This window comes from Anabrus simplex, chromosome 2, assembly GCF_040414725.1.
Source record: "Anabrus simplex isolate iqAnaSimp1 chromosome 2, ASM4041472v1, whole genome shotgun sequence".
Classification (NCBI taxonomy): Eukaryota; Metazoa; Arthropoda; class Insecta; order Orthoptera; family Tettigoniidae; genus Anabrus; species Anabrus simplex.
This window is the reverse complement of record NC_090266.1, coordinates 1,110,607,887-1,110,679,975: the sequence shown is the minus strand read 5'-3', so window position 1 is coordinate 1,110,679,975 and position 72,089 is coordinate 1,110,607,887.

The following is a 72,089-nucleotide window of genomic DNA, read 5'->3' as shown; positions in this document are numbered from 1 at the left end:
AAATTATTAACAAAATGCTGGATGACGGAATCATACGTCATTCTACTTCGTCATGCTCCTCTCCCATTTCTCTAGTACCCAAACCGCAAGGTGGCTTTCGCCCTGTTCTTGACTACAGGGTGTTAAATAAGAAGATCGTATGACAATCGGTTCCTCTCCCAGATTTACACCCGTGTTTTTCGTGGTTCAAAATTGGCAAGTAGTTTACTGTCTTGGATTTGAACCAAGCTAACTATCAAATCCCCTTGGCCGAAGAATCTCGTCACCTAACTGCATTCGCGACCGATTGGAACCTGTACGAATTTTGCCGCGTGCCCTTTGGCATTTCCACGGGGGCTGCCGTGTAGACTAGGCTCCTTGATCACTTGTTTTCGGATATCAAATTCAGTTATTTGTACCATTATTTGGATGACGTCGTCGTGTACTCCGAAACCTTTGAAGATCATTTTCAGAATCTCATGGAAGTCTTGACTTCGTTGCGTCAAGCCTGGTTGACGGTTAGGCTCCCTAAGGTCTCTTTCGCTAGGCCTCAGGTGTCCCTTCTTGGTCATATCGTTTCCCCTAGCGCGGTCTCGGTTGGCCAATCTCGCACCCAGGCTATTCACCAGTTCCGGCCCCCGACGGATGTTAAAGAGTCGCTCGGTTTGTGGTGATGATCAATTTATTTCGCAAGTTCATCCCAAACTTCGCTAATCGTGCTGCCCCGCTCAACTCGTTTCGTCGTAAGGGAGATAGGTTTGAATGGAGGTGTTCGCAACAGGCGACCTTTGAGGACTTGAAAATGGCTATAGCTAACGCCCCGGTGCTGGCTATGCCAGATTTTAGCAAGCCTTTTGTAGTTCAAACCGTCGCCTCCTCGTCCGCTGTCGCGGCGGTTTTGTTACGGGATTCGGAATTGGGTATGCGCCCCATTGCGTAAGCCTCTAGGACGCTGTCCCCGCTCGAGTCGAAGTATTCGGTTTATGAGCTTGAGGGTTTAGGGTTTTGTTCGCCCTTGAGAATTTTAGGATGTATTTGGAGCATGTTAAGTTACTGCTCGAAACCGATAATCAGGCGCTTAGCTGGGTGCTTGGTAAGCCTAGAAGGACCGGTCGCTTAGCCAGATGGGCTATTCGCATTTCCGCTTTCCAATTCGATGTCCACCATATCCGAGAAACGGAAAATGTCGTCGCCGATTCCGTAAGTCGAATGTTCTCTGACCACGACGTTGGTTCTTCTCATTCCCCAGGATCGGAACCCGTGCTCTCGTTACCTCTCTCCGATGGTATCCTAACGGATGCCCCTTTGTTGTTCCACCAGATCGCTAAAATTCAGGATGAGGACCCGGTGTTGGACCCTATTATTCAGGATCTTAAAACCGGGCAGAATATTGTCCCCTACGTCCTGAGAAACGATGTTCTGTGTTGTCTTTCCCGATCCGATAAGAAAATGAAAGTGGTTATCCCCTCGGTCTTGGTTCCGGTGATTTTTAAATATTATCACGAAACTCCTTTAGGTGGTCATCTAGGAGTGTTCAAGACTAGGGAGAAGTTTCGGGAGAATTTCATCTGGAAAGGCCTGGATGGAGAACTTCGCGAGATGGTTAAGGCCTGTAAGGTCTGTGGCCTTAACAAGCCAATTGTGAATTCGAGAATGGGTTTCTTGTCGTCCCACCAAGTTACTCGTCCCATGGAGCGGATGTATATCGATTACGTGAGGCCCCTCCCCCGGTCAAAGGGCGATGGGAATAGGTTTATTCTGGTCTGTGTGGACGGGTTTATCCGTTTTCCTTGGGTTTTCCCCACCAGACATGCTACCGCCGAAAAAACTATTAGATGCCGTAAGTCCATCTTTTCATCCTTTGGGCCGTGTCAATTTTTGGTGTCCGACAATGCTAGGGAATTTACTTCGAATTTGTTTAGAAGGTTGTGTTTCAATATTTCGATTTCCCATGTCACGACTTCCCCATATTACCCTCAGCCTTCGTATGCTGAAAGGGTCAATCGCAACCTTCGGTCGGCCTCATCGCTTTCCACCATCAGGATGTGTCGAGATGGGAAACCTCCCTTCCTTGGCTCGCCTTCGCCTTCAACTCCGCGGTATATGAAGCTCACAAATTTTCTCCAGTTTCCCTGATATTTTCCTTCGTGCCAAATTCTCTTATTTCCTACTTATGGAATATTAATGTTGCTTCCCGAGAAGATTGATCCTGATAACATTAAGGGAATTTGGAAGAAAGCTAAATATAACCTTAAGGTGTCATAAGAGCAGAAGCGTGCCCGCTACGATCAAGGCCGCCGACCTACCGACTTGGTTGTCGGTGACAAGGTGCTTATTAAAAACCTTGTGCCGTCTGGGAAGTTACTTCCCCGTTTCAGAGGTCCCTGTACTATTCTCGATTTCCTCACCCCGTCACCTTGCTGGTCAGTGACCAGGATACCCAGAGAGTTTTGAGAGTGCACCTGTCCCAGTTTAAACCCGCTTGAGAGTTGGCCTTCGCGCTTTTCATGTTTCTGTTATTTATTACTTCTTGACTTTCTTCCACCTCGGTTGGTTTTCCTATTCTTAAAGGGTAACTTAATTATCTTGGCAATTTTGCCCTTCTTAATTATTGTTTTATATGAGCATGTTTGTAAATCCTTCTGGAGTTGCCCCCACCCCCGCCTCCTCCTTTTCCTTTTCCTGACCTCCACACCGTTGGTTGTACCGCAGCAGCGCCTCTACTGACATTCCGCCTCATCGCCTGCCTAACTACCTGCTTCGATGTGCTGCTGGCTTTCTGCTTTGTGTTTGCAGTGTCGGGAAGATCGTCGCCTGTGCCCTTAGCTTCGAGGGAGGGCCCTCCGCTGGAGCTGGTTCCTGGTCATCTTACTCTCCTGAGGTCCTGTGTCAGCGGCAGATTCTTGCAAACTGCAGCATGTAACGCCTCGCCCTAAGTTATGGGTTTGGAACTTTCTCATCTATCACCATTGTTGGGTGATGTATTGGGCCACCTACTCCTAGGCCTTACCATCTTGCTGACTTGTTGCCAAAGCTGGACAGTCTGGTCCAATTGTGTGTTTTGGGACTCACCAGCTCTATGTTATTTGTCATCGTGTCATCCCGGAAGACATATCATCTCTTCATATCTCATCTCTCATCTCCACTAGGAAGAGCTCGTCGAAAACAAATGATGAACATTGTATATCACGATGTATATTTGTGTAAAACTCTGGTATGTCTGTTGGTTCAAAAAAAGGATGCCCCTTCTTGTGAAGGGATTCCCAACAACCCCCCCCCCCCCCGGTAAGGGTCTTGGGAGGTGAAATCTGTGCCATATGTTTTCGGCAATTCCCCTGCCCCCTTTGGGCTTTGTTGGCTGCCTGGTTGCGCCCTTAAGATTGACGTTGGTTTTTCAATTTATTATTATTTCCATGTTCGCCCTTTTATGGCTTATTATTTATATGTGTCTTGACACGTATTTCTAAAGGTTGATATTCTCCTCTCCTACTTCCTCCGCGCTTGCATGTTACTATAGCAACGTGCCTTCCTCGCTTTTCCAGCCAATTGGGCTGGCTTTCCTCTCCTCCCTCCCGTCTGACCTTCGCTCGCTTGTCGAGCTACGGACCGGGGTCAGGGACGTGCTTGATAGCCAGCGGCCGGAGATATTCCCGGTGCCTTGAGCGACAGCGGCCGGTCCCGCTTGGGTTTCGAACCCTTCCTTGTCCACGGTGTGGAGGTAAGCACTAACTAACTAAATAAAATTGGAGTATTAGCGCGGGGTAGGACGAAGGGAGGATCTCACTATTTGGTTTCCGAAATATTCAGTTATACGACACGATTGTAATGCAGTGCCTTTTAACGTAATCGTATACGTGCAGGCACCTTGGAAATTAGCTGCCACCTCCATCGTCATTGGTTTAAGATGATGAACTGAAACTAGTTTTTTCTCTGCTATTGTATGGACTGGGTGCTTTTAAATGGACGGCAGCTTCGAAAGGTTGAATGTGTTTTAATGTCCTGGCTGAGGTGTTATATTAAACCTTTGGTGCTCAATGCCCAGTATTAATGTACTTCATTCACAGCCTGAGGCGGTCTTGAGATTTAAACTATATTGTGCTATATTGTACGTGTTAACACGCTAAAGGAAAACCCACCAAGGGGATTTGTATCCATAATAAATGTGGTTATTTTCCGAAAGGAAACAGGCCCGGGGCCGTGCGCTTTTCCTTCATTCCTTCTCCTGTGGGGATGTTTGTAAACCTGGGCAGGGTACAATTATTATTATTATTATTATTATTATTATTATTATTATTATTATTATTATTATTATTATTATTATTATTATTATTATTATTATTATTATTATACAAACATAGTGAACACTATTGATCTTCTGAATGTCTTCTTTTGTGGATCCTTCAAATCCGTGTTCAGCACATGTTTCATAATGCAGCTTAGTGACCACTAGCTGTAGCCTTAGTGCTCCCACGATAGTTCAAGAAATGATAACTCTATCCTCATGCTAAACTTCTCTTATCTCATTCACCAGAGGAAGCCAGAGTTGCCAACCCTCAGGACGAGAATGTCACAGCCGGAAGTCGCCAGAAATCGCGTAAATAATTTTCAATTTAAAAAAAATTTGTTTTCTGTTTTGTTCTTGAAGATTATATCGAACTATTTGAAAATTCTTTAATTCACTGTAATTCTGTTCTGTTTTAAAAGCTTAATTTCCCTGTTTAACTCAGGTTGCATTCATTATGAACATGTAAAATGCCAGGAAAGTAGGTCCTATTTATACAATATTCTTTATAAAAAATATTTACTCATTCGCTATCTGAAAATAAGTCGCGTTCTTCGAAGGTATGGTTGCATAATGTGCTCGATGTGCTGCTGTTTGCTGAGGTTTCGATCACTTCGTGTATTTCAGGTGTAACGTGTTCAAATCGCTTACCTTATTTTTCTTCTACGCTCAATCCCAACGCATCGTTTCGCTACACGAACTGTCTGCCTTCACGCCTGCCACTTGACTGTCTGGACTGTTTCATCGCTCCACGCGAGTCCCTGTGACGTCATCGCTTCTCGCATATTCCACGGCGACCTCGGTTCCGTATATGTACGGGCTGCGTGTGCTTGTTCGATGTTCAGGTGTGGATCAAATGTTGTGATAGGCAGTGGAAGCTCTGGAAGTGTGCGCGGCTGGCCCGTGTACATACTGGTTTTAAAATTTCTCCGTTCAACGTACTGGGTGAGCAGACTTTATATTTCTCCTCATATTAACATTCATTCTATTTTGCCCTTTTCTTCGGCTTGTTAATTGGAATCGGAACTTTAGTCCTTTTTAAGGGCATTATGAAATTGACACTCTGGTAAAATTCTAACTCCGAACTTGAGATAGAAAAGTGAATCGAGAATGTGGACTGGACTCGCGATGTGTGATGTGTGAAGTTTGCCTTCCATTCATGTGATGTGGGAGCTTCGCGGCCTGATCAGTACTCTGTCTCCTTATCCCTCCTGATTTTTCTTCTTTCTTCGCCTCATTGCCCTCCTTTTGCCTTTCCCTTCCTTTATTATTTTTGTCCTTTTGTTTACCTTTGTTATTTAAGATGGTGTATCGCGGTCTGCTAACCCTTTTATGATCTATCTACACTAGGTATATTCGATGTTCATATGTTTTCCTATATTGTCTAAGCTGAAATACGAATCTGGGGGATTGTGGTAGTATCTTGCAAAGTACTCCCTTTTCTGTATTGTAAACCTCTCTTCAATTAAAATTACTGCCAATTGTTTTTAACTATCTTATTCCGGTTCATCAAATGGCCCTCCTGTGGGACCTTGTATGTAAACAAGAACATTGATTTGCTCAGGTTTAACCTTTTTTACTCGAATTTGTACGAGTCAAGATATGTGTGATTCACGGGGCATTTACCCCTTGGTTGTACCTCAAAGACAGTTGTAATTCTCGGGGTTTTTATCCCTTGTTGTAACCAAAGATAATGTTGATTTTTACGGGTCATTTTTACCCTCTGTTGTAATTGTGTGTGCGTATCTAAACTAGATTATTGACCATTGAAATAGTCCCTCGTGACCTGTTTTATATTTTTTTGTGAATCTATATCTTGTTATTTTGAAAATTTTATTCAATATATATGTTATCTTTAAAAAAAAGAATTCTGTGCTTTGGGAGTTCCCTTTTCTGGTATTCCTTTCCTATGATTTAACATGCACTTACCACGATAACTCCTCCTGGGTATGGCCCACCATTAATGTTTTATTTGAATGTTCCGAAGTACGGCTTTGTGTATTATACCTTCCTCTGCGCTCCGCCCTTCTGAGTTTATTGCCTTGTGAGTTAGAACTTGTATACTGGAGCATCCTGCCTCTTACGCATCGATCTTGAGTTTGATACTTGCGAAAGCCGTTTCTATTAACGCTCGGCGATATAGTGGAATCGACCTTTCATTTTTTGATCTCTTCTAAAAGGAGATTGGTAAGCTCTGGCCACAAGTGTGGTATTTCGTGACATTTTACAATAAAGTGTACCTAACATATGGTAGCAGATTACCCTCTATTTTGATTATCTTCATTCTTCCGGTTTTTTTCTTCTTCCTGGTCGTATTTATGGCTTGCTTCTCCAATAACTTCCCTTTAGGGGAAGACTCTTCATTATTATCTTCTCCGCTATCACCAAATTTATCATTGCCCAACCCTCCCGTACCGAATTTAATTTCCTTTCCTTCTGCTTCGTCTTCTTCCTCCCTATACCCGTCTTTATCCAACCACACACCTGATTTTCAATCTGATGGTACTAAACCTTCCGTTTTACTACATCACATGGCCCCACCCCCTCCCCCTTATTCTCAACCACCAGTACCTACTACCCCCTCTGTTGATAGTGCACTTAATGTACAAATTATTAAGCAGTCGTTATTACAAGTTCCCCAACTATTAGCGACAGATCACCGAAATCTTACCATTTATCTGTTTTCGGTTCGCAAGTTCTTAAACATAAAAGTTGCCTCTTTTCCCTAATTAATTGGCCTATTTTCCACCAAAACTACGGGTTTTTTTCCACCTTTTGGCTGGATCATATGTCAAACTTTACAAATTTTTATGAATTGAGAAATGCGATACACAATTATTTCTTACCCCTAGAAGTCCGTCACAAACTAAGTACCGAGTTCATCAGACGCCACCAGCTACCCAACGAACCTGCGCACGACTATTTGGACTCTATTATCACTTATAGTGATGTTTTAAATATTTCATATAATACTTCCGAACTGATCTCTATTAATCAGTTTTATGCCGCCCCATCATTCCGCATGCTTTTTAATGTTCTTGCTCCCCCTGTTTCCCTCTTTCAACTCTGCAATCTCGCTCAACAACATACCATAAATTCTTTAGGGGATCGTTCCTACTATGCTTCCGTCTCTCCTCCACCTATTACTGCTCCTCCCTTACGTTCTTCTTTACCTGCAGTGCCCCCCCTTAGTGTTCGTCCTCCCATAACCTGCTATCGCTGTAAATTACCAGGCCACATTGCCCGTCAATGTACTAATTTGCCTTCGGGAAACGCCCTTCACCCGCGTCCTTAGGCAGTAGGCGTTCACATGGGGAATATCTGCCTCATTCTTCGCAGCTTACCTCCGTATCAGCATCTTCCTAATCCATTCATAATTCTGTTTCCCTTTTACCCCCGAGTTGTCATGTTTTGCTTACTGTTAATAACCTTCCTTCTGTTGCGCTCTTCGATTCTGGTGCGGCAGTGTCACTTATTAGTTCCCAATTTTATAAATATTAACTTCACAATAATCCTCATTTGAAATATCTTCCATCTTCCCTTCGATGACTTTCGGTTTCTAATCAACCCTTACAAATTTTGGGTAGTATCTTGTTACATATTAAACTACAGCACCTTTCTTGGCCTTTCACATTTCAGATTGTTGAGGACTTGTCATTCCCGGTTATCTTAGGATATGATTTTTTTTCGCATACTGGTCTCCTTCTCGATTCCTCCCAGATTAAAGTTTTTTCCTTTTCGGACAAGTTTGTTCCGTTGATTAGCACATCTGATTTTCCTTTTCGTTCACATTCCCCACTTCCTACTATTAACGCTATGTATTCTGATCAGGCTCAAGCTTTACTTACCGAATTTCCTAATGTTATTACCTCTGATTTGGGAACAGTTAAGAAATATTTTGCACATATCGATTTAGTGGATTCTACTCCGGTTCGCTCTTCGCCTTATTTTCTTAGCCCTCCTCGTATAAACGTTTTACATCAGTTGCTTCAGAAAATGCTTAAAGACAATACTATTATTCCATCATCTTCCGATTATGCCTCCCCCGCCTTTGTGGTGAATAAGCCTGATGGTTCTGCGAGGTTCATTGTTGATTACAGGAAGCTCAATGAGAAAATCGTCTATCACGCCCCTCCGATGCCTAAATTAAACTCGGCATTCCAACATTTTTCCGGTTCCAAATTTTTCTCAATTTTCGACCTCAATTCTGCCTACAATCAGCTTCCCTTAGATGACCTCAGTTCTTGGTATACGGCGTTCATTACTCCTAATGGGCTCTATCAATTTAAATAAGTTCCTTTTGGCCTTAATCTAGGCTCTAAAATAATGCAGAGTTTTGTGGACTCCCTTTTTGCTGACATTAAGTATAAATATGTTTTTCCTTTCCTTGATGATATCTTAGTTTTTTCTCCTGATTTTGAATCGCATTTGTCTCATGTGCGCGAAGTCCTTACTCGTCTTCGCAATGTCGGTCTCACCGATAATCCCTCTAAAGTTTTGATCGCCCAAACCTCGATTAAATTTCTTGGCCACATATTGAGCTCTGATGGTATTGCTGTTGACCCTGACCGTGTCTCCGCCATTAATAAGATACCCCTTCCTACTAACTTGAAACATTTACGATCCTTTTTGGGAATGGTCGGCTTCTACGCCAAGTAAATCCCTAATTTTTCATCCATTGCTGATCCATTGAATAAACTCAAAAGGAAAGGGGTGAAATTTCACTGGTCCCCTCAGCAACAAATGGCCTTTGATCTTCTCAAATCTAAATTATCCCATGCTCCCCTCTTACAAATTCCGGACTTTAATCTTACCTTTGAACTATCCACTGATGCCTCGGACATTGCCATTGGCGCTGTCTTTCAACAAACTGTTAATGACCGTACGCTTCCTGTTGCCTAGTTTAGCCGCCTGTTATCCCCTGTTGAACAAAAGTATTCTACTTACGAAAAAGAAACCCTGGCTCTTATTCTCTCAATAGAACACTTTTCTGAATACCTCGACCATCGTGAATTCATTGTCAGGACTGATAACCAGGCTCTTTCTTGGCTACTACATAATGCCCCAAAAATTAGTCGTACTGGTCGTTGGTTACTCCGCCTGTCTCGTTTCAAATTCTCCTTAAAATTCGTTTCCGGTTATAATAATTCTGTCGCCGATGCTCTTTCCCTCTCTTTGATGACCACCAACTTCAACCCTCCGAACTTGATTCCCTTCCCGTTAACTCTGTTATTTCCCTCTCTTCTTTAACCAACTTTCCCCTCTCTTTTCAATCTTGCTTGCACCATCAACAGCTTGACCCGTACTGTCAACAAATTTCTCAAGATATTACTTCTCCTAATTATTCTGGCCCATTTCGGGACCACCACCAACTCCTTCTTTTTAAACTTACCCCTAAAGCTACTCCTCGCCTGGTTCTTCCTTCCACTCTTCGATCTATGGTATTTCAATATTTTCATGATTCGCCTATGGGCGGCCACTTTGGGAGAGCTAAGACCTACGCTCGCCTTGCCTCCCAATTTTTTTGGCCGCAAATGCGTAAAGACATTTTTCGTGGGTTCGATCTTGCCCTTCTTGTCAGAAACATAAACCGTTAAATCACCTTCCTTATGGCTCCTATGCCGCTTCTCCTGCTACTTATTCGTCTGAAAAGTTTTACATTGACATTGTTGGGCCTATTGTCAAATCCTCTAAATCCATTTCATATATTTTCACTCTGTTAGATGGTTTTTCTGAACTTCTTATTGTTCGTCCTTTGAGAAATATCTCCTCACAAATTGTTATCAATCTTTTGTTTAATTACATCTTTCCTATCACTGGTCTCCCTAAAGTTCTCATTTCTGATAATGCTTCCATTTTCACCTCTAGACTGTTCTATAATTCTTGTTTTTCTCTCGGCATAAAAAAGTTTGTACTTCCCCGTATCACCCTAAGGCAAATACCATTGAACGCTACGACCGTAACCTGAAAACGTTTCTATCTATTTTCCACTCCCAAAACCAGAAATCATGGGACACCGAACTTCCTTCTTTTGTTCTGGCCCTCAACTCCACCATTAATTCCTCTACCGGTTGCACTCCGGCTAAACTCTTTCTCAGCCGTGAGTTGAATACCCCTCTTGCTCTAACGTGGGATCTACCCTCGCTTTTGGACACCCCCTCTGATCGTCTTAATCATTCCCAATTGCATTCCGCTTATCAAAAGCTCCTTCAGGCCAGCGAAGTTCACAAGAAACTGTGTAATTCTCGTGTCTTACCTTCTAAATTTAAATTGTTTGATTTAGTTCTTCTTAAAAATCACCCCCTCAGCTCTGCACCTCAGAATATTTCTGCTAAACTCTCCCCTAGTTGGTTGGGTCCCTTCCGTATTCTTTCTTTTCCCTCGCCTAATACCGCTCAGCTCCAGTCTGTGGAATCCCCTACTGACCTCCGAAAGGCTCATTTTTCTCTTCTAAAGCCGTTTCATACTTAATTCCTTCCCTTTTCCTCCCACCTTTTTTCCCTTACTCTTTCTCTTTTTCTCGCAGGGGGTGAGGGAGATGTGTATTGATCGGGTCGGTTATTACTCTCTTTTTTTTGGGCTTGTTCTTTTGCCTACTTAATTCGCTGTTCATCACCTCCTTCCCTTCACTTTTTTGTTCTCCCTTTCTCCTTTTTTTTCTCTTCTTTTGTCTCCGCTCACCCAGGTCCATCTCCCACTGCCTAAAATATATTTTCATGCCTGATCCTCCCCCTTTTATATTTAATGTGGTCTTTTTGTGTATTGTTTTTATAATCTGTACGTTTCTATGCTTGACGTGTTATGCAGACCTTTTAATTAATTATGTTCCTTTACCCTGTCGATCCGGATCGTTCCCTTTCCCTCCTCCCGTTTCCCCCCTGTCCTTCCCCCTTTCTCTTTTCCTTCTTTCATCTGTTATCTTGTCACTCATGCTCTCCGTTTTCTTTTCTTTTCGCCCTGCTGCTTCTGCCTGCCCTATCCTCGAGTTGGCGCCGCGCTGCGACTTCGTGGGACCTGCAGCTCTCTGTCTTCTCTTTCATCATTCTTCGGATCTGCTTCTCCGCCTGCCTTCGCCTATGCTGTCATCGCATTCCCTACTCTTCATCTACGCCCACATCGCTTGGCATCTCCTGGACCGCCATCGTCATCTCTATTCCTCATCGCCGTTTCGTCAGCAGCCACTCTAATCCTTCGGATTTCTTCGGGTGGGCGGAATATGTAACGTGTTCAAATTGCTTACCTTATTTTTCTTCTACGCTCAGTCCCAACGCATCGTTTCGCTACACGAACTGTCTGCCTTCACGCCTGCCACTTGACTGTCTGGACTGTTTCATCGCTCCACGCGAGGCCCTGTGACGTCATCGCTTCTCGCATGTTCCACGGCGACCTCGGTTCCGTATATATACGGGCTGCGTGTGCTTGTTCGATGTTCAGGTGTGGATCAAATGTTGTGATAGGCAGTGGAAGCTCTGGAAGTGTGCGCGGCTGGCCCGTGTACATACTGGTTTTAAAATTTATCCGTCCAACGTACTGGGTGAGCAGACTTCATATTTCTCCTCATATTAACATTCATTCTATTTTGCCCTTTTCTTCAGTTTGTTAATTGGAATCCGAACGTTAGTCCTTTTTTTAAGGGCATTATGAAATTGACACTCTGGTAAAATTCTAACTCCGAACTTGAGATAGAAAAGTGAATCGAGAATGTGGACTGGACTCGCGATGTGTGATGTGTGAAGTTTGCCTTCCATTCATGTGATGTGGGAGCTTCGCGGCCTGATCAGTACTCTGTCTCCTTATCCCTCCTGATTTTTCTTCTTTCTTCGCCTCATTGTCCTCCTTTTGCCTCTCCCTTCCTTTATTATTTTTGTCCTTTTGTTTACCTTTGTTATTTAAGATGGTGTATCGCGGTCTGCTAACCCTTTTATGATCTATCTACACTAGGTATGTTCGATGTTCATATGTTTTCCTATATTGTCTAAGCTGAAATACGAATCTGGGGGATTGTGGTAGTATCTTGCAAAGTACTCCCTTTTTTGTATTGTAAACCTCTCTTCAATTAAAATTACTGCCAATTGTTTTTTAACTATCTTATTCAAGTTCATCATATGGCCCTCCTATGGGAGCTTGTATGTAAACAAGAACATTGATTTGCTCAGGTTTAACCTTTTTACTCAAATTTGTACGAGTCAAGATATGTGTGATTCACGAGGCATTTACCCCTTGGTTGTACCTCAAAGACAGTTGTAATTCTCGGGGTTTTTATCCCTTGTTGTAACCAAAGATAATGTTGATTTTTACGGGTCAATTTTACCCTCTGTTGTAATTGTGTGTGCCTATCTAAACTAGATCATTGACCATTGAAATAGTCCCTCGTGACCTGTTTTATATTTTTTTGTGAATCTATATCTTGTTATTTTGAAAATTTTATTCAATATATATGTTATCTTTAAAAAAAAGAATTCTGTGCTTTGGGAGTTCCCTTTTCTGGTATTCCTTTCCTATGATTTAACATGCACTTACCACGATAACACGTCTTGGGTATGGCCCACCATTAATGTTTTATTTGAATGTTCCGAAGTACGGCTTTGTGTATTATACCTTCCTCTGCGCTCCGCCCTTCTGAGTTTATTGCCTTGTGAGTTAGAACTTGTATACTGGAGCATCCTGCCTCTTACGCATCTATCTTGAGTTTGATACTTGCGAAAGCCGTTTCTATTAACGCTCGGCGATATAGTGGAATCGACCTTTCATTTTTTGATCTCTTCTAAAAGGAGATTGGTAAGCTCTGGCCACAAGTGTGATATTTCGTGACATTTTACAATAAAGTGTACCTAACACAGGGGAGAAAAGATAGGGGTAATGCGCGTTCCCATGCTGTTTTAATTAACTTCTGACACTTATTACAGCATTCACAGTGTCAAGAAACCTCGCAATCTGTATAAATATATTCAAGAGATAACAAACAGACGAAATTCAGCACTAATATGGAAACATTTGCATCAGATGGGTATAGGTCGCAGCCTGACCATGCAGACACCCAGTATACCACTTGATGATCTAAATTCTCATTTTACGAAAGCAGCATACACTAATAATGATATTACTGACAGTAATGACTATGATGCTAACTATCCTAATAATGATAATAATAATAATAATAATAATAATAATAATAATAATAATAATAATAATAATCATCATCATCATCATCAACCAGTTGATGACCTAACTGATGATGATATTAACGCCATAAATGCTCATTCCAGAGTAAATCAAGTAAAATTCGCTTTCAAAAAAGTTGGGGCGAACGATGTGAAGCGTGTAATTTACTCCCTCAAGTCTGAAGCTCCGGGTAATGACGACATACCATTATCTTTCATTAAAAAAAATATTGGTGCCATATTACCTATTCTGACGCATATATTTAATCATTGCCTTGTACAGGGAGTATTCCCAACTGTGTGGAAGCACGGTATCGTCATTCCTATTCCTAAGAAAAATTCTCCTAGTTTACCATCAGATTATCGCCCTATATCCATTCTCCCACCCCTTTCCAAAGTACTAGAACGCTTGGTACACTTACTTGACTAACTTCTCACTGCTTGACCCTTACCAATCTGGTTTCAAGAAAGGACACAGCACGACGACTGCCCTACTGAAAGTAACTGATGATATCCGACAGGCAATGGACACTCGACAAGTGCCTGTACTGGTTCTACTTGATTTTTCTAGTGCTTTTGATACTGTTGTTCCTCAACTGCTACTTTCAAAATTGGATTCATTAAATTTCAGCAAGACGGCAATAAACTTTTTCAGTTCGTACCTCAAAAATCGCCGTCAGTGTGTCAAAGTAAATAATAGCAGATCTGAGTGGCTTAACAAACCCCTCGGTGTCCCCCAAGGGTCTGTACTTTGACCATTGCTGTTTGCAATTTACTTACACGATGTTGCCAAATCGATTACACATTGCAAGTATCATCTTTATGCTGATGATCTGCAGATCTACTACCACTCAAGAACTGATAAAATTCAGAGTGCTGTAGAAAAAGTTAATGCTGATTTAAGTCTCATAAGTAATTTTGCATTGAGTAACAATCTCAAAATTAATCCTCTTAAAACGCAAGCAATAATCATTGGTACTTCAAAAAACTTACACGTCTTAAAACAATATGAAATTCCTCCTGTATCACTAAACAATACCATTATTCCATTTTGTGAAACAGTTATGAATCTTGGTGTCGCTATAAGCGAAACACTGAACTGGTCGCAACATGTGATGAAAGTGTGCCAAAAGGTATATTAAAGCCTGCATGCTCTGAAGCGGTTTAAAAATATATTTCCTCGGTCCTTGAAAATAAAGCTCATTCAATCACTCTTGTTTCCAATTCTCGAATACTGTGATACAGTTTTTATTGATAGCAATAACGAGCAAAGCATGAGACTGCAACGTGCCCAAAATGCATGCATCAGGTATGCATTCGACATACAACCATACGCCCATGTATCCCCATTCTATACACAGTTATCTTGGTTACGACTGAATGACAGACGTAGACTCCACGCAACTACTTTGGTGTATCAAGTGCTTTCTGAAAACACTCCTCCTTACCTATCCACCAGATTTCGCTACCTTAGTTCCCTGCACCTGTTCAATACCCGGTCAGGCTGTACGCTAGAAATTCCTGTGCATCGAACCGCAACCTACAACAGATCGTTCACGATCACCGCCACGAGCTGGTGGAATGAACTCCCCAATGACATCAGGGAAGCTAAATCTAAGACAAAATTTAAAATCATTTGCCAGCGTCATCTTTTAAGCACTTCCAGTCTTTCTTGAGTGTGAATGGGATGCATGAATGAGAGTGAATATGGTTGTTTATTGCAATGTGTTCCTGTATATAATTTAGTTATACTTTACTCACCTTAGTTTAGTTAGTGATACTTTAGTTGCTTTAGTTATACTTTAGGTTGTAAAGATTTCATATGTTTAAATTTTATGTAAAATATACATTGTATATACATGAAGTGGTTAAGTGTAAGAAAGGGCCGGGAGCCCTAACTTCGCCACAATAAAGACGCTTTAATAATAATAATAATAATAATAATCTGCAGGCCTTCGGGTTGAGGAGCGGTCTCTTGGTAGGCAAATGGCCCTTCGAGGCTGCCACGCTATGGGGTTTGGTTTTTAAAAGTTTATTAACCTTAAAACCCTTAGTAAGGCTAAATACGCTCAGGAAGCCTGTTTCCAAGTTCTAGACGCAACTGCACCCTTCGTTAAGTAAATGCTTTTCTTGTGAAGACAACGGAGCCTTTTCACGTTGATTCTCAAAAGCATAAACGAGGTAAGGGGAAGGGTGTAATTGAGGTTGCAAATGTTCATCCACATTAACTTTAGCAAAAGGAAGATTTCTATTTTCGAAAGGAATGCTAGAGAATGTCTAATGTTTCCAAGAGTTTCCTGAGATCTGTATTTAGTGATTCAAATATTTTCATGGCCTGTTGAACATCCCCTAGAAGTGCTTGGAGGTACATCAAATACAGGTCATGTGCAACGTGTTTGAACATAACAAACAATATTTCTGCTCTGTAACAATGGTTCTTATGTTTAGCCATTACGGAGTGACGTTTCAGTTCATCCTATTGCGACAAAATTCTAGGAACTGCTGAATCAATTGACTGCCAGCGAGTTGAGCACATCCAGAGAATTTTGCGAGGACCTTCCCCTAGATTTTTTCTCATAATTGTTCTTCTAGTCTTCTTCTTGATGAGTTGGGGAGCAAGAGAACCGATTATATGTTTCCCTAATGAAAAATTCAATATTTCTACGTGAAGCTTTTTCGGAGACATGCGAAACTGCTAGTTACACAGGTACAACGAATTAAAACTGTTTGGAAAATGAGGTTCATTTTTCAAAACAGTCAATAGGCCGTTATTGATTTCTGCCATAACTGATGCGTTATCGGTTCCTATCCCAACATGGTTTTCAAGATATATTTTCAGTTTATTCAAGAACTCTACTAAGGCCGTTGCCAAATCGCGAGCAGTTGCCGACTTTACAGGAACCAGACTTACAATTCTGCCACGAGCTACGTTTAAGCACCTAACAAGTACCCCTAGCAGTTCCGTAACTTAATGTCCGTCACCGCACTCGGTAGGACCGGCTTTCTTTTCATATCCACCGGGCAAGTTAGCCGTGCGGTTAAGGCGCACAGCTGTGTGCTTACATCCGGATGATAGTGTGTTCGAAACCCACTGGGGCTGTACCTCAATTAAGGCCACGGCCGATTTCTTCCCACTCCTAGCCCTTTTCTTTCCCATCGTCGCCATAAGACCTACGGTGCCACGTAAAGCAAATTCTAACTAAAAATATATCAAATATTTTCACAACCCTTTCTACGGGCTACGGGCCTGGACTTATACCCCACCCACTGAAATTATTTTGTGGGTACGCCCGAAGAGTGGTTGAATACTCAAAATACACCACCACGAATGATGCGGTTACGGCTCAAAGGTACTAAAGAAAGGTAAGGGACGGGATCTAGAGTTTTAAGTAGAATACGAATCAATAGAACGTGACTTCTCGTTTTAAAAATGTTTCATGCATCGACTGCGATTCATGCCTCGGCCGTCTTGATGAGAAGACAGAACCACTGGAACTGAGTTATCACGCCCGCTAATTTCAAAATACTGTGGTTACCCGCACTTTTGATGGTGCCATTTGAGGTTCCAATCAGTCCCCAGGCATTTAACCTATAGAACACAGGCACGCATCCGCGATCTGTCTTGCTAGTGTTAGAATGAAAAACTTTTTCATAACTCACCGAGGATGCACATAGTTTTGGCTTCTTAGTGACAAAACGGCCCATCTTAAAAAAAAAACGTTACTTATATGGCACAAAATGAGGAACTAATGTGCACCTCACAATCCTGTCACAGTCTTCCCAATGCTGCAACTTAAACACAGCACATCTCTCAACCACGGTACAACCCGAGGATCCCTAGGATATTGTTGTTTCCTGGAACCGATGAGCTAAAGCTGACACGATGTTGTAAGCTTGCAACTGTTTCTGGCCGTGGCCCCCGTTATCTCGGTGGTCACGTTCCGGCTCCCTACTGAGTAATCCCTTGCTAATTGCCCTTTTCACCATCTCTTGACATTTGTCAACACACGGTTACATTCCCAATACTGAGGCATATACAGGGAAATATCTCCGCGCATCACAATCCTAAGTGTCTTCCTTTCATTCAAGCAGTACAAATATGGAGAATTATGTCTGGCCCCTCTGAGCGTTGCTAGTAGATTCTTTCTTGCTACGTTAATTTAACATTTCGGCGTAAGTTTTTGAGTTGTTCGTACCGTACGTAAAACAACGACTGATCCTCGCTCTAGTTTCAGTAAATATTTCGGGGGGGGGGGCTCCTGCCCCTCCCTCCGTTGGCTACGCCAGTGGGTTAGAGTATCTAAAAAGGGAAATGGATAGATAGAAAATAGCTGTAGTTGGTATAAGTACGTAGACAGGAAGAGCAGGTTTATGATCAGAATCAACACAAAATCAAACATGGGAAATGCAGAAGTTGGTTTAAAAATGAATAAGAAAACAGGGTGGCAAGTAAGTTACTACGACCAGCATAGTGAACTAATTATTTTTGCCAAGATATATACAAAGCCAATGCCCACCAAGAGTGCAGGTATGCTTTCTAGTTTAGCAGGTGATGAAGAAATCGAAAGAATGTGTAAAAGGAGACGAGAGTCCAATTGTGATGGGAGATTGAAATGGAGTGGTAGGCTAAGAACGAGAGGGTAATATCGTTGGAGAATTCGGGATGGGACGAAGCAAGGAAAGAGGAAGCCGGCTACTTGAATTCTGCTCTGATCATAATTTAGTTGTTGGTTCAAACACCACAAACGACGGCTGTATACGTGGACAAGACCTGGAAACACAGGAACATAATTATCACCTTTTTACAACTGGCTTTACGTCGCATAGACTCAGATATGTCTTATGGGACAGGAAAGGGTTATGAGTGGGAAGGAAGCGGCCGTGGCCTTAATTAAGGTACAACCCGAGCATTTTCCTGGTGTAAAAAGGAGAAACCACGGAAAACCATCTTCAGGGCTGCTAACAATGGAGGAAGGTATAAAATAGACTGCATTATGATCAGGCAGAGACTCAGAAAGCAGGTATAGGATTGCAAGGCGTTCTCAGGATCAGACGTGGACTCTGACCACAAATTGATGATCATGAAATGTCATATGAAGTTAAAGAAATTGAAGAAAGGCAAGAAGATGGAATCTAAATAAAATGAAAGAGAAGAGTGCGAGGGATTGTTTCAAGGAACCTTTTGCACAAAGACTAAATGAAAAGGCTGAAGAAAACACAATAGATGAAGGGTAGACAGACGTGAAGAATGAGATCAATAGGGTTGCTGAAGACAATTTAAGAAGAAAGGTAAAATCAAGTAGGAGTCGCTGGATAACTCAGGAGATATTAGACTTGATTGATTAACGGCGAAAATAGAAGAAAGCAAAAATTGAGGAGGCGACTGAAGAACGAAGTAAATAGAAAGTGCAGATCTGCTAAGGAAGAATGGCTGAAAGAGAAGTGCAAGGATGTTGAAGGTTGTATGATTGTAGAAAACGTAGATGCTGCATACAGGAAAATCAAGGAAACCTTCCAAGACTGGAAAACTAGTTGTATGAATATTAAGAACTCAGATAGGAAACCACTTCTGGGGAAAGAAAACAAGGCATAAGGATGGCAGGAACATGTTAAACAATTGTATCAAGGGAAATAATTAGTTTAGTTTAGTTTAGTTTAGTTTAGTTTAGTTTAGTCTAGTTTAGTTTAGTTTAGTTTAGTTTAGTTTAGTTTAGTTTAGTTTAGTTTAGTTTAGTTTAGTTTAGTTTAGTTTATTGCCTTTCGTATATGGCGGGGTTCAGGCTATGCAGCCTGCTAATATGCCAAACAACGTTATAGAACAGATTTATAAGGTTCTGGAACAAGAAGGGACCGTTGATACTAATGAAAATGGTGACCCAATTTTGAGGTCAGAATTTGACAGATCTTTGAGAGACCTAAAGAGGGACAAGACACCTGGAATTGATGATATACCCACATAAGTACTGACCGCCTTAGGAGTAACCAGCGTTGGGAGGTTATTCCATTTAGTGTGTAAGATGTATGATACAGGAGTAGTACCATTCGATTTGAGATACAGTGTTGTTATACCTATTCCCAAGAAAGTCCGTGCTGACAAGTGTGAAAACTACCGCACCATTATTTAGTATCTCACGCTTATAAAATTTTAACACGTATTATTTACAAAAGAATGGAAAGATAAATTGAAGATGTGTTGGGAGAAGACCAGTTTGGCTTCAGAAGAAATGTAGGAACATGTGAAGTATTTCTGACTTTACGCTTGATCACAGACGATCGAAATAAGAAAGACAAGCCTACGCACGTGGCATTCATAGATCTAGAAAAGACATTCGATACTAAGTCAAGCAAACTCGTGTCCTCATCCCGAGGTGGCACAACTCTTTTCAGGCACACCCCCAATGGAGGTGAGCTTCGTGTACCATTTTAACCACATACCAGCTCTCCTGCCATTCTTAAATTTCTGGCAGTACCGGGAATCAAACCCGGGCTCCCAAGGACGGCAGCTAATAACACTAACCGTTACGCTACGGAGGTGGACAAGACATTCGATTATGTTGATTGGACCAGGCTGAAGGTGATCGGGGTCAGATACCATGTATGAAGCTTTTCTGTTTTACAAGTTGCTTTACGTCGCAAGGATCATGAATGTATAGGAAAAGTCTAGGAGTGGGAAGGAAGCGGCCGTGACCTTAATTAATATACAGTCCCAGCATTTGCCTGGTGTTAAAATGGAAAACCACGGAAAACCATCTTCAGTGCTGCCGACAGTGGGGTTAGAACACACTATCTGTCGGATGCATGCTCACAGCACGGTCAACTCGTCCGGTTATGAAAGGAGTATTATCTACAATCTGTATAAAAATCATTCTGCAGCTATAAGAATCGAAGGCTGTGAGAAAGAAGCAGCAATCCAGAAAGGAACGAGAAAATGCTGGAGTATGTCCCCCTCACCTTCTCATGCTTACATAGAACAGGCAGTAAAGGAAATTAAAAAGGAATTTGGAAACCGGATCATAATCCAAGGTGATGAAATCTAAACTCTGAGATTTGCCGATGATATCGTTATTTTATATGAGTCTGCAGAAGACTTGCAGAAATTGCAAGTAGATGAATATTGTTACTTGGGTAGTGCCCAGAAGTAAAGAGGACGTAAAATGCAGACTAGCACAAACAAGGAGGGCCCTTCTTAAGAAAAGAAATTCGCTCACTTCGAATATTGATATGGGAATTATAAAGAACTTTTTGAAGACCTTCGTTTGGAGCATTGCATTGTATGGAAGTGAAACATGGACGATAATTAGCTCTTAAAGAAAGAAAGAAAGAAAGAAAGAAAGAAAGAAAGAAAGAAAGAAAGGAAGAAATATAATATTTTGAAATGTGCTGAAAAACAGATGGGTAGATAGAATCACAGATTAGGAGATACTGAATCGAATTGATGAGAGGAAATCGATTTTGGGAAATTTGACGAGAGCAAGAGATAGAATGAGAGGATCCATCTTAAGACACCCAAGACTTGTTCAGTTACTTTTTGAAGGAATTTTGTGTGTGGTAAGAGTGGAAGGGGTAGACAATATGACAAACAGATTGAAGTAAATGAACGATGTAGTAGTTACGTAGAAATGAAAAGTTAGCACAGGATAGGGTTTGATGGATGGCTGCATCAAATCTATGGACTGATGACCCTAACAACAGCAACATCAAAACAATAGAAAATACAAATTTGGTTTTGCATGCTCAGGACGATTAATTTTCTAGAGACAAGGATTGCAGAACTACAATTGCAACTGAAACTGAAGCTTGGTTGAGGTCCTGAATGCGAATCGCTTAAATCTGTCTTAGAAATATCCAGGAGTAGTCTACGTTTCCTTCTCAAGGAATCTGCGACTTAATGACATGTCAACACGAGACGACGGACTGAAATTTAACTCACAAGAATATTTCTGAATAGTTAGTCTGTCATCGCAAATCAGCATAAAATGCAGTCCCTTCGGATGAAATATTCAGAGGCCTTTTCAAGGAAAACCACGATTTAATGAGCCCTGGAAATACGGTCCAGGCACCCAAATGATGACACACTGCCACATTGAGAGCAAAGTGACCAAGCCTACACCCACAACACATGCTGGCTGTGAAAGTGAGCTTGCCCTACTTTGTGTCGGAGATTAAGGCCAGCATGTCTCTGATCCTCAAGACCCGCCCACGTAACAATGAAACACACGGAGAATTCTTCAGATTCTTCTGGCGATTGACTCCTGGTTTAGCTACCATTGTTGCTTGTTGCAGGCGCACAATCACATTGTCGTTCTGGTAGAAGAACACTTTCTTCTGAGCCACGTGGCTTTTGTTCCGAGGAACAAACTCATTTCATATCATCGTATTATTATCATTAATAATTCGTGAAAGTCGTTAAAAGGACAGTCTATTTTTAGAACACCTCCAGCGTAGAGGTTCCAGAATACATATGGCATAACTATTATGAGATCTCTCGCATAGGGGCCGATGACCTAGATATTAGGCCCTTTTAAACAACGAGCATCATCGATCTCTCGTATTACAATTTTGTATTCCTTTACTTCATTTAGCAGCGGCGTGATTGCTCTCGTACATGTAATCACGAAATTACAAAGTAATAAAAAGAATATAGATTTACCAAAGTAAATGACAACAACGATAAAGGGAAGAATATCCAATAACAATAGAAAATCAAGGCACAACAATAAAATAACAAACAAAGCCTAGCATTAAAAAGAAAAGAACATGGCTTAATAATAATAATAATAATAATAATAATAATAATAATAATAATAATAATAATAATAATAATTTCATTAATTTCGTGTGGCTATTTCTAGCCGAGTGCAGCCCTTGTAAGGCAGACCCTCCGACGAGGGTGGGCGGCATCTGCCATGTGTAGGTAACTGCTTGTTATTGTGGTGGAGGATAGTGTTAAGTGTGGTGTGTGAGCTGCAGAAATGTTGGGAACAGCACAAACATTCAGTCCCGAGCCATTGGAATTAACCAATGAAGGTTAAAATCCCCGACCCGGCCGGGAATCGAACCCGGGACTCTCTGAACCGAAGGCCAGTACGCTGACCATTCAGCCAGCGAGTCGGTCATAATAATAATAATAATAATAATAATACTAATACTAATAATAATAATAATAATAATAATAAATTCTAAATCTAGCTCTAACCCTGAAAATCCGCAACAATTGGTTAGCAGAAATTCATGAAGATCTACAAGAAATGGGTATTGAGGACGAAACCATTCAAGATAGAATGAAATTTAGAAGCTTAGTAAACAAACATAATTTGCAGAGAAACTAACAAAAAATAGAGGCTGGACAGAAACACGCAGAAAGGAACACAGTGAAAAAATGAAGAGAGATTGGAAAGAAAAGAAGAAGAAACATTGTGCAAAATAAGTTCAAAAGCGCTCCACAGTTGGGCACAACGAATCAATAATAATAATAATAATAATAATAATAATAATAATAATAATAATAATAATAATAATAATAATAAAGAACTGACCTACATGGGTGTCCAAGTGGGATATGTCTGGATCATAAGAAGGAAGTGCTGGATGTAGATTGCCTGGCCTTTGCTGATGACATGGCACTGCTTGCCGATTCGTTGAGTACAACAACAATACATATCACTTGCCTCAGAAACAGGCAGCCAAAATGGGTCTTCAAGTGTCGTTGGAGTAAACAGAGTTCTTCACTAACATCAAAGAAGTTACCTGGGAGATACTACCAGAGCGGCGAAAATCAAGAGGACTGAGAAATTTAAGTATCTCGGCGAATGGATTGAACCCAGCTTATCAGAAGAGCAGCATTATCCATGAGACTCAACACGTTGGAACTGGTCTATCGACTGACAAAGGACACTTATAACCAGAAATGCCTATCACGCAATCTGAATCGGAAGCACTACACGTCACTCATACGACCAGAAGCTCTGTATGCCATGGAGTGTATTTCATTGAACCTAAGAGGTCTGATAGAGAATCTGGAAGTCAGATAGAAGAGAATTCTCAGGAAGATCTTAGGTCCGATAATGGAAGTTGAGGAATTCCGTAGACGGCACCATTCCGAGCTCGACGAACATACAGAGAGGCTCTCTGATTGTGCTAAGAAAAGGAGGATAGCTCTCTATGGCCATATAGTGCGGCTGCCTCCCAAAAGACTGACCCATCGCCTGTTCATCATCTGGGAGAACAAGAAGATTCGTACCACTTGGTTGACGGAAACTGAGAAGGACATTGAAGAACTAGGAATGTCGGATCTTCAAAATAGACGGTCTATACGGCATGGCCTGAAAGAAGTCCATGTATTACAGGAAAAATCCCGGAAGAAATATACCCCTAGGAAAAATGAGAGAAAGGTGTTACGCCGGCAGAAAATGCAAGAGTACTGGGCAAAGATCAAAGCCCAACAGTTGAACAAGCGTGGTCCAAATTATGCCCATTCGAACCAAGAAGAAGAAGGAGAAAAAGAAGAAAGAACACTTACTTCTGAGCCATGTGACTATTGTACGGAGGTGCGAAGTCATTTCACATCATCGTATTATTATTATTATTATTATTATTATTATTATTATTATTATTATTATTATTATTATTATCATGTTTTTCCGTGTTTCGCAGAGGGAAGGAAGCGTGTGGGGTGAATGGTTGGACAAAGGACGAACCAAACATTAAGTATTGCTAATAAAACCATAGTTAAACTTTATTTCTTTCCTTTCTATGCCATTGAAAATGCCATGAAATCGTTACCAAGGAGCTGAGAAGCTCGAAAAATTACAATTGGGAATCTTGTGAAATCAGAAAACTATACAATACCAGGAGCTCGTAAGCTCAGGAAAAACTTTACAATTTTTTGAATGGAACTCTCATTTCGAGTGGACCAGTCAAAACATTTGACCCACATGTCTCCAGAATTTTGCATTTTGAGGTAAGGGGAGGCTATCCTTTCCACATTCGGGAAGGTACATATCAGTGAAAGAAGCCTTGGCTTCTAGAAGGTTTTACTCGGATCCTTGAGCTCTATTTACATTAATTTTACAATGTGCCTTTTTGTGGGCTATGAAATTACATACGTTACCATCATGATGAAGCCTATGCTACGCAAGCTGGCCAATAGCTGCTGCGCCTGTGTTAGTTGTGTACGCCATAACGGACGGTGAAGGAGAAGTAACAGAGAGTGGCTGTGAAAGAAAGACAAAAAAATTAAAAATAGTGGAAGAGAGAAAGGACTTAAGTGTGTAGAAATTAAGAATTAGAGGATATATGTGAAAAAAAAAAAAACGAACGAGGTGGTTCCTGCAAATTAGCAAGTTGTTGGATGTAAGTGCAGCGGCAGCTTATGTAGCTGGTATGAATACCACAAACTTATATAAACTGAAAAGTATATATATTGTGCGCGTTCTACAAAACTGGTGACTATAATGCAAGAAATGTATTTATTTGATCTGAGAAGCTGGCAAGAATGCAGTAGCATTTACTCAAATAAAATAATTAATGACAATTCAAAAAGGAGGTAAGTTACGTATCTTTCACGTATTCTGTGAAAAATTTCCATCCTACAGAAGAAATATTAACAAAGATAAATATAAGGATCTGCTGTCTCTTCTACCGTATACCGGGCGAGTTGGCCATGCGGTTAAGGTCGCGCAGCTTTGAGCTTGCATCCGGGAGATAGTGGGTTCGAACCCCACTGTCGGTAGCCCTGAAGATGGTTTTCCGTGGTTTCCCATTTTCACGCTAGGCAAATGCTAGGGCTGTACTTTAATGAAGGCCAAGGCCACTTCTTTCCCTTTCCTAGGCTTTCTCTCTCCTATCGTCGCCATAAGACCTGTGTCGGTGCTACGTAAAGCAATATAGCAACATGAACTTCTACCGTATACTGTAGTCTATACTGCAGAGTCCGCCTCCGTAGTGTAACGGTTAGTGTTATTAGCTGGCGTCCTCGGGGACCCGGGTTCGATTCCCGGTATTGCCAGAGATTTAAGAATGGCAGGAGGGCTGGTCTGTGGTTGAAATGGTACATGCAGCTCACCTCCATTGGGGGTGTGCCTGAAAAGAGCTGCACCATCTCAGGATGAGGACACGAGTTTACTTATACAGCAGAATCACCATGCACTCCAGCCGGATGACTCGAGTACAGCTGAGGACGTCGAGGAAGACCCTGATATCTGAAGGTACTGAATTATCCTTTTACCATGGCATTAGTTCAATATATAATTTAATTGAAGATCTAAACACATTTTGCTAAGGTACAAGAGATCTATGGTAATCGGGTAATGAAGGTGATTTTTGGGTAAATACGAATACTGTGTTAGACTGATAGAAAAGTGGGCAGACGTACGGAAAGATGGGATGATGCTATTTTTCATGTGATATCGTAATTAGTTGGAGGAATGTAAATTTTGTGACCAAAAAACAAAAAAAGAAGGAAAAGAAGCTAACATTACAGAGCAGATGAATCTATTGTAATGCAAGGTTATTTTGTTTGTTTGTTTGTTTGTTTGTTTGTTTGTTTGTTTGTTTGTTTGTTTGTTTGCTGGTAAAAGGGGAGTAATTAGACGGTAAATAATTATCGTAAAGAGTATGAAATGTATACTTTGAGATGGTAAACGATAAAGTATATGTTAACAGGAACATTTGAATCTCTACAAGGGCAAACACAAAACTCAAACCGGGCGAGTTGGCCGTGAGGTTAGAGGAGCGCAGCTGTGAGCTTGCATCCGGGAGATAGTGGGTTCGAACCCTACTGTCAGTTTTTTCTTTTGCTATTTGCTTTACGTCGCACCGACACAGATATGTCTTATGGCGACGATGGGATAGGAAAGGCCTAGGAATTGGAAGGAAGTGGCCGTGGCCTTAATTGAGGTACAGCCCCGGCATTTGCCTTGTGTGAAAATGGGCAATCACGGAAAACCTTCTTCAGGGCTGTCGACAGTAGGGCTCGAACCCACGATCTCCCCATTACTGAACACTGGCCGCACTTAAGCGACTGCAGCTAGCGAGCTCGGTCCTACTGTCAGCATCCCTGAAGATGGTTTTCCGTGATTTCCCATTTTCACACCAGCCAAATGCTGGGGATGCACCTTAATGAAGGCCACGACCGATTCCTTCCAACTCCTAGGCCTTTCCTATCCCATCATCGCCATAAGACCTATCGATGTCGGTGCGACGTTAAACAAATCGTAACAAAATACCTTAAAAATATGTGAGTTCCACTAACTCTGGCATAGCCCAAGCTCTCACTCACTGCCTCAATTTTCAAAGGCCGAAAACCAAAATGAAATGGAGCCGCGAACTCAAGCACTCCAAAATTAATTTAATGCAAACCCCTAAGTGAGTGTAACGCCCGATGACACAGTGACCAAGTCAAATAAAATCTTAAGGCCAAACGATAGCGATAAATTTACAAGATAGAAAAGCTCGGACACTCAAAATTAAATTACAGGAAGTTTACGAGGGTAACCAGTCTTGCTTTCTTACATTTTAACAAGTTCCCGTAAGGGAGAGAAAATCTGAATGTCCGAAGACTGACAAAGAAAGCTACATTTAATTAGAAACGAGAAAATCTACATTTAATTGATGAAAGAACCGGCGGCCTAGCAGTTACACACTAATGGGGAACGTAGAAATCTTTCCTAGCTCCACACGCAATATTTTTACTTAGATAAAATATTCTGCCGTGTTTATAAACAGCACGTGATGCCGGACACCCACTTTCACATCTCCCGAAGAAGATCTCCTCTTTCCTCAGTCAAGTAGAAAGCACAATAAGGCTTCCGCAAAATCAGAGAGCTTATGCTCTATATTCTACTCTTATGTAGGGGTTAGAAATAGTAATCTAGATGCTTTAAACAACTATGAACGGGACCGTGCTTCGACCCCATAAGCACGCCCATCTCCCAGGTTTTACCTTGCATTGTGCCTATCACCCCATAGACCGAGAAAAAGTGGATCTCCAATCGCACTCAAATCATCACACCCTATTCGACTCCACAAAATCCCTCAATCACTCAGCTTCCCAGAATCCATAGCCTCAACCATTTAATTCCTTTCCTGCATTCTCCATTTGGCTACCTTTTACAAACGTACCGCCCAACCCTTACCTATGGACTACCAGCACCTGTATCATACATTCCCACATGTTGTACTCCTCGCAGACCTCAACCTAACAGACATCTCCGACCATGATATGTCGTCCTTCCACCAATTCCTAGACAATATTGACTCCTCCCTCATTTCTCTCCCCGGCCCATCCCGACCGTGCTCTCAAACCGTGCAATTGTAGCCCACAATTCTCTTAACCAACTCCTCACCGTATCCTTTCTCCCTAGTATCGGCAGTGATCATTTCCCTATCCTTCTCCAAATCCCCGCCCATACCCTACCCTCCAATCCACTTCCTCCCACTCTTATTCCCAACCTCGCCACGAGGTGATTGGAACTCCTACCGCACTCAACTCACCAACACTTTACCTTCGCCTCATCACCAAACAGACCATACCTCGGCAGATGCGTTAGCAGAATCCATCCAATCAATCATCCGTCACTTCAGCTTCCACAACCCATATCCCACCCACGTTTCACTCACCTTTCCCCAGATTTCTTCATCTCCAGAAACTTTCCCAATCCTATCTTAACCAATACTCCCGCACCCATGACAGGTATTTTCTCCGTCTCCATAGTCAAATCATCCGTAGGATCCGAAACTACCTCATCGCCTACAAACGTCGTTCCAGGTCCCAAAACTGCTCCACTCTTAACTCCATTCGTGTCCATCCCTTCCAATATTGGCATTGCTTTTCCACTCTCCTGGGTCAACATAGCTCTCCTAAGTACCCTATCCTTTACCGTGGTAAAGCTCCAGTTGGAAAGCTTTTCCCGGCACTTCTCCCAACGTTTCAACCTACAAACCAAACCATACTTCATCATAGAAGATACAGGAATTTTTACCACTCTATCACATCCTCCCCAAAGCTCATGCCTTCCTCCTCTCATATCCCGTCCCAGCATCGTCTCAACCTTCCTATTATACCCACCGATATCCGTCAAGTCCTTGGTAAGACCAGAAACACCGCTCCTGGACCGTATAGAATCCGATACCGTCACATTGAGGAAGCCCGCCCCCCCCCCCCGCTTTCTCCCTCCTTGCCGACCTATTTACCTTCATTCTCCGCACCGGCTACTACCCAATCTCCTGGAAACAATCAATTATGCTCCTTTTTCTCAAGACTGGTAAACCTTTCTTCGATCGTGATTCCTCTCGTTCCATTTGTTTAATAACAGTCTTTGCTAACATTCTAGATAAAATCGCTTGTTGTGGTTGTTGCTAGATGTCTAAAGGGTCATCTAGGTCGGCGACCTTAGATAAAATCCTAGTCCGTCGTCTCCACTCCTAACTTGCCAAAAATAACCTGCTTCCTCTATCACAATGTGGTTTTCGTCCTTAATTCTCCCCTGCCGATCAACTCCTAGACCTTATTCAAATTGTTTCCAACCATGTTAACCTTGGCCAACTCTCCTTTCTCATCACTTTTGACTTCCACGTGGCATTTCATTCTGTTTGGCACTCCGCCTTTCTTTTTTAAAATGAATTTATTTGCCCTCCCTGATACCCGTTTCCGCCTTATTGCCACATACCTCTCTTAGAGAACAGCACGGACATCCATCAATAGGAAACTATCCCCTCACTTCATCATGTCCTATGGCGTCCAACAGGGATTCCTCTTATCCCATGTCTTGTCCATCTTTTTCGTAGCCGACATCTCACAATCACTCGCTCCTATCAGACTCCTACAGTTCGCCGATAATAGGGCTAAACTCTCTCATCTTCCCTCTGTCTCTCCTTCAAACCTACTTTGAGTCCTTCAATTTCCTGGTGCGATCAATGGCAACTCCGGATTAACACATCCAAAACACAGTCCATCTTCATTCGTCGAAGTCGTAACCGTTTCGCTGTCACCTTCTCCGTCTAACCATTCGCTGCACACCCCTACAGAAACAACCCACCCTTAAATACCTAGGTATTACCGTAGATGAATTCCTGACCTTCCAGCTCCACTTCCAGACTCTCCAATGATCCCGTAGAGCCCGATTGATACGCCGACTGGCGGGCACCAATAGGGTCTAAATTCCAAACTCCTTACCCTCACCTACATCTCCTTTATCCATTCCGCTGTAGCCTATGGGCCCACCACTTTAGCAGCTGCCGCCAACTCCTGACCCATCCTACACAGAGCACTTTTATCCATGTAACGCCACCTTAACTGCATCGCTCTTCGCCCGCCCCCCCCCCCCCCCCACCGTCAAACCTTCCATATCGCTGACCTGCAAAGAATCTTAACCATTCCCAAAACTCGACACCTGTGTATCCATCCTATCATCCCGCTATTTCCAGCGTTCCCTGAACCGTAATCATCGCACCCTCTCTAACCTCATCAAGATCCCTCACAAGTCCCCACTCTTCGTCACTACCCCTATACACTTCCTTCGATCCCTCTACACCCGAACCCCACCCGGACATGGTAGGGATAATCAATTAATACAAAAATTTCCACATTCTAATACGCCGGCGGAAAAAATATCTAAACACCAAGAAGGGGTTTGGCTAGGTTAACGAACGTTGGTGGGCGTGTTTATACATCTGAAAGATGGCGTTGATTAAAATTTAGCGCAAATCGCATTAGCGTGGCACTAGTAGCGGCCCCATGACCTTGCTCATCAGATTTGCTTCAAATACTGGCTGTAGTGCGCGTGTGAAGTGGGATGGAGTGACTGTGAGTCGCTCAGGAATGCCTTTTCGACGACGAAGAGGCCGGTGTCAACAGCTCACCAGACAGCATAATAGGGCTACGTGAAGGTGGATTTTCCCTCCGCGCTATTGCAGCACGACTTGGCGGGAATATCTCTACTGTGCGTGCTTACTGGCAGCTGTGGTCACGAGAAGGTACGCTCGCAAGAAGACCGGGCTCCGGACGCCCCCGTGGCACGACCAAGAGGGAAGACCGCCGTATTCGCCGTATGGCTGTGGCGCAGCGGACTGCGTCTTCAGCAGCACCACAGTGGCTCAAGGAACTGTTCGAAATCGGTTACTTGAAGGACAGCTCCGAGCCAGACGCCCTGCGGCGTGCATTCCACTTACCCCAAACCACCGCCGTCTGCGGCCTCAGTGACGTCAAGCGATAGCTCATTGGCCGATGGAGTGGAGGTCTGTTGTGTTTTCCGATGAACGCCGGTTCTGCCTTGGTGCCAGTGATGGCCGTGCGTTTTTTAGAAGGAGGTCAGGTGAGCGCCTGCATTCCACCTGTCTGCGGCGTCGACACACTGGACCTACACCAGGTGTTCTTGTCAGGGGAGCAATTTCGTATGGCAGCAGGAGCACTTTCGTGGTTACCCCACGCACCCTGGCTGCAGATGTGTACGTCCGTCTGGTGATTCGACATATTGTGCTGGCATTGCTGAACAGCATTCCCAGGGTTGTTTTCCAACAGGATAATGTACGCCCTCATGTCGCTGTTGTAACCCAACGTGCCCTAAAGAACGTCGACATGTTGCCTTGGCCTGCTCGATCCCCCGATCTATCGCCTATCGAGCACGTATGGACGACAACTCCAGAGTCATCCACAACCGGTATTAACCGTCCCTGTATTGACCGACCAAGTGCAACAGGCATGGAACTTCATCCCACAAGCTGACATCCGGCACCTGTACGACACATTCAACAGTCAGGCGGTTGCACCGCTTATTAATGGACCAGCACGGCACGTTTGCGATGGCTTTTCTCGCTCTGATATTAACCTGTCGTATTGTACCTTTAATCAATTAAATATGTTACCTCGATAAATATATTGCCAAACTATCCGTATTCTACGTTCCTGATTTCATGGTGTTTGATATTTTTTCGGTCAACTGTCATCTTTGCTACAACTTAGTACATTATGGTTGAATATCCGACCATATGCCAAGAACAATAAAATACCTCTCGAATTTCTTATTTTTATGTACATATATAACATACATCGAACGTTACTCCACGACATTCCTGTGTACCGTACCCATTGAAACAGTAATACGTCTTGCATCTACAAATGTTTCTTTATATCAGTCTTTGTCTATAACTAGGCTGGACATGGAGGGTCTTCGGGCTTACCTGCCATCAAAATACGTATTTATTTAATCGTAATGATTTATAATATTTGAAAATCTTCTCCTTCCTTTTTGGTATATATCTATTATTAATGCATATATTTATTCACTTGCATAATACTGATGTAAATTATTCTATTTGTTCATCATTTGTGTTAAAAATAAAAAGACAAAATTATATTTAAAAACCAACGGTTATCTATTTTCATTTTGCATTATTTCCTCTATGTATGTAATTCTTTATTGTATGTACAACTTTGATTAATGAAAATAATCCTCCTAATCATCAGAAAAAGTTACTTATTGTAATGTTTTGTGTATGTTCTACTTTAATTTTATTGCTACGTAATAATTGCAAATCCTTCCTTTGCTATTTTTGTGTAATTTAAATTTGTTTTTAATGTTTTGGTACAAGCCCAATATGCTATTAATATATGATAACCAATGTTTCTGATACATAAAAATGTTTTCCTGTGTTACCGCAATACATTTAATTTAGTATAGAATAACTGCATTGTCTTACAATTATAAGAAATATTATAGTCAATAATTTCGTGCACTGCAAGATCTTCAAATGATGTAAGGACTAGTTGTTCAGAATCTGTAACTTTACTCCTGTACCATGTATTAGACACTACATCCAATAAAGCACTACGCAAGAAGCCATTACTTTCTCTCCATCACATCACTTCTCCGCTACCCAACTCAAAAATCCTTCACTCCTTCTCCAACTCACCCAAAACTCCTGGCCAGAGAGAGGGCGTTACCCTTTTGGTGGCCCACCCCTCCTCCTCCGGGAGGGGAATGAAAACTTTTATCGCCGTCGCCGTCGGACTTCACGGCAGTTCTTGGTCATTGGATGGCTTCCAGCCCCCATGGAAGCCGGAAGCCCTCTCTCCCTTCCCTACTTTTTGGTCGGGTCGGGAAATGACGGATAAGGTACCTCCATAAGTAGCCTGTTTGAGGTTAGCTTAGCGTTCCTAGGGGCAAGTTTAAGTTAAGATGTCATAATGACGTCCCAACCTTACCTGCAGGTCACCTGACCGATAGGGCTCCTCCAAGGGGAGATTGTGAGCTTAGGATTGCGCCGGTAGGTTAAGGCTATGACGTTATTATGAAGACCTAACCTCACCTATGATTCAAATACCCCAGGTGATTGACCTTGCTTGCACCAGAATTATGCTGACACAGCAAAGATTAAAATTTATAGCTAAAAGCGTAGGAAAATTTTGATTCAGCACCCATCGTTCTACAACATACTTCCCCCTACTACTAGCATAAAAGTAATATTTTATTAGGCCTACGTTGTTATGCATTTATGTTTAGTATGTTTATTAGAGACCTGCTATTCCTGTGGCCATTGAGAACATTTACCGCTATTTGAAAGTTTTTTGTCAAGTTTGTTTGCCAGTTCCTTCTGTATTTCTTTCTTTATTCCTTTGTTCTAACATTTGCGACCACCGCACGGGTTATGCACGAAACAAATTATTCTGCGATATTGCTTTGTGATGCGTTTCATGACCAGGTTTCTATATTTAAGTTTTGTCTTAAGCATAAATTAAAAGCTAATATGTTTAAATAATCGATGCAAAATATGACAACCTTGATCTTGATAGGGCTCACTTTCCCTCTCAGCTACACGCGCCCCTTGTGTCCAAAGGATAGTCACCGACAGGCAACCCTCATTATCACTAGGGCGGGCCGAGTATTGGGATTAGTGGCTGCAGATGGGGGATACGTCGACCGTAACAACTTTACCAAGTTTTGCAGCGGTAATGGCAAGTGGAGGTGAGTGGCACATCTCAGTGTAATGTTGTTGTTGATCAATTTTATGGGCGTAGGACATTGCAGGGTTCGATGTTTCGTTTTGCAATTTGTTTTACGAGTTGCTTTACGTCGCAACGACACAGATAGATCTTATGGTGACGATGGGACAGGAAAGGGCTCGGAGTGGGAAGGAAGCGGCCGTGGCCTTAATAAAAGTACACCGGGCGAGTTGGCCGTGCGGTTAAGGGCCTGCAGCTGTGTGCTTACATCCGGGAGATAGTGGGTTTGAACCCCACTTTCGGCAGTACTGAAGACGGTTTTGTGTGGTTTCCCATTTTCATACCAGGCAAATGCTTGGGCTGTACCTTAATTAAGGCCACGGCCGCTTCCTTCCAACTCCTAGCCTTTCCTATCCCATCGTCGCCATAAGACCTATCTGTGTCGGTGCGACGTAAAGCCCCGTACTTAACTATACACAGTGCTCGTATTTTAATCCCGTCTACTTCTAGATCCTTGTAGGAAGAAACTGCAGGGCTGCTGTTATACGAGTTATATAATTTTCTTTCTATGGGTTGGTCTGCTAAAACGAAATGCAATCATTCAGGTGTAGTGTTCTCTTTTGTTGTTTGAAATCGTATCCATGGTCATGTGTCGAACACCTCCACCGATCTACGGGGGAGGGCAATAAAACCGTGAACGACGGGTACGACCGCTGGTAATGCTGTAAAATTGTACTTTTTAATTTAATAATAATAATAATAATAATAATAATAATAATAATAATAATAATAATAATAATAATAATAATATACCGGGCGAGTTGGCCGTGTGCGTAGAGGCGCGCGGCTGTGAGCTTGCATCCGGGAGATCGTAGGTTCGAATCCCACTATCGGCAGCCCTGAAGATGGTTTTCCGTGGTTTCCCATTTTCACACCAGGCTGTACCTTAATTAATTCCACGGCCGCTTCCTTCCAACTCCTAGGCCTTTCCTATCCCATCGTCGCCATAAGACCTATATGTGTCGGTGCGACGTAAAGCCCCTAGCAAAATAATAATAATAATAATAATAATAATAAAAATAATAGTGCATGGCCACTGGAGAGGCTTGGTGGTGACCTAATGAGGATGAAATGAATTATATAGACGTCATAAACATCCAGTTCCCAAGCCAGGGGAATTAAGAGTACTAGGAGGTTGATTCCAAGAATTGAACGGGGACCATCGAACCAAAGGCAAGCATACGATTCATTTAGCCAAAAGGACGGGCTTTAATTTGGTAAGGACTATAATTTGTTAAACCCTAGGCTGCCATTTTCACCGATCAGACGTAGTGGCAGAGGCCAGGCAGTAGCTTGCGAAGCAGCCTTGACAACACAGTAGGCTACTCCGGCGCCTCAAAACGATTAAGGCTTGACGTTCACTGAAGCAACTACAAGAAAGTGTGATCTAAGTCTAGTGATAGCCCACGTCTTGATCCCAGCATACGCCACTCCGGTAAAGCTAATAGTAACGGAAATATTTTTACCAAACCCAATGGCGCAACAGCCCCGAAGTGTTTTGGCCTCCCAAGCGACCGCTGCTCAGCATTTCCCGTTCTGGTGCCCTTAATATTGCTACTCCGCTGTATAGTATAGCTTAGTGCACTCTCCGAATATCCCTGAACTTACATAGTGGATTTCAAGGAATTTGGTCCGGCCCTTGTCCCGACAGTCAGGCGAAACTTGAGCTGCACCAGCTTTCGAATTTTGTTTACGCAATTCCAAGATAAAACAAGAAACATTCTATTTCTATAGATGGTATGGCTACAGGGAAGAATACAACCGTAGCGTGAACTGAGGAAGAGGGAAACCATCTTCTTGGCTGCTGACTGTGAGATTCGAAACCACGATCTCCCTAATCCAAGCAATCAGCTATGAGAACCGAACTGCTCAGCCATTCCAGTTTCAATTCGGCTCTTGTCCCCCTGAGATTTTTGCAGTAGTCTACTGTATTTTTCAAGCTAATCTGCAAATAGACGTCCTAGAAACAAAATATTAGTATCGATATCAAATGGGCTATTATGCACAGAACAATGGCCGCCTTAAATGACTCACTGGTTAGCAATCAAAATAGCTCATGTTCCCAATCAACACCCGTCATGTCCCTTGTAGCCTGATAACGGCAGAGCTCGGACCTAAACACATATTATTGATTTTCAACAAATTTAGAAGAACAGACAAGGGACATTTTGAAAATAAACGCCTAATATTTAAGAAGTGTTACAAACACATACAGTAACCGTTATGTGGTGCTTTATGGCGGCCAATAAGGAGCGGTTCAGGTCGTGCATTCGCGAAACAGACCACCACAGTCGGTAGCCCTAGGGCACAATTCTCACGCCATTTAAATGCTCCGACTATATCTTGATTGTCGCCACAACCAATCAATCTTTTCACACCAGGCAAATGCTGGGGCTGTACCTTAATTAAGGCCAGTGCCGCTTCCTTCCAACTCCTAGGCCTTTCCCATCCCATCGTCGCCATAAGACCTATCTGTGTCGGTGCGACGTAAAGGCCCGTATCAATCAATCAATCAATCAATCAATCAATCAATCAATCAATCAATCAATCAATCAATCAATCAATCAATCAATCAATCAATCAATCAATCAATCAATCAATCAATCAATCAATCAATCAATCAATCAATCAATCCATCCATTTCAATTTTAACCTCATATTTACATTTATTTTAAAATATTTTTTGTTAAATATTTGCAACGAACTTGGAAAGTTATCGAACATTTCCCTTGATAATTTATTCCAATCTCTTACTTCTCGTCCTATAAATTAATATTTGTCCCAATCTGTCCTCTTGAATTCCAGCTTTATCTTCATATTATGATCCTTCCTACTTATAAAAGCTCCACTCAAGCTTATTCTTCTGCTTATGCCATGCCACTGACTCTCCACTGACAGCTCGAAACATACCACACAGTCGAGCATCTAGTCTCCTTACTCCCAAGTCTTCCCAGCCCAAAGTTTGCAACATTTTTCGTAACACTACTCCTTTGTCTGCAATCACCCAGAACAAATCGTGCTGCTTTCCTTTGAATTTATTTTCCAGTTCTCGTATCAAGTAGTCCTGGTGAGGATCCCATACAGTGGAGCCATACTCTAACTGCGGTCTTGTCAGAGACTTATACACCCTCTCCTTTACATACTTACTACAACCCCTAAATACTCTCACAACCATGTGAAGAGATCTTCCCACTAAGTCTGAACCCAGGTTCATAGGACTTTAAACCACCTTCCAAGTCCCAAAGTTAGTGGAAGAGTTTGTAAAGGCAGTATTAACTTGAAAAACGTGAGACAGTTGATGCAGAAGCGAAGAAAACGTGGTGTCTTGTTTAGTAATAGGTTGCGGTCAGAATTCCAGCCAATGATGTAGGATTTTTCAAATGATTATTCCCCTTTACTCTACTGTAGTCAGATTTCATGTATAGGTGGAGTTCTCGAGATCACCATATCGAAATCATCAGTCGTGCACAACTGCTTGGTGTAGACGTTGGTGTTCAAGGATACTGCAGTCTGTCAATTTCTTATGCTATTTGTGAGCTAACAGAGCGACAAGGCTTTGTTAGCTTGGAGTAGGCTGCACAGTCCGTGGTCGCACCTGTACATTCCTTTCTTGCCTGCAAGGACGTTGTTCGACCTTTAGCAGCCTGCGTTCCGCTGCCTCCACCAATAGCAGCTCGCGTTCTTTCTGCTTGCTTCACAAACACGTGATGTACAGCCCAGATACAGGGATTTGTAGGAACCAAGTCTTTCTCCCTGCATGGTCCAGACGTGACCGCTATACAAAACCCCATCAGTTTCATTATGCGAGGTCATTGCCCACTTCTGTCTCAGCGGTCAACCCCCCGGCAGCCATCTTGAATAGCTACTGCTGCGAGTTCGTCTTCCCTTTCGATTTCAGGCTGAAGCCGCCAGTAAGAGATGCAATAATAATAACATACATGCATACATACATACATACATACATACATTATCATTATAGACTGTTATGCCTTTCAGCGTTCAGTCTGCTAGCCTCTGAGAATTTACTAAACGTCGCCACAATCCTCGATTTGCAACTAGTGTTGTGGCCTCATTTAGTTCTATACCTCTTATCTTTAAATCGTTAGAAACCGAGTCTAACCATCGTCGTCTTGGTCTCTCTCTACTTCTCTTACCCTCCATAACAGAGTCCATTATTCTCCTAGGTAACCTATCCTCCTCCATTCGCCCCACGTGACCCCACCACCGAAGTCGGTTTATGCGTACAGCTTCATCCATCGAGTTCATTCCTAAATTAGCCTTTATCTCCTCATTCCGAGTACCCTCCTGCCATTGTTCCCACCTGTTTGTACCAGCAATCATTCTCGCTACTTTCATGTCTGTTACTTCTAACTTATGAATAAGATATCCTGAGTCCACCCAGCTGTCGCTCCCGTTAAGCAAAGTTGGTCTGAAAACAGACCGATGTAAAGATAGTTTCGTCTGGGAGCTGACTTCCTTCTTACAGAATAATGCTGATCGCAACTGCGAGCTCACTGCATTAGCTTTACTACACCTTGATTCAATCTCACTTACTATATTACCATCCTGGGAGAACACACAACCTAAATACTTGAAATTATCGACCTGTTCTAGCTTTGTATCACCAATCTGACATTCGATAATAATAATAATAATAATAATAATAATAATAATAATAATAATAATAATAATAATAATAATAATAATAATAATAATTCAGTTTCATTAGCCAGGTCACCGAGGTCATTGCCCACTGCAGCCTCGCTGAACCTTTACGTTTTCTTATATTTATATAAGTAAAGAACTGGTATCACGGAGAAGGAGTTCTGCAGATGACTTTCTAAAGTAACAGATACTGTAAGTTAGAAGAATGTGACCTCGACAATGCTGTGAGGTGATGATAACTAGCTACACTCTCAGTACTGTGTTGATGGGGTGAAAGCAAGTGTGTAGTCAGTGGGGGATGGGGTATTGGGGGCTTAGAAACAAAATACACAGAAACTGACAATAAATCAGTGAAAATCGACTCAGGCTCCTCTGAACATTCACAGAGACAACATTGTAAAACCAACAGATGTCTTGAATCTATTTTCTAAGATGCCTCGAAAGTTGGATTTTAGATTGTAATCTGAACACATGCCTTAGCTGGCAAGATGTAGTGTTTACAGTGCACTATGCCTTCTGGTATGGGCTAGAATAAAATTGTTACTTTCAATGACCTGTCTCAGTCTTATACCTGGCTTTGACAATATGAAAGTGGCTGAGGTATATGAGTGACGTTAGTAACGCCATTCCTTATGCAGCCAGTCCCGGCTATGAATGGTGTGAAAATGTCACTCATAGGGTCGGTTGGTGCATGCATTTCAGTGGGCTTGGCAGACTGATGTGCAATAGCAACTTCTGGCTCAGTGAGGAAAGCAACGGGAAACTACCTCACTCCTCATTTCCCTAGTACGCCTCTTCAGTGACACCTAGGCCATCTATGACAGCTAATGGTGAACCTGTTGAGGATCCAACCAGCCTTCGGGCTGAATACCCAACATACACATACATCTGAACACATATGTACTGTATATGATGATACTGGATTATAATGTTAAATTAGTAGTATTTCTTTCCTTGGTACTGCTTGTTGTTGTTTTAACTTGATTATCACACTAATGCAAGTGTTCATTGCCACCGGCATATTTCACAGTTGCGATGTATTTGTTAATAAAAAATACCATTCGCTCTAAAACTATTCACCTTGATCATATTGTCCTCGTTCTGTATTTTAATGGAAGATTTTGTAATGAACCAGTACTGCAATATGAATGTTGTTGTTAGAGTCATCAGTCCATAGACTGCTTTGATGGGAAATACTGTAGGCAGTAAAATGATTAAAATAGGCATTTATCATGACAAAAATAAAAATGCTTTAGCCTAAGCTACGTAACACACACACATCTGCGTCACATTTGAGCAATTAATCTTACATCCCCCTGTGGTTGGGGATGATAGAATAACGTCAACGGTATCCCCGGTCTGTAGTAAGAGGATGCGACTAAAAGGGGGACCAGAGCCTCTCAACTTGGGAGTGTGGGTTGGTGACCACGGCTCCCCCAGCTGGGTCTGGCGTTGCTTCCAGTTACTTGTGTCAGGTTCCTCGCTCTTACCTTTCCTCTCTGACCTCTCTTGGTCAACTCTCGTTCTTTTTCCGACTCCGAAGGTATAAGATTTACGAGACCTAGAGTGTCTTTCATTTTCACGCTCATTGTGATATTCTCTTTCTTTTGCCGATACCTTCATTTTTCGAAGTATCGGACCTCTCTCATTTTCCTTCTGACTAGTGTTATCAGAAGATAGTTCCCAAACTGTTCTTCCTCTCAAAATAATAATCACCACCAGCACTTAATTTTACGTAGCAAGGACGTGACTTGGCAACTCTCATATCATTTATGACCACGATTTTTCTTTATTATTAATGCAGTACATTAGAATGATATAGGTTTTCTTTCCAATGATTTGTTTTAATACATAAATAACAACAAAAAATATCCACAACAAGGCAATAAAGGCATTAGGCTATCAAATAGGCTACGGAAGTTAAAATAGCCAAAAGAGGCAAAATAATAATAGGTCCTAACGTCCCCAAACGTACGAAAAAATGTTTGTCTATGTTACACTTGGATACATCCCCCTACATAAAAAAAGGCATTTTGCCTAACTTCCGGGCTCTATTTATGAGGGTATTTAGTGGTTGCAGTTAGGATGTAGCGTGCGTACCTCTTACCCAAATTAGATTCCCACTCAAGTCAGGGATGCTTACCTGGTCTGAGGGCTGGTTCGAGGTCCACTCAGCCTGCCTGATTACAACTGAGGAGCTATCCGACGATGAGATGGCGGCCCCGGTCTAGAAAGCCAGGAATAACGGCCAAGAGGATTCGTCGTGGTGACCACACGGCACCTCATAATCTGCAGGCCCTCGGGCTGAGCAGCGGTCACTTGGTACGGCATCCACCTTCGGGGTTGTTGCTTCATGGGGTCTGGTTTGGTTGGTAACGTAACGCTTATAAAACGCAGGTAAAACACCAATTCCGGTGAATGGGATTATTTCCAGAATTACTTCATTTACGGACTGGAAAAGATCCAAAGGAAGGTAGCACGATTTGTTCTGACACAAGAGGAGTATTGCGAAAATGTTGTACAATTTGTACTGGGAAGACTTGAGAGTAAGGAGATGAGTTGTTCGACTGAGCAGTATGTTTCGACCTGTCAAGTAGAAAGACATTGCAAGGTTATTTACGTCGCACCGACACAGATAGGTCTTATGGCGATGATGGGACAGGAGCGGCCTAGGAATGGGAAGGAAGCAGCTGTAACCTTAATTAAGGCACAGCCCCCAGCATTTGCATGGTGTGAAAATGGGAAAACACGGAAAGCTATTTTCAGGGCTGCCGACAGTGGGTTTTGAATCCACCACCTCCCGAATACTAGATACTGGTCATTGGAATTAACCAATGAAGATCAAAATCCCGATCCGGCCGGTAATCGAACCAGATATCCTTTGGACTAAAGGCCAGTACTGAAGCTAAGATGGTTAGATCAAATTACGAATGAAGGGATACTGAATCAAATTACTGAGGCGAGAATGATTTGGCGAAAATTGACCAGAAGAAGCGATAGATGTCCGCCTCTGTGGTGTAGTTGTTGGCGTGATTAGCTGCCACCCCCAGAGACCCGAGTCGATTCCCGGCTCTGCCACGAAATTTGAAAAGTGGTACGACGGCTGGAACGGGGTCCACTCACCCTCGGGAGGTCAACTGAGTAGAGGGGGTGTTCGAATCCCTCCTCAGCCATCGTCGAAGTGGTTCTCCGTAGTTTCCCACTTCTCCTTCAGGCAAATTCCGGGATGGTACCTAATTTCAGGCCACGGCCGCTTCCTTCCCTCTTCCTTGTATATCCTTTCCAATGCCCTCGTCCCTCAACAAGGCCCCTATTCAGCATAGCAGGTGAGGCTGCGTAGGCGGGGTACTGGTCCTCCTACCCACTTGTATCCCCAGACCCAAAGTCTCACGCTCCAGGACACTGTCATTGAGGCGGTAGAGGCGGGATCCCTCCCTGACTCTGAAGGAAATCCAACCCTGGTGGGTAAACATATTAAGAAAGAAAGAAAGAAAGAAAGAAAGAAAGAAAGAAAGAAAGAAAGAAAGAAAGAAAGAAAGAAAGAAGCAATAGATATTCCGCTAGTTCTTAAGGAACTATAGATGGTAAAAACGGTAGGGGAAGACAAAGGCATAAATATGACAAACAAATTAGAATAGATTTAGGGTGTAGTAATTAAGTAGAAAGGAAAATGTTACACAAGCAAGCAGTAAGTAGTCTATGCACTGATCGCCCTAACCAGACAATTTTGCTTTACGTCGCACCTGCACAGATAGGTCGTATGGCGACGGTGGGATAGGAAATGGCTAGGAGTGTGAAGAAAGCACCAACCTTTGCGTGGTGTGAAAATGGGAAACCACGGAAAACCACCTTGAGGGCTGCGGACAGTGGGGTTCGAACCCGATATAACCGAAATGCAAGCTGACAAGTTCGCAACCCAAACCGCACAGATACTTTCTCTCATCCAAACTACTACTACTTCTTCTTCTTCCTCTTCGTTCACTCAATAACACTTCATAGCTGAGTGAGCTTAGTCACTGATGGTTCTAAACCTGTCTCCTCTTCCTCGGATGGAATTTCACGTTTCACACCATCTATGATGTGATGTATCACCATTCCCACTGCGGCAGTAGTAACTATTGCTGGGAGCATTGCGCGAGAAGGGAAAAGCACTCCAAACGTGGTCGCCGGTCACTGACCTACGAAAGGCAACACAAGGTCGCCTAACATACTGTATCTCGCACTTCAAATTAACTTCATACTTTGAATGCAATCAAGCCCATTCACAGGAAGAAAATGCTTGGAATTTCCTTGTTTGTAAGAGCAAGCGATAATCGGATATGACTTAATCACCCGCAGTCACTGTCCTAGGAAATGAGTCACACGTGATGGTCAAAACTGTAATTTTTTGTTGTATTTGAATTTGTCCGCTGATGTTAACTATAATATTGTAGAGAAGAACACAATTTGTTCCAAAATAACGCACCCCTTTAGCCCTCAAACATTTATTACGAACATTTATTTTCTCAGGAGAACTTACAATTGATCATTAATAATTTAGAATCAATGGGAGGATTTAACATTTGCAATTGGCTAAAAAATAAACAAACATTAATTATTTCCATTCATTTTAAAGTACAGTAATTTTTTTAAAACCACCGAGCTAGTAGCTGCGTCATGTAACTGTCAGCTTGCATTCGGCAGATAGTGGATTCGAGCCCCACTGTTGGCAGCCCTGAAGATGGTTTTCTGTGGTTTACCATTTTCAAACCAGGTAAATACTGGGACTGCACCATAAGGTCACGGTCGCTTCGTTTTCAGCCGGGCTGAGCGGCTCAGACGGTTGAGGCGCTTGCCTTCTGACGCCAACTTGGCAGGTTCGAACCTGGTTCAGACCGTTGGTATTTGAAGGTGCTCAAATACGTCAGCTTCGTGTCGGTAGATCTACTGGCACATAAAAGAACTGCTGAGGGACTAAATTCCGGCACCTCGACGTCTCCGGAAACCGTAAAAGAGTAGTTAGTGAGGCGTAAATCCAATAGCATTATTATTGCTTCCTTTTCACTCCTTGCTCATCTTCGCAATAAGACCTGTCTGTGTCAGTGCGACGTAAAGCAAATTGTTAAAAAATAAAAATATATACAAAATCGAACTGAACTGAACATCTACTTCAGCACATAGAGAAAACTAGAAGAGACATTCATATTCTTTAGGCCTTTTCAATCGTGAAATTAGCAGCGTTTCGCCGCAGCATTGCTGTGCGTTCATCAAACCACTGCAAACCTAGTATGTAGGACAATGCACTAGGGGAAGCATGGTCCTCTACTTGTACAAATGCCTGCCTTTGGCCTTTATATCAAAAGTTCACTGAAGGAGATCATAATTTAACTTCGTCGACTGCAAATGTTAAAAACGTGAAGTATGTACTGTAAATTGTTTTCTAGATTTCTATTCAACTTTCTTCTTTTAAAATTTCCTTTGGAATATTTAGGTGGCGATGAAGACAGTCACCCCCCCCCCCTAATTCCGCACTTTGTAGAAAACACATTACATTTTTATTCCACTTTAGCCGCCTGAAACTAGGAATTATTTTTTAAAAAAGCAACTTGTGCAAGCCCTTGTTGTCTTCTTCTTCTTCTTCTTCTTCTTCTTCTTCTTGTTAATCTGTTTACCCTCCAGGGTTGGTTTCTCCCTCTTACTCAACAAGGTATCCCACCCCTACCGACTCAAGGACAATGTCCTGCAGTGTGCTTAACAGGGGCCTTGCGGAGGGATGAGAAGATTGGAAGGGATGGACATGGAAGAGGGAAGGAAGCGGCCGTAAGCTTGAGTTAGGTGTCATCCCGACATTTGCCTGGAGGAGAAGTGGGAAACCAAGGAAAACCACTTCCAGGATGGATGAGGTGGGAATCGAACCCACCTCTACTCAGTTGACCTCCCGAGGCTGAGTGGACCCCGTTCCAGCCCTCGTACCACTTATCAAATTCCGTGGCAGAGCCGGGAATAGAACCCGGGCCTCCGGGGGTGGCAGCTAATTACACTAACCACTATACGACGGAGGCGGACAAGGTTGCAGTCTACCACCTTAAATGCGGTATTAATAGTTTTTTGATTTTTGAGATTTTGATTTAATGCTATAAGTAAAATTTTATCCGAAGGAACAATAATTACACCTGCATCATAATTATTTTGCTATTTGCTTTACGTCGCACCGACACAGATATGTCTTATGGCGACGATGGGATAGGAAAGGCCTAGGAATTGGAAGGAAGCGGCCGTGGCCTTAATTAAGGTACAGCTCCGGCATTTACCTGGTGTGAAAATGGGAAACCACGGAAAACCATCTTCAGGGCTGCCGGCAGTGGGGCTCGAACCCACTATCTCCCGATTACTGGATACTGGCCGCACTTAAGCGACTACATCTATCGAGCTCGGTAAAGATCCGAATGAAGACGCAGACTGTACGGGCTGCACACACACACACACACACACACACACACATATATATACAGGCCCCGAGCTATTGGAAATAACCAATTAACGTTAAAATCTCCGACCCGGCCGGGAATCAAACCCGAGTTCATCTGGACCAAAGACCAGCCCGCTAACCATTTAGCCATGGAGCCGGACAGGGGATGGGAAGATTGGAAGGGATATACAAGCAAGAGGGATGTGAGCGGCCGTGGCCTTAAGTTAGGTATCATCCCACCAGATGCCTGGAGGAGAAGTGGGAAACCACAGAAAACTTCTTCGAGGATGGCTGAGGTGAAAACCGAACCCCGCTCCACTCAGTTCACCTCCCGAGGCTGAGTGAGCCGCGTTCCAGCCGTCGTACCACTTTTCAAATTTCATGGCAGAGCCAGGAATCGAACCCGGGCCTCCGGGTGTGGCAGCTAATCACACTAACCACTACACCACAGAGGCGGACATTCCTCTTCTATTTTTACTAGTTACTTTACGTCGGACAGATACAGAAAGGTCTTATGGGATAGGAAAGTTCTAGGAGTGGGAAGAAAGCGGCAGTGGCATAAATTATGATAGAGCTCCAGCATTTTCCTGGTGTGAAAATGGGAAAACATGCAAATCCACATTCTGGGCTGCCGACAGTGGTGTTCGAACCTACTGTCTCCCGAATGCAAGCTCACAGCTGCACGCCCCTAACTGCACGGCCAACTCGCTCCGTACTCTTTATTACAAGTAACTAATCTCATATCTGTTCCGTATTGAAGATAACAATAAGTAAAATTCTTTCAAGAATAAATTTACTGTGTCCACCTATTCAATACAATTATATTCTGTAGTGATTAAATCCTACATGAATTACATATACTAATTAGGTACATGTTTCGCCCTAGTTTTGGGCATCTTCAGCCTTATAATGATCTTAAGGTCAAGTCCTTAAACCAATTAAACATTAGAACTTAAAACTAAATACAATGGTCTTATGCTTAAAAATATTTTTACAAAAAGTTGAACTTTAGGTGATATTTACATAGATTTAAAATGTGGACATTAATTAAAACCCAGAATTTGTAAAAAGGAAGCAATTAAAATTATCATACAATGACTAGAAATCGTCCAAAGCAATATCACCTAAAGCTCAACTTTTTGTAAAAATATTTTTAAGCATAAGACCATTGTATTAAGTTTTAAGTTCTAATGTTTAATTGGTTTAAGGACTTGACCTTAAGATTATTATAAGGTTGAAGATGCCCAAAACTAGGGCGAAACATGTACCTAATTAGTATATGGTCGCTCGACCGGTAAAAGGTTGTATTCCACAAAGCTCTTCCTATCAGTTATTCTCCTTAAGACTGGTCACGCCTCCCAGCCACGTATGGATATGCAGTCCATCAGAACAAATTTTGTTGTGTTCATTTTCCTATGCCCGCGTGTAAAGGAAAATGAACCTTACAGTACCGTACTGTAGGAATGTACGTTTGCATTACGTATTTAGGCACTCCTAGTGTACAATGCATGTAAGGTTCATTTTCGTTTAATCGTCGACATAGGAAAACGAACACAACGGACATTGTTCTGAGGGACTGCGTATCCATATGTGGTTGGGAGGCGTGACCAGCCCTAAGGAGAAGGATATGAAGAGTATTGTGGAATACAACGTTTTACCGGTGAAGCAACGATATGTAATTCATGTAGGATTTAATCACTACAGAATGTAATTATATTGAATAGGTGGACACAGTAAATTTATTCTTGAAATAATTTTACGTACTCTTTATTCTCAAATAAATTAGCATTATCCAGAGTCTGGCAGCAATAACTTGTAGGTATTATCAGAAATATAGTGCGTGATACTCATTAGTCGAGTTGAATATCAACTAAACGAGCGGAGTGGCTATGGTTATGATGTCAACCTCTGCATTCCGGAGGCACCTGGGTTCAAACTACACCGTCGGCTGTCTTGAGAATGGTTTTCTGTGGTTTACCGTTGTCACTTCCAGTCAAATCCTGTGACAGTTCCTATTCTTAGGGGACAGTCGATTTCTCCCACCTCCTTACCAAATTTCACTTATCTGCATTAGCATCTCAACCGAGCTTGGAGTCATGAAGGGCATCCGGCCGTAAAACAAGCCATATAATTTCACTCAGCTTAACCCCGACCCCGTGCCAGGAAACGGGAGTAACAAGGAGAGGCCAGACCCTGCCTCCAACGAGCTGCAGTGTACCTGTAACTCGTGTATAAGGGTTTAGGATACGCTTTCGTTTTCGAAGAGAATGAGGTCAAATGTCATGCAGGAGGATCCGCTTCGGACTAACTGGAGGTGATGGAACACTGAAAGGCGAACACATGTTACTTAAACATGTCAGGTCCGCAACCTAATAATTTCCGAAAAATTGATGAATCCCCGATTCCAATGCAACGCACATACACTTGGAGAGTTACAATGAAGCATAATGGCCACCGTGCGTGTCTGAGTTCGAGTCTCGACACACCTACATTTTTCGCACACAATAAATTAATATTTAATGGAACGTGAAGATAAATGTGGGGACAAGAATATTATGCAAATTGCAGGACACTTTATTCTCCACCTGAAATTAATATAGGCCGAAATATTCTCACAGTTACTGCTGGATCTCTCTTTTTCTCTTTCTCTCCCTCTCTCTCTCTTATATATCTATATATATAAAATTGGATGTTGGTATATTTGACGTTAATAGACTCAAAAACTACTGGACCGATTTGGCTGAAATTTTCACAATTTGTTCTTATTACATCTGAAAGGGATTATGAAGTAGTTTGAACGAAATCGGTAAGGTAGTTTTATTATTATGAGTAATTTTATGTAATTTCATTAAATTGCAAAGCCGCACCAAGATTGAATCGACTTGATGGACAGATTGTCGCTAGGCGACAGCAGCTTACGCTATATCATGAAAGTCCGCTAAATGAAATGGCAAATGGCTTTTAGTGCCGGGAGTGCACGAGGACATGTTCGGCTCGCCAGGTGCAGGTCTTGTGATTTGGCTCCCGTAGACGACTTGCGCGTCGTGATGAGGATTATATTTGCTGTATATAGAATAATAATAATAATAATAATAATAATAATAATAATAATAATAATAATAATAATAATAATAATAATAATGCTATTTGCTTTACGTCCCACTAACTACACTTTTACTGTTTTCGGAGACGCCGAGGTGCCGGAATTTAGTCCCACAGGAGTTCTTTTACGTGCCAGTAAATCTACCGACACGAGGCTGACGTATTTGAGCACCTTCAAATACCACCGGACTGAGCCAGGATCGAACCTGCCACGTTGGGGTCAGAAGGCCAGCGCCTCAACCATTTGAGCCACTCAGCCCGGCTATAGGATGCCGCATTGACTTGCAAAGTACCTTTCTTGATAGGAGGTGCATTCTTATGCCTATTATTTTGAAATAGCAATCCAATATACCGTGATCGAGATGTACTTTCATGTCATATTACCACCATAATAGGTCTGTCCATTTTGAAGAATGTAGCTGTGTATTAGACGTGTAAAATATTTACGAAACTGTTAACAATATAGAATATCAACAATGGAATGACAAGAGCAAGAGTTATCACCCTCTCCTAACGAAGAGCAACTGGGGGTTCCCAATGAGCAAAGGCGAGTCTACGTAATCTACAGGTCTGTAGATGGGTATCTATGTATTGCATCTCCTCTTAAACCACTCGAGCGATTTCAACCAAACTTGGTACACTTATGACTTAGTATCAGGAAACAAACTTCGTGGGAGAAAGACACCACAAACACCCTTAAAGGGGGCAGCCTTGGGGGCCGAGTTACAAAAATAATCGAAAATAGTGTTGAATTCCCAGTTTTCGGGGTCGCTGAGATAAATAGTGACACTCCGGATTTTAAAGTCCAATTTCAGCCCCCTTTGGGGCGGGAGCGAGGGGGAGTGGGAAATGATAATAATATTATTAATAATAATATTAATAGTAATAGAAAATAGAGCCGAATTCATCATTTTCAGGGTAGCTGAGATGAATAGTGACACTCGGGATTTTTAAAAGTCCATATTCAGCATCCATAGCCGTGGGGGGGGGGGGAGCGAGGGGGAGTGAGATATAAATGATTGAAAATAGAAGTCGAATCCATCGTTTCGGGGTCGCTGAGGTGAATAGTGACACTCCGGAATTTTTGAAAGTCCAAGTTCATCACGCTTTGGGGTGAGGGACGAGGGGAGGGTGAGATATAAAAATAATCGGAAATAGTATCGAATCCATGGTTTTCGGTGTCGCTGAGATAAATAGTGACACTCCGGGTATTTTAATGTTCATATTCAGCACCCTTAGCGGGCGGGGGGAGGCGAGGCGGGAGTGAGATATAATAATAGAAAATAGAAGTCGAATCCATAGTTTTCGGGGTCGCTGAGATGTATAGTGACACTCCGGATTTTTTAAAGTTCATATTCTGCACCCTTAGTGGGGGGGGGGGGGAGGCGAGGCGGGAGTGAGATATAATGTTTATAGTAATAGAAAATATAAGTCGAACCCATAGTTTTCGGTGTCGCTGAGATGAATAGTGGCACTCTGGAATTTTTTCAATTCAAAGTTCATCACCCTTTGGGGTGGGGGGAGAGGGGTAATGAGATATAAAATTACTCGGAAATAGTAACTAATCTGTAGTTTTCAGGGTCGCTGAGATGTATAGTGACACTCCGGATTTTTTAAAGTTCATATTCAGCACCCTTAGTGCGGGATGGGGGGGGGGGGGGAGGCGAGGCGGGCGTGAGTTATAATATTTATAGTAATAGAAAATATAAGTCGAATCCATAGTTTTCGGTGTCGCTGAGATGAATAGTGGCACTCTGGAATTTTTTCAATTCAAAGTTCATCACCCTTTGGGGTGGGGGGAGATGGGTAATGAGATATAAAATTAATCGGAAATAGTGACTAAAAGTCCATGTTCAGCATTAAGAGATAAGGATTTTGTAGTGTTCCCTATTGAAGTGAGTTCAGCAACCTTGGGGGGGGGGGGAAGGGTGGGTAAGACCTAAAATTAATCGAAAATAGTGTCGAATCCATACTTTTCGGGATCGCTGAAATGAATAATGACACTCCGGATGTCGTTTAAGTCCAAGTTGAGCCGCAGTAAGCAGGGTTGTGAGAAGGGGTGAAGAAAAGAAAATGTGCAAATGGCCGAGATTTTGGGTGTTTGTATGTATGTTCCAGCATAGGTGTCAACTAAAATTGGTACAAAAATTATCTACCATCTGTAAAAAATACTGCGGGGACAAGACACCCCTAGAAGCCCTAGGGAAGGGGTCGAAATATAATTATAATTGAAAACGACCAATATTAGTGTTGAATCCATAGTTTTCTGGACTACGCAAGAGATTTCAGCCAAACTTGGTACACTTACGACTTACTATCGTGAGACAAACTGCGAGGAGGTATTGTAGACCTAGCACGCTAGGGGTGGGGTGGGAAGGGCTGAAATGTAAAAATAACCGAAAATAGTGTGGAATAGTGAGACAAATATTGATACTCCGGGCGTCGTTGTGTGTATGTTTCTTCCGACATAGCCCACATACAAAATTGGTACACATACGACTTACTATCTGAAAAAAATACTATTGGGTAAAACACAAGTAGCACTCCCCGTGGAGGTGGTGAAATATAAAAATAAACGAAAATGACTGATTTTAATGTTTACGAGTTCGCTGAGTTGAATTGTGACACTCTGGATGGATAAGTCATATTTCACCGCAGTTGGTATGGAGGTTGAGAAGGGGTGAAAATGAATGTAAAAATAACCCTCAAAAATGGGTGTATGTTGGTATATTCCAAAATAGCTCTCAACAAAACTTGGTACATACATGACTTACCATCTGAAAAAATGTACTATGGAGCTGAAACACCAATCCCCGCTGGGGGTTTGGAATGGGAGGGCATGACATTTTGCATTATTTAAAAATAATAGAAAATAACCGATATTAATGTTGAATTCATTGTTGTGACCCCCTGAATATCGTTTAAGTCGACGTTCAGCCTCCACCGGGACGGTACACTGAAAGGGGTTTTGAAGTGAACGGTATAAAATGACCGAGATTAGTGTTGAATCTACTGCGTTTGGGGTCTCAAGACTGATCGGTGAGAGTCTCAATGACAGTTGAAATCGTGTAGGTCATATCTATACCGTGACTGATAAATACACGAAGTTATCACTTATTATCTTTTTTAAAGGATAAAATACTTCCCAAACAATTGGAGCTTCCACAGGGATAAAATTTTACTAAAAATGAAATCATTTACAATTTGAAATCAAACACATCTAAATAACTCTAAAACTATATAATAGATGGCAGAAATCCATATCCCAGAAAGGAATTCTATAAAAATTCACTTTTACATAACTAACTGGTGATACTAATCTTAAAAGTAAAGATCCTAAACCAACCGGGCTACACCGGGTAGTACAGCTAGTATTTATAAAGTGAGATAGAAAATAAAATAAAGTTCACTGCAGTTTCCCTATTACACTTTAGTCCCGTTAATCCGAAAGTCCGGTTAATCCGAACTTAAATATTCATTTTTTTAAAAATTCTCCTTATTGAAATGAAAGAACATGTTGTTATAGAATGAAGATTTACTTGCATTTTATTAGTCATATTTTACTAGAATAATTTAATGGAAACATAAATAATCAATAACTGATCGTTTATCTCTACAAAGTCTGTTGGTTTCTTTTGCCGTAGTGATTGGAACCTAGTCGAAGAAGCAGTGTTAAAGAAGCGTCTCATAAACATCACATCAGTGGGCGTAGCAGCAGGTTCGATCCTGGTTCAGTCCGGTGGTATTTGAAGGTGCTCAAATACGTCAGCCTCGTGTAAGTAGACTTACTGGCACGTAAAAGAACTCCTGCAGGAGAAAATCCCGGCACCTAGGCGTCTCCGGAAACCGTAAAAGTAGTTAGCAGGACGTAGAAAATATTTTTCGGTTAATCAAAAAATTTCGTAATCCGAACAGACTCCCGTCCCAATTAGTTCGGTTGAACGAGACTCTACTGTATTTTTCTTCGCAGTTTTATCTTCATCCGCCTTTGTGGTGTAGTGGTTAGTGTGATTAGCTGTCACACTTGGAGGCCCGGGTTCGACTCATGCCTCTGCCACAAAATTTGAAGAGCGGTATGAGGGCTGGAATGGGGTAAACTCAGCCTGGGGAGGTCGCTGAGTGGAGGGGGTTCTATTCCTACCTCAGCCATCCTCGAAGACGTTTTCCGTGGTTCCTACTTCTCCTCCAGGCAAATGCCGGGATGGTACCTAACTTAAGGCCACGGCCGTTTCCTTCCCCCTTCCTTGTCTATCCCTTCCAATCTGCCCATCCCCTCACAAGGCCCCTGTTCAGCATAACAGGTGAGGCCGCCTGGGCGAGGTACTGGTCCTTTTTCCCAGCTGTATCCCCACGACCTAAAGTCTCACACTCCAGAACTCTGCCCTTGAGGCTGTAGAGATGGGAGCCCTCGCTGAGTCCGACGGAAAAAAAGCCTAGATTGTATACGGATAAAGAATGAACGAAAGAAATAAAGTTTTATCTTGACGTTCCCTCAAATAATAATTTATATTCTTCAAGGAATACTGCTACGACGTGACTTGAATTCATGTCTTCGAGATTCGTAAACAAGTAGAGTGACAGCTCTGCTCCTGCTTCGTTTGACTGTGTTGTAACTCTCCAAGTATATATGCGTTGGATTGGAATTGGGAGATTCATCAATTCTTCGGAAATTCTTATTATGTTGCGGGCCTGACATGTTTAAGTAAAATATGTTCGCCTTTTAGTTTTCTGTCACCTCCACCATCCCGGCATTTGTCTGGAGGAGAAGTGGGAAACCACGGAAAACCACTTCGAGGATGGCTGAGGAGAGAATCGAACCCCACTCTAGTCAGTTGACCTCCCGAGGCTGAGTGGACGCCGTTCCAGCCTTCGTACCACTTTTCAAATTTCGTGGCAGAGCAGGGAATCGAACGCGGACCTTCGGGGTTGGCAGCTAATCACACTAACCACTAAAATTGACTTTTAAAATCGATAAAATAAGGTCTACTGACTGCTCGTCATCTCAGAGGATGAGGGAGATGGTACTCGGAAGTTTTAGACTACGACGCAGATCTGCGAGGTCCACGCTCTCCGTAAGGATGTAAGATGACAGCCGCAAGTAGGCCTACACACTGGCGTGGGGTGGTTTCTCCCTTCAGTAAGTAGGAGTGCGTTGGAATACAATGACCGATCCGAAGAAGACATAGTACCACTGTTTCTCTCCGAGAAATCGGAAGGGAAGTCTTTCATACCTTCGCAATTCCTTTAATCGTTGTCAGTTTATTTGGAAGAGGGGTGGCCTGCCACTCACGTCTCCCAATGTCTCAGGTAAGAACGAATATCACCGACTGCAATCTTGTAAGACAACGGGGCAATGTGACCGCCTTCTTGGCAGCCCTATCAACTAACTCGTTCCCCGCTACACCCATGTGGCTTGCGAGCCACAAAAATGTGAATCTGGTGTTAGCACTCCATCACCCGGCCAGCAGGTCCTGGATCCGCTGCACCAGAGGGTGCCACGGGAAACATGCATGAATAGGTTGTGAAGATCCCAAGGAGTCAGTACTGCTCCCTGGTGGGGGTGTGATAAGCGTCATGCAATTATGATGAATTATTGAGGAATATATATTTCATTTTCAGAATAAAGAATATCTTACTGTACATACAGTAAGAGCAGGCCAGGCCGAGATGGTATGGTGAAACATGCACAGACTATTGTCTCCACTGAGATTAACAAACACAATGAACGGCAGAATTAGAATTCTCAGAAATTGTGACGAAGGGGGAAAGAGAAAGGCACGAGTTGTTGACAAGTTGCGGAAAGTTTTCATAGCCCCGAGCGAAATAGGTAGTGGCAACAGCGCAAAGAGCTGGGTGCAGATTTCTGAGAAATGATGGCAGGGTATCTCCATGTACTAGTCGGAGTTGAACGCGGGGTTGGCACTGGAAGAAAAAAATATGAGCCTTCCCGGTCCCGTAGTTTATCTGGACCAATAGTAAAATTCATCGACCAGTCGCAGGTACGCCAACTTCGTATTGTAAGAAGCACTAGCGAGGCTAACTCCGTGGATTAAATTTATAGAAGGAAGTGAGATATCAATTTAGAATAAGGTGGAATTTAGGAGCCTTACTATATTATAAATCCTATAAAAAGTTAATAATTGCGGGAGATTGCATGGTGTAATTCTGAGAATTAATGAATGCTATCCTCTGATTGGCTGGAGGCAAAGGACGCCACAATAGAGCGCGAAATCCCAGGCCGGGATACGGCAGCTAAATTCGCAAATATATCCATTACCAGCGAACGATAATAGTTGAGAATTGGTATAGAGCCTTTGAGAACATAATTACATCATTGGATATCATATTTAAGCCACGGGCCGAACCGCAAATTTTCGTATGAAGATATCGGGACTGCGCGTCCCAAGATGAACTCCGGTGAACTCGGAAGAGAAGGGATACAAATATAAATATGAGGTCGTGAACAAGGACTGACAACTACTTTTGACAAAGCGTTCGGGCTGATACCACGCCTGGGGTGCGTGACAACTTCTGATATTTTGTTCGAGCCGTGATTACGCCAGGGGTGCGTGTGTGTACTTACTCGTGGAATAGGGTTCGAAGTATTATATTGTTACATAGTACAGTGATTCATGACGTGATGTAGCTCATATTACAGTCTTGAGCAGTATGCTAGTATGAAGTGTTTCAAATAGACAGGACTCAGTAAAGTATAACTTACGGAGTGTGAGATTCTACCAACAGATTAGAAAGTGCGTTACGTGAGAACGGTCAAGAGTGTTTATGTCACCTAGTAAACAGTCGATTCTAAACTTATACCTGGTCAGCTACACGGACGTGAAACGGGAAATTCAAGTGCGCGCACGGGCCGTTGTAAAGGGGATCCCGAGGTATCCCATGTTCCTAGTGTCCGGGAAAGGAATGAAGAATGTATATCTACATTAAGTGGGCTAGATACAAGGCCGAGAGTGTAAAATTTGTGAGTAGAATTTAGGGTGGAAATTATTCCAGAGTGCAACAGTTATTTTATTTGTTTTTATTGAAAATGTGTAAATCTGAAAAGTGCATTGGATTACTTCTTCAAGCTGGTATGAAAACCAGTAGGATGCAGGGCTAAGACTGGACGGGGCCTGTGCTTCTCGTCCGGTTTTAGCAGACTACAAGGGCAGAGATGAGTAACCTTTTAAAATATTTGTAGATTGCTATCGTTAGGGGGAGGAAATCATATTAATTTATCATGTAACTTAATTGCGAAACGAGCCGTTTCCGGCTCGTATAAATTCAAAGATAGGTAGACAAAGGGACAAATTAATATGTACATAATTAGATCAAGCACTCATCATAATTTTGATTATTAAATAGAGTAGAGTAGTGTTTATTTGATCATTCAAGTGCTTGAGTTGTTTGATATGATATGGAGCACGTTTCACGTTAAGATAATGTTAATATTCATTTTAGTAGTGCTTCCAAAGTGTTTTTCCGTTATCGGAACCTTTATAGATATTAAGGCATGTTGTTAAGATAATCCAGAGGTAGGGTTGCCAAGTGATTTAAATTGTTGTGGGACGGAATGAAGTCCATTGATTTGTTTGTAAATATCGCGAAGTTCGCCAGTGGACAAAATAATAATAATATGTACAAGTGTCGAAGTATTACATTAATATTGGGTAATGTGTAAAGGCGTGTTTAATAATAATCTTAGAGAATAAAGGCACGGGCCTAGTTGGATAGAATGTTTGCAAATTAAAGTAATTTAAACGTAGAGATCACATGTGCCGTGAATATTTAATTTGGGCATTGAATCCGATTTTAACACTAATTGTTGATTTAACGTTTTTGGACTCCATAATAATCATAAATAATTTTGGTAGAAACGAGATAGGCATTTTGATAATATGGTCACGCTATGTTTGAGGCCCAGAGTAATTTGAGCCAAAAGTTGAGATTTGGAGTTTTGTGGGACAGAAATCCGGCCCGAAATAAAAGTGAATTGTACTGATGTTGATGAAGAAATAGATGGATCTTAAGGCCTACATAGAGGTTGTATTTCTATACCGGTGTATTGAGTGTCAGAATAGAGTCCACACACCGAGGGTTAATTAGTGAAAATGTTTTGAAGAGTTCCGATGGATAAATCGACTTCAAAATGGAAAAGGAAGGAATAATTTAACACTTGCAGAGATTGGAGGTATTTGCCCAACTGCGAGGTGTTATGGGATTTGAGAATTGTCTTAGGAGCATATGGTCTCCATGAGTTAACGACAGTACGAAAATAAGGGTGCGGGTTCGAACACTATTATGTCCCGACCGATGTGAATTCGGATCTTGGTGATTTCTGTTTGGGAGAGAACGTATGTGACTAAATTATAAAGATGGGGAATAAAAATAAAGATTCTCGAAAACATAAGAATATTAATAATAATAATATTCCAAGTAAATCATGTCTGGATTGATTAGTGCCAAAATAAATCGGAATTGTAAAAGGGGTTATGCGTTAAACATATATGGAGTGGACTACCGTGTAACAAGTGAAATTAATTTAAAAATAATGATAATAGTAATAATAATAATAATAATAATAATAATAATAATAATAATAATAATATTTGAAGAATCAGAAGAAGAATTTTTAAATTTTTATTTATGAACACAATAATGATGGATGGAATTGAATTGAAAATATTGAAATTTTCAAACCACTTTAATAATGATAATATTTGAAAAATAAAAAAAGAAGCTGCTTTTTTTGTGAAGAAGAAGAATTTGCTTTTTATATTTTGGACATAACGATGATGTTGGGAACTGAAATGAAAAATTTGAGATTTTTAACTAATAATAATTGTACCGGGCGGTACACCTCTACACCGTTTATTTAAAAGTTGCGCCAGTTGAAACTCCTCTTCTGGAGGAAGGTTGAACTTTATCTATTCTATTAATTCTCTACTTTCTCAGAAGATGTCACCACGTGGAAAATTTTGAGTTTTTGAACTGTGTCACTTTTGATGTGTTTTTGTTTCGCTTGAAGTAAGAAGTGTGAACTTTCTCTTCTAGAGGACACTACTGAAGATCAACAATAGTGCGACCTAGTGCGGAGTCAAAGAACTATTGTGTTGGAGAAATTTTTATTTCAAGAGTTTGTTCTTTGTTAAATTTCCTTCTGTCATTGTTTAAGTTGGCTGTATACCCCTCTTTTTCCCCTTAGTTTGGATCTAGCCAATCCCGAATTTCTTTAATTAATTTTCCACCAATAATGTGTTTCTTTTTCCTCTATGTAGGGGTTTCTTTTCCCTAGCCAATAAAGATTTTGTGGGAGGGTGTTTTTTTTTCCCTAACGCCTAGAATCTTCCGCGAGAGGATATAAACTGCTGATTTTGGGGTCTCCGGGCCACTTCTGTTCCATCTTTCAGTGTATTAAGTACATAGCAGGAGGCGGGAAGCGCCTCTTTCTTCTTCAGCCGTTCAACACCAGGTAATGGCCTATTGATAACTTCTTTTCTTGCTAGGTCGGCAGTTTAACACTCGCGGCGGGTTCGAAGCATTTCCATCATGTAACCTTTTCCTAAAATGTAATTACTCTTTTCATCTTTTTCTTGTAAAGCTACATATTGGGATAGAGAGTGCTAACCCTCTCGAGCTCCCACTCACATTTGTTTTGAGGTGAACTTATTTTCTCAAACTATTCTTCGTTTATGTAATGTAAAATGTTCTTCTCTAAGTCACCTCTGTAGTATGGGACTAGCCCTTGCGTTAGTGGCCCAGAGCCAGATTAGGTTTTAAAAACAAAGTGTATTAGGAGTGCAAGTTCGCCTCCTCTCAAATTGTCATTTTAGAGGTCATGTAATCAACCTTCTTTTCCTGTAATAGACCTCCGTAGTTTGGGTATTTTACCCCTGTGAATACGTCCTTAGAGGACAGCTTGAAGGTAGAGTTTGGTGTGGCCTTGTGATAGGCTTACAATTTTGAGAGCGGATCGCTCTTTGAAATTTGTTTCTGTATGCCTCATGCAGGCTTTATGTGTAATGTTTGGAGCTAGTGCTCCTGGGCATGAATGGGGTTTTCTGCCCCTTGGCTAAAATTTTCTTTGGGAGTAAGGCGGGGCTGATTGCCCAAGAGTTATGAAGTAAGGGCACTGAGCCCGAACCCAGTAATATTGTTCCTACATTTTTGCTACTCTGTACCTGTTATGATTGTTATCTCTTGTCTTTGAAAAGAAAATATAACCTAGTTAAATTTTAAATTAATTTTTACATTGCACGTTAATTTCGTAGCTTGAAACCCATTCACACCCGCACCTTCTTTCACCTCTACCTACCACGGATATCTCCGTAACAAGTGGTAGCAGAGCGTGGTTGAATGGGTCTAAATTTAGCCCCTTTTGACGGCTAAACATTGCTTTGATTCGAACTCTAACAATTTTCTCAGTTGCTGGAATTTTTTGAGTTTTTCAAAATTGTTCTGTCATCATGCCCGGCCCTCGCGATGTTCTCCTCCTTAACTATTTGCGCAAAGAGGAGTTGATATACGAGTTAACTATCAGAAACGTTCAATCTGGAGGCACGGTTGCAATAGACACTAACAAGCTTAGAGAGTCCCTTGATTTGCCCATTTCCATCCCCAATTTGGGAGAGAAAGAAATTGATGACTCTCTTTCCACGATTGTCGAGAATATTACTGGGCTAGCATCGGTAGTCAGCTTTTTTGATGAAAACGATCCATCTCCTAATCAAATTAAGCGTGTGCAAGGCAGGCTGTATCACTTTACAAATAGAGTTAATGATCTGTTGTCTCTAAAGGTGAATGACGTTCAGAGGAAGCAAGCTAATACGCTCCTTGAAACTATTTCTGAATTGTCTAATAAGGTCACTCAATTGCTAACCGGCGAAGCTCCTCCCAAAACTGATCAACCCGCCACGGTGAATGTAGGTAACGAGGAAGAGCCTCCTCAGGGAGAAGTCAATAGGATAACCGTTGCTGCTCAAACTATCTCTGCCCCATCGAACAACGAATCTGAACGCCGTGCGTCATTGAGTAACATCCGCTCTGAATTAACTTCTTTGCCCTTGAAACCTTTAACGACTATGTCACCTGGGTTCAGCAGCTTGCCTCATCCATTGGCAATGTTGCTTAGAGGTATCTCTAAGTTTTCAGTCAACACCACCAGTGACGTAATTTCATTTTTAAGATTTCTAGTGGAATTTCAGGATCATGCCCTTGTGTTTTCTCTTTCCCCATGTCAAATTTTGCAAATTATCTATCCTTATGCTATTGGTGTTCTATCTGACAAAATAGTTAGAGCCATCGCTGAGCAATCTTCTATTGAGGATTTCCATGCCCATTTGCTAGCTAACTTCATCCCGGCTAGGGCCAGGTCCTCCCTTATTCAGAAATACTATTATCGGGTACAGCGCTTGGATGAAAACCTGGCAGACTTCATCCAAGATATTAAGTTTTATACTAGGGTGTTTGCTCTCCACTTCCCTGAGGATCAGATCGTGCAAGCTATTGTCGAAGGGATTTCACCACCCTACAGGTCATATTTGTGTTTCGCGGCGTGCCCGCAAACCTTCTCTGAACTGGAAGCATTAGCCGTCTCTGCGGAAGGAGTTAGGTATGCCGATTCCTTGCGTGTGGCGAAAGAACCCCCGCCTTCCTTTAGTAACACTCGGCCTCCACCTCGCCGACCAGTCAATCCCCGTAAATGTTATGCTTGCGGGTCGCCTGACCATCTGCGGAATAAGTGTCCTCTGATCAAGTCAAGTGGGACAAGGAATGGAGCAGGGTCATCACAAGGCTGTTTTAAGTGTGGGGCCTTCTCACATATCGCCAAGAATTGCCCAAACTCAAATAGCACCCCCTCCTGCTCAACTTCTGGTGCAAATTCCAGCTATGCCAATAATAAAAAGTGACTAGTGGCGTCGGCTGAGCCGACTAATCCATCTTCCCGAGACTCAGCCCCTAGTAAACAGGTTGTAAATGCAGAGAACGACCAGCCTTCAAATTCATCTTTTGAATGCCCTAAAGAGTGTCTTAGGATTGCGGCGGATACCCCCGCACCTGTTCCTTTTCTTAAGATTGAGTTAAATAACGAGCCTATAACAGCTCTCTTAGATTCAGGCAGTGTTTGTTCCATTATTTCGGCTGATTGGTATTCTAAATTGAAATCTGTTTGTAAACTCCCTGACTATGTCTCTTCTCCTGTTCAATACGTTTCGGCTAATTCATCTCCATTAGAAATTCTAGGTTCCTTACTGGTCAAAATTCGTGTTTTTAAGTTTACATGGAAAGTTAAATTGTTTGTGGCCAAGCAATTGTCTTGCCCCATTATATTGGGAGCTGACTTTATTTCTCACACTGGTCTTGTGCTCGATCTCCAGAGTAGGTCGTGCACATTCAAATTTGCGTCCAATTGTAGAATTCCCTTGTTAAAGTGTAATTCTGTATCATGTTCATCTATTTCGCCTACCCAGGATGAGATGTTGTTAGACCTTAGACATCTACCTGAGGAGCAGGCTGATAGTATTCGCAAACTGTGTCAGTCGTTTCCCGAGGTGTTCTCTGATACTCTTGGTGTTACTGACCTTATTGAATACAAAATTGAGGTCACGGACTCGATTCCTGTCCGTTTTCCACCGTATAGGCTATCTCCACCTAAAATGAAGGCTCTGAAAGAAATCATCGATCAGATGTTGAAGGATGGTATTATTAGGCCCTCTAAGTCAGCGTATTCTTCGCCTATTTTTCTAGTCCCGAAACCCCAAGGAGGCTTCAGGCCTGTCATTGATTACAGGGCTCTCAATCGGAAGGTGGTGTTGCAATCTGTGCCCCTTCCCGACCTTCATTCTTGTTTTTCATGGTTTCGTAAGGCCAAGTTCTTCACCATCTTGGACTTGAATCAGGCCTATAATCAAATTCCCCTTGCCGAAGAGTCTAAACATCTTACAGCGTTTGCTACGGACTGGAATTTATATGAATACAACCGCGTGCCTTTCGGGCTCCCTACGGGAGCAGCTGTACTCACTAGGCTGCTAGATAGGGTCTTCTCCGACATCAAATTCGAGTACTTATATCACTACTTAGATGATGTCGTCGTATTTTCAGAGACTTTTGAAGAACATCTAGATCATCTGCGAGAAGTTCTCGATCGCCTTCGTAAGGCTGGGTTAACTGTCAAGTTGTCCAAGGTTGCCTTTGCTAAGCCCTCTATGTCATTCCTGGGGCATATTGTGTCACCCGATGGGGTAGCTGTCGATCATTCTAGAACACAGGCCATCCGTGATTTTAAACCTCCTAAGGACATCAAAGGTATCGCTAGATTCATTGGTATGGTGAATTTCTTCAGGAAGTTTATTCCTAACTTCGCTAATAGAGCGGCGCCCTTAAACCTTCTTCGTAGGAAAGGCATCAAATTCGAGTGGGGACCTTCTCAACAAGCCGCTTTCGAAGATCTTAAATTAGCTCTCTGTAATGCCCCTGTACTTGCTATGCCTGATTTCTCGAAGAAATTCATCGTCCAAACGGACGCGTCGTCGTCAGCTGTAGCTGCAGTCCTTCTTCAAGAGACTGAACTAGGGAGGCGTCCCATCGCCTATGCATCTAGGACTCTATCGGCTCAAGAAGCCAAGTATTCCATCTATGAGCTCGAAGGGTTGGCAGTCTTATTCGCCTTAGAAAAGTTCCGTCTCTATCTGGAACATGTCAAATTCGACCTGGAGACAGATAATCAAGCCTTAAGCTGGGTCTTAGGTAGGCCGCGTCGTACTGGTCGTATAGCCCGTTGGGCCATCCGTATTTCTGCTTTCCAATTTGATGTACGACATATCAGAGGTACCGAAAATGTTGTGGCTGATGGACTCAGCCGTATGTTTTCAAACGAGGTCGAGACCCATGAACCGGTCGACAGTTCATCACCTTCCGAGTCCATGCTATCTGAGGTTAATGCCATCTTAACAGATGCCCCCATGCTTTTTAGGGATATCGAGAAATACCAACGTGAAGATCCGACGCTGGCTCCGATAATGGAAACCCTTTCTTCTGGGGAACATGTTATCCCTTATGTTCTGAGGAATGGTGTTTTATGTTGCCCTTCGAGGCATGATAAGATGATGAAAGTTGTTGTTCCAGCGGTTCTTGTACCTATGATCTTCAAATACTATCATGAGACCCCATTGGGGGGGCATCTTGGAATCTTTAAAACTCGTGAAAAGATTCGTGAAATGTTCATCTGGAAAGGTATGGACGGTGAAATTCGGGAACTCGTAAAAGCTTGTAAATCTTGTTTGATCAGTAAACCCACCATGTCCACTAAAGTAGGCCTTTTGTCTTCTCATCAAGCGTCGCGCCCCATGGAACGCCTGTATATTGATTATGTGGGACCCTTCCCCCAGTCAAAGGGCAATGCCAACAAGTTCATCTTTGTGTGTGTAGATGGTTTTACAAGATTTTCCTGGTTATTTCCGACTAAGCTGGCTACCGCTCAGTCAACCATTACTTGCTTAAATTCTATTTTTGCTTCTTTTGGTCCGTGTCAATATATTGTATCTGATAATGCTAAGGCTTTACATCTAATTTATTTCGTAAATTCTGTTTTGACTTGTCCATCTCTCATGTAACTACATCTGCTTATTATCCTCAACCATCTCTGGCTGAACGGGTTAACCGTAATCTCAGGTCCGCACTCATTGCCTATCATCATGAAGATCCTTCCAGGTGGGACACGTCCCTGCATTGGATAGCTTTTGCTTTGAATTCGGCGGTTCATGAATCTCACAAGTTTACTCCAGCTTCCTTGATGTTCAAGTTTGTTCCCAACTCGCCGCTCTCTAACCTCTGGTCTTTGAAAGACATTCTACCCGAGACAATAGATCCGGATAACATTAAAGATCTTTGGAAGAAGGCTAAAGCCAATCTTAAAGTGTCTCATGAAAAGGTTAGGGAAAGGTATGATCGTGGACGGAGACCCACCACTTTGAAGGTAGGTGACCAAGTTATGGTCAAAAATTTTGTTCCCGCGGGCAAGCTTGCCCCCAGATTTCATGGGCCTTGTATCATTCTCGATTTTCTTACGCCGGTTACCTTATTGCTAAGTAATCCAGCCACCGAGAGGATATTTAGAGTTCACCTGTCCCAGGTGAAACCGGTGTAATTTCTGTGTTAACTTGCTTCATATTATTTTGAAAGGATATGAAGGTTATATTTTTTTTTGAGTTTCACTTTTAAGGCATTCTGCCCCTTCTGTAATATTTTGGTTTTAGATGTAAGCCTTGTGTAAAACCTGCCCCGACCCGTTAAACTGCCATCCTGTTCTTGCCACGGCCATTACCACGCTCCCGTGTCCTGCTCCACCTTACACTGTGGCTTCATAATAGTAAATGCCATGGATATCTACACGCCGCTGGCCCCTCAACCTCTCCACAAGCCTGTACCCTCAAAGAAGATGATAGTCCAACACAATTCTGCCGCCTAGCTTTAATGTTTCAGCGCCCCCGCAGCCGCGCAGCGCCGTGCAGCGACTGGGGAGGGGGATGGGCCCCCTCCTCTCCAGCGAAGACGACATGTGCACGGCGAACCGGAGCTCTCCTCCCGGCCAAGGCTGATGTGCGGCGCACGACCTACTACATGCCCGCAGCCTGTATCTGTTCACCGCGGGCGCGGCGTACTTCAACACCTCTGCTCCCCTCATAGTGCGGGCGAGCGGTATCTCAGGGTACTTGAGGGGTCCGAGCGGCCTCCGTTGGACGCAAGCTGCAACGGCCGGTCTGGCCATCCGACTCAATCTACATCAACTACATGGACAGTCACCATAAGCAATAATTACACTTGGGAATTCAACAACAATATTTGGTGGACATTGCAAAACTTTTCTTCACTTTTAAGCATTAAAGGTTTATCTTCAGAAATTCAACTACTACAACAGAAAGACTTTCATTCACCTGCAACAACAACATTTTGAAACTGAATTAAGAAATCTTGTAAATGCTTCCGCAATTAATCTTAATATCAACATCAAAACTTGGACCTTATTTTGGAAACAAAGCTTATGTTCTTCTGTGTTACCCCTTGGAGGAACTTTTGGGGGGGGAGGTCTGTACCGGGCGGTACACCTCTACACCGTTTATTTAAAAGTTGCGCCAGTTGAAACTCCTCTTCTGGAGGAAGGTTGAACTTTATCTATTCTATTAATTCTCTACTTTCTCAGAAGATGTCACCACGTGGAAAATTTTGAGTTTTTGAACTGTGTCACTTTTGATGTGTTTTTGTTTCGCTTGAAGTAAGAAGTGTGAACTTTCTCTTCTAGAGGACACTACTGAAGATCAACAATAGTGCGACCTAGTGCGGAGTCAAAGAACTATTGTGTTGGAGAAATTTTTATTTCAAGAGTTTGTTCTTTGTTAAATTTCCTTCTGTCATTGTTTAAGTTGGCTGTATACCCCTCTTTTTCCCCTTAGTTTGGATCTAGCCAATCCCGAATTTCTTTAATTAATTTTCCACCAATAATGTGTTTCTTTTTCCTCTATGTAGGGGTTTCTTTTCCCTAGCCAATAAAGATTTTGTGGGAGGGTGTTTTTTTTCCCCTAACGCCTAGAATCTTCCGCGAGAGGATATAAACTGCTGATTTTGGGGTCTCCGGGCCACTTCTGTTCCATCTTTCAGTGTATTAAGTACATAGCAGGAGGCGGGAAGCGCCTCTTTCTTCTTCAGCCGTTCAACACCAGGTAATGGCCTATTGATAACTTCTTTTCTTGCTAGGTCGGCAGTTTAACACTCGCGGCGGGTTCGAAGCATTTCCATCATGTAACCTTTTCCTAAAATGTAATTACTCTTTTCATCTTTTTCTTGTAAAGCTACATATTGGGATAGAGAGTGCTAACCCTCTCGAGCTCCCACTCACATTTGTTTTGAGGTGAACTTATTTTCTCAAACTATTCTTCGTTTATGTAATGTAAAATGTTCTTCTCTAAGTCACCTCTGTAGTATGGGACTAGCCCTTGCGTTAGTGGCCCAGAGCCAGATTAGGTTTTAAAAATAAAGTGTATTAGGAGTGCAAGTTCGCCTCCTCTCAAATTGTCATTTTAGATGTCATGTAATCAACCTTCTTTTCATGTAATAGACCTCCGTAGTTTGGGTATTTTACCCCTGTGAATACGTCCTTAGAGGACAGCTTGAAGGTAGAGTTTGGTGTGGCCTTGTGATAGGCTTACAATTTTGAGAGCGGATCGCTCTTTGAAATTTGTTTCTGTATGCCTCATGCAGGCTTTATGTGTAATGTTTGGAGCTAGTGCTCCTGGGCATGAATGGGGTTTTCTGCCCCTTGGCTAAAATTTTCTTTGGGAGTAAGGCGGGGCTGATTGCCCAAGAGTTATGAAGTAAGGGCACTGAGCCCGAACCCAGTAATATTGTTCCTACATTTTTGCTACTCTGTACCTGTTATGATTGTTATCTCTTGTCTTTGAAAAGAAAATATAACCTAGTTAAATTTTAAATTAATTTTTACATTGCACGTTAATTTCGTAGCTTGAAACCCATTCACACCCGCACCTTCTTTCACCTCTACCTACCACGGATATCTCCGTAACAATAATAATAATAATAATGAGAATATTTGAAGAAGGAGAAGAAGAATAAAAAGGAAGCTACTTTTTTCTTTTTATGAGAATAATAAGAGCGAGAAGTTGAAGTATTATAGCGAGGATGATTACGGGTTACGATAATCACGATTTCCACTATTAATAATAATGTTGATAATAATAATAATAATAATAATATTTTTTAAATATTTTTATTTTATTTTATTATTTCGGATGCTGATGATGAATGATACTGGGGAAGTCAGCTGGCGAATTAACGTATTCATGTCAAGTTGTTGTGAATAATAAGTTAAGTTAGTAGTTGTAAAATGAAGGCAAATCCCTACATCTGGACCATTAGGTTAGAGTTCCTTTGTCGTTTCCTTCAACTGACGATTAGCATATCTTGGTTAGGAACCCGGGGAGAGTTTGTAGTTTCCCGGGTTGGTCTCATCTCAATCAAAGTGAAGGCGATAACATAGTTCATGTGATCGCGCCCACTTAGCCAACAGGTAATTGGTCCACGACCAAATATGGTCATGGTGTTAACGAAGGTAAATCTGATACCTTCAGATATCAACGGTTCCACCACCCAAATGGAAGGGTGGTCAAAAGTGATAAATATTATGTAATCATTTTTCAGGAATAATTTGCCATACTACCGGCAAATCAAGGGTCAACAGATTTTGATTGTGTGTAAAAATTAATTTGTTTACTTAAATAAAATGCTCCTTTAGCATTTGCAAGGAAACAGTTCCAGGTTCTTGTTCTTGTAGAATAGTAAACCCTTGGTGACCGTTTAAATATCCGTCCCCATCCCTAGGATGGAGCCTTCATAATTTCCCTTTGATCTGAATATATATATATATAATTTGTGTGTTTTATGATGAGACTAAAGTTAAAGATTAGAGTGTCCCGTTCAACCCTGTAGTACTGATTGGATGGCGCCCTTACATTTAGTTTGAGATCTTATATCTCAAAATATAATTTTTTTTATTGTTTATTAGTTGCGATAGATTCGGACCGTAACACTCCCTGAGGTAAATGCTGGTTGGGACTCAGGCTTTGAGCGGGTACAGTACACAGCAGAAAGTGCCGACGCACGTTGGACAGCGCGTAGCGCACACGTTCGAAGGTGCATAAAGCTCCGCTCTAAACCCACTGAAGGTTTCTAGTAGAGTAAAAATAATTATCTTATTATCAACAACGAACGCACAGCCTACTTTCGCTTCTGCCTCGAACCAATTACTGAACCTTGCAACGGACAGGAAGAGCCTCCGATAAATGGAGGGTCCGTGTTCACTTTTGGGCCGGTGTACAGATCCACGATGATTTCAGGTCATCGTATTAACCACGGAGGTACCTTACTTGCTCATCCAAGAGACAAGGAACTGAAGGTACATCAAACAATCTATGACTGCTATTCGAACGGATACCAATCGCCTGTATTGCTCGTGGATAAGTGACATACAGTCGACAGTTTCCATTGTGGAATACGCAGGGATACCTTAGGACAACAGCGTTTGCTGGCGCCTTAGGTGTAAATGCGGCATACTAGATTCAGCGAGCAGGATAGTAATTCGGCTTGTACGGAATGCTCCCGTCGCTAACCTAATTCCGCTGTGGCGAATGGTGTTCAAATTCATAAGAACGCTTTGCCTTTCTGATCCGAATGCTGCAATGCCGTAGTCTAATCTAGATAAAGTATGTGCCCTGTAAACGCTAGAAGCATCGTGCGGTATGCCCTTTCAGTAATGACGCTAAGAAACTTCAAAATATATAGCTTCTCAGCGCTTTTTTTTGCTAATTACTTTACGTAGCACCTACACAGACAGGTCTTATGGCGACGATGGGACGGGGAAGGTCTAGGAGTGGGAAGGAAGCGGCCGTGGCCTTAATTAAGGTACAGCCCCAGCATTTTCCTGGTGTGAAAATGAGAAACCACGAAAACCATCTTCAGGGCTGCCGACAGTGGGGTTCGAACCTACTATCTCCCGAATACTGGATACTGGCCGCACTTAAGCGACTGCAGCTATCGAGCTCGGTCAGCGCATTTAACTTCTAACTGACGCACATATGGCTATCAAAAATAGCCCAAGAAATCGGTGTGTATCAACACACAACCCACTCCCCGCCCCCCCCCCCCCCCCACCTTCAAATGAAGCTCAGGATGTGGCGAAGAGTGCGCTTCCGGCAGAAGTGAACAACGGAGTTCTTCGCAGTTGAAAACCGAAAGCCATGTCCTAAGGTCAACTGTTCCACTCATCTAATTGACTGCTGTAATTTCCGTTCTGCGACTGCGTATTTTGTGAGTTAAAATGCAGATTTAAAACGTCTACATATAGCGACGATACTACTTCCGAGCCAGCAGTAGCGATAATACCGTTTATGGCAATCCCGAACATAGAGACACTGAGAACCGATCCCTGTGGGACTCCATTTTCCTGAATATGATGTTACGAATATGCTTTGTTTACTCGGACACGGAACACACGGAGGGACAAAAATTTGCAATAAAAACTGATAATTTACTTCAGAAATTCCGCTGATGCAGGGTTGAAAAAAATGTTATGTCACTGTGGGGTGTCATAGGACTTTTCTAAATCAAAAAAGCAGCCACCAAATCCTGTTTTCAGAGAAACGCATCCTGGTAATAAATTCCCAGGTACACCAAGTGGACAGTGGTAGAGCGGGCAGATCGAAGACTACATTGGTACTTGGACAAAAGTTCTCTTTTCTCCAACCACTACACAAGTCGTTGATTCACCATCCTGTGAAATGGTTTAATCAGCGAGTTCGTGAGGCACTAGGTTCTGTAACTTCCTGCATACTTAAGATCTTTGTCAGGCTTGAGGAGGGGAATTACTTTTATTTCTACTGTGAAGGAAATTCACCCTCTATCCAGATTCGATTGAACACGCGAAGGAGATAAAAGAGACAACCTTCGCAGAGGTGTTTAAATTTCTGGCTATTGACATTATCTCGTCCGGGAGCTGTGTCCATGCAAAGCACCAAGGCGCTGCGGAGTTCTGACGCCGTACCGGACATGTTATAATCATCTGGCGCGTGATGATGGCGTCCTGCCTCCCGCTTCAAAGCAAGGAAATTAGGATGGTAATTCCCGGAACCAGTCACATCTGCGAAATCACTTGCTAGATGATTAGCAATCGAGGGTGAATCAGTGATGATACTGCCTGCATGGACATCCTGAGTACCGAGGATGGTTCTTGTATACCCAAAATGTGCGAAGTTTAGTCCACATTTGAGATGACGGTGTATGTGACGTCATGGACGACACATAGCTTTCTTAATCTGTGGAATAAGAACTCAGGGCGAAGTTTCCTTAAATGTTACCAAGTTGGCCGCAGTAGGTTCCCTACGATAGCGTTCATGAGCGCGTCGTCGTTCTTTTAAAGCTCGTGCAATTTCTTCGTTCCACCAAGGAACAAGTTTACGCCAAGGAGTCCCTGAAAATGATGGAATGGACGCCTCAGCAGCAGCAAGAATAACTTGTATGATATAAGTTATTCAATCGCCTGCGTTCCGGCTATTCGAGTCGTTAAAAAACAGCTAAGGATGCGAACTTTTGCTAATCAGCATACTTAGGAATCTATCGGGGAGCAGCCTCGATGGACTTCTGTTTCAATAAAGTAGGAAGAATGGGGAAATTATCAATGTCACAGAAGTCATCGTGTACATCCCACCGAAGCTGAGGAACGAGTGTACGGCTGCACAGACTAACTTCATTGAGGGAGAAGGTACCGTGAACTAAGCTGAAATATGCTCTTATCCCGTATTCAAAATGCATGAACTATTGATAGGGGCGCCTGTTTTTGCAGAGCTCTAAATCGCGAAATTTTTGCGAAATTTTGGAAATTTGGCTGAAAACTCGAAACTAGTTACCTTAAAGCAAAATCGCGAAATAATGTGCAATCACTCTTTCATCCAAGAAGCATCATTTACAACTCTCATCTAATAAATAAAATTCCCATTCAACGAGAATTTTTAACATCAGAATAACTTGTACCACAGAGTGTTTAGGGATCTAGTTGGTAGTTCGTGTACAGAAGGTGAAGATATTGATGGGACTGTCTTATTTCCCTGGTATCAGAATACGAATATTTTGTGGAAGCTGCAGTGAAGGCTTTGTGCATCCCAGTCAGTATTATTGATAGTGAGAGATCGTCTTCAACGTATGTCTGACAGGACAACAGATATGACCCCCAGTAATAATGGAAATCATGGTATCTCTTTCTTTTTTAAACTGATGTGTAAATTATACACGTGGGCTGGGCCCTATTTGTTAAAGTGTCGGGATAATATTTTTCTAAACATGCATGCTTTCAAATATGTAATGTGTGTTTTGAGAAGAAGAAGAAGAACGTTCATGTTCCTTTATCGTATCTAAAAAATTAAATACGATGTTTTACTGCAAACATGCTATCAACTATCTTTTGGTTTCCCTTTTATTGCTGAAAGTTGGAAATAACATTGAGCACATTGACGAAATGGAATGAAAGTAGCGAAAAATATACCGAAATAACCTTTTAATAATGACAAAATTGAGGAAAACTTTTCACCACAAACAGGTGCCTCAACCCTATTAACTATTAACTTTCCCAACTCCCTTCCTCTGGAGCAAGGCATTTCAGAGTCCCAAAATGGTTGATGGGCGTTAAAATCATCCAATAAGAGGAAAGGATGTGGGAGCTAATCTAGGAGATCAATTACAGTATTCATATTAAGAGGCTGGCCTGGTGGGAAATACACGTCGCAAACTGTAGTAATAACGGGCAACGAAACGCATGCCGCTACTGCCTCCAGTTGGGTTCTTAGTGAACCTTTCGCTGTAGGTATTGGAACGAGTAAAAATACCAATGCCACCGGAAGCCAAGTAGGAGATTAGTTTCCTGAATACAGACTATACTCGCCTAGATCTGACTGATTAGCTGGCGCAGCTCTGTAAAATGCCAGTCATAACCAAGGTTCGGATGTTAAGGAAAAGCCATATTTCTTTCCTGAGCTCATTTTGCCCAAAAACGGAAAAATACTGTAAGTGTGAATGATGGGTCCCTGACCATGTTTAAAACAATTTTATTTTGCATATAAATGCATATTTGGGCCATTTTTATAGTTTTTTGTCATAATTTGGTCAGTTTAGTGATATAAGGTCACATTTGGTTACATTTTGAGCACTTTGGTTTAAATTGAGGCACCGTTTATAAAAAAAGGTACATGCTATCTGCGTTGGGAGTTTCAAACAAAGGATTTGAAAATACTGTAGTAGATGTATTTTCCTAAACAGATAGATACCAGGTTCAGAAGACGAGAACGTGCGCCGACAAATACCAAAAAACATGCTAATACTTCATTTTTTGGTCCTTCTTTACGAGAATAGAGTGAAAACTGCGATACTGAATGACTGTATACAGTTTTATCGTACCTACAATAGCTCAGTCAGGTTTTGCATGATTAAATGTGTTTGCTATATTGTCGCTAATAACGTTTTGGCACGTTCAGTGTTAGTAATGCGCTAATATTTGCCACCTATCCCTAAAATGCTTAAGTAGTATTTTACATTTTTAGGTCATATTTAGATAGATTTTAGGGCTTATTTGCTTGTATTTTCTGTAAATCTTTGGGTCATAATCATAAACTTCCGAACCCTAGCCTTAACCGTTACAATTTCACTATAACAGTGACATAGCGTGGACTCTTTAGAGGAGTTTTACATGGGACGCTTCTCAACCTGCTCATACGGCCAGTTGTGTTGCAATACCACTTTCTGACCCAGCGGGGGAAGCAATAACAAACCGCCTCACTCTCGCCTCATTTTCGGTGATGCTATTTGAGGATCCAGCCAGCCCCTGGACATTATATTATTATTATTTTGATTCGTTCTGCCTAACCAAGGAGCGCGTGTGAACTTATTTAGCACAACGTTTCTTCTTGTCTTCCCAAAATCTCTTCATCCTTTCACTGTGCTTCTTTTTGCGTTCTTACGTCCATCCTGTAGCTTGTCTTTTAGGTTGATCAGCAAATTTGTGTTTATGAAATTTCTGTATTTTTTTTTCTGTCTTGCAAGATTTCTTCATTTATACCAATTTCCTGAAGATCTTCGTATATTTCTGTAAACCAGTTGTGATTTTTACAGATACTTTTCTTTTGCTATTTCTTTTATGTCGTACCGACACAGATAGGTCTTATGGCGACGATTTTAGAGATACTGTGAACTTTAGTATTTTCTTTGTTAGCCTATTGTTATCCATCCTGACCAGGAGGCCATAGAATTTTAATCTTCTTTTTCTAATGGTGTCTGTGATTTTTTCTGTTGCTTGATAGATTTCCTGTAATTTTCTTTTCATCCAAATACCATTTTGGCATTTAGGTCCTAGAACTTTCCTTCTTGTTTTTCGATGTTTTTAAATTTCTTATCTGTCACAAATTATCAGAGTTTTTGATGCATAAAGGGCTTCTGGTTTGACAACTGTGTTGTAGTGTCGTAATTTTGCGTTTTGAGATGTAGATTTTTGTTGTATTTGCTCCAAATAATTGTGTATGCTTTTTATCATCATCATCATTATTAATATTGAACACTAAGGTATGTGATAACATCCCGGGGTGCCGGACTTCTGTTTCGCGTGTGTTCTTTTACGTACCGGTAAAGCCACTGAGACCCTCACTAGGTGACCACAGGATTGAACTGGAATCGAAACTCCTAACCTGAGCGCAGACCGAACCCCGGCTGGAAGTTCAAGAATTTCCACGAGATCATCTACAGGTTATTATAAAAGATAAAGTGCCGGTAGTGTTACAGTTTACGATTTAATTTCTTTTTTTTTTGCTAGGGGCTTTACGTCGCACCGACACAGATAGGTCTTATGGCGAC